Genomic DNA, 72,089 nt, shown 5'->3' on the forward strand with positions numbered 1-72,089 from the left:
ATGTGGACGAAAAGTTCAACACTTTTTTTCAAATTACAAAGAAACGGCTTGGCAGATCGTCGCACAAAACTGACAAACGATAGTCCTCACCGAAATACATCAAATGGCTTTTAAATTTCTAAAATCGGTTCAGGCGTTTTTGAGAAAGTCTAATCAAAAGTCTAATTTTGACAAATGCCAAAAAGACCATACTGATTTTTGCAAACTTTGACGAATTTTTAAAGCTGAACCAGTTGTCGTAGGACCGTAATATTTTAGTATGACCTAGAAAACTATGGTATCTATCGTCAAAAAAATAATCATAAAAATCGTCAAAAATTTTTTTTTAAAAACTTTATTACAAGAAAACGGCCCGGCCGATCTTTACCAAAAACTAATCAGCACGATTCCCAACCAATATCTATCGAACGGTTTTTGAATTTTCAGAATCGATTCAGAATTGCGGGCTAAAACGTGGACGAAAATTTTTTCACTTTTCTGCAATTTACAAAGAAACGGCCCGGCCGATCGCCGCACAAAACTCAGAGACGATAGTCCTCATCGAGATACATCAAATGGCTTTTAAATTTTTGAAATCGGTCCAACCGTTTTGGAGAAAACGTCGATTTACGGCAAAAAATCTGTTCACACACACACACACACACATACACACACACACACACACACACACACACACACACATACTTTTTCCAAATTTGGTCTCATTCGATTCAGAATGGCTCGAAACGTCAAGAAAACATAAAATTAGCGATTCGGATTTTTTGATGAAAACATAAACTTCTCCTTCGGGAAGTTAATAACTGCATATATTTTTTCAATTTCTATTTATTCTATTTCTATCGTTGTCTGAATATGCTTAATTTCCAGTTTACAAATGTTATAAATAAATATTATAATGTTTATCTTTATATAATTATGAAATATATTATTGTACCTTCAATTTATCTTTGCAATAATTATATTTTAATTAATTAATTTTATGTGCAGTTTGAGTAAATAAATGCACAGTTTTAAACTGCGGCTATGCATGAAATCGTAGTTGTATCACAACGTTTATTTTAATTAAATTTAATTAGATTCATTTTAATGATTGAATCATTTGAATAATAAAGTTGGGAACTAAAAACTTTTATTGAAGCTTAACATGTTTAAATATAAACACTATAAATGAATATGAGCAATTGATTGATACAAAAAATGGACCATTTTTTATAATGAATTAATCATAATTTATATTATAATAAAATATTGTAATTTATATTATTATATTTTTAATATTATGCTACATAAATGTACAAGGCGTCTCCACCGTGCCGTTCCTTTTCTGACTAAATAAATTATTTGTGAGTTCTCTAAGGCTCAATGTTTTCAAAGTACAACATGCTCGCAAATACGATTTTATTGATCAAATTCTGTTTTTGTTCTATTGAAATAGTCATCTACTTCATATAGTGCTCTCCAGGGTTGTATTATTCGAATTCTATACCCTCCTTGTCTGTATTTTGAAATTTACCATGACTGATATGTGTGTAGCTCGATATGACTGACACTATTCATGTAAAATCCAGAATTTCATGGAATGAATTGATTTAGAAATTTCTAGCAGCATTTCAAATGTTTGTGGTTTGTTCGAAAATGCTGTGATGGATTTCAAAGGCTATTGTGATCGTTTTGTAGCTATTAAACGATAACAGAATGAATTTGGAATTCTAGTGTAATAAAGGTTATTACGTTAGTAAATCCTTTATATTATGATCACGACTGTTACTAACTCATAAATATGAATTAGTTTCTAAACACCTAATTAAAACTTTTGCAGTCACATAAAATTTAAACCAGGAACAATAAACAAAGGAACGCATACTTTCAATGGAACACGTGTAATTTATAAGACTAAAAGTAGATAATATTAAAACTTTTATGAAGCGAATTAAGTGAAGATTTAAAGACGCATAGACCAATGTTTTTTATTTTTATCAACTATAAAAGATGCTTGAGATTTCAATAGAATAAGATGCCGATCACTCTCACAAAACAGCATCTAACAGTGAACAAAAAGATTATTTTGGAATTTCATGATTTAAAGAAACAGCTTAAATTAAAATTAATATTAACCAATTGTTCATATTTTAATGAGGTTTCATTGATCTTTATATTATTTTCTTTACGCGAGTAGCCCAGTAATTAAACTTTTATTCATCCTTAATTAAAATATTTTTAATCAAACTTCTTGTTAAAATCACAAAGTTTTAATTAATTACTAGGATGAAAAGAGTACGAATCCGAAGGCGTAAGAATTGCTCACTGAAATAAAAGTCCAAATTACTCTGAAACCATTGAAACGTAAAATCAATAAAAACTTGATTTGAATACGTAAAACTTGTTGCCTGTTTTTTCACCAGAAAATTTTAAAGGTTTTAACGAAGGCTGTCGTTAATTGGAGTCGATACAAGTTATCGTTTTTAATTATGACGGAACCAGACTGTACATTTAGTTTATTATTGACTTGAGAGAGAAGTTCAAATGTACCTTCATATTTATTTTTGTCGAATAATTAATTTAAAGTTGAGAGTTTCGGCCTTTTATCAAATAATGCAATTACTTTCTTAAGGCAAAGGTTAATTATAGACGGTGTTCTAACCAAATTGATACTCTGTAATAGGATTCCGAAAGTGTTATATTCAAGTATTGACGTCATTTCGGAGGTATTTTACATATATAGGGTATAAGATTTATTTAAAGGTTATTACCAAAATTATTGTCATGTGCTAAATCCATTTTATAACGTGGCGCATTATATTTCAGTCTGCATTATCGTTAATACTGTCAAATAAGGATTAACAAGGTGATGTCTTATCTCTATTCAGATATTATTAATTGTATTCAAATATATCAGTTTCATATTCGAATACATTGAATACTAATAAATTGAATTCTTAGTCTTTTAGGTTAACCGATTATTTTTTGGATAAATTTGTTTTGTCAGTAATAGAAATGTATTAAGCATATATAAAATTTAATAACCTGTCTATTCTGGGTGAGTTGGCTAGATTTAGAAGACAAACGGACAATTTCACGTAAACGATAAATTTGTTTGATCAAGTTGTGCATATTTTAAAAGGTGTTTCGGAACTTTATTATTCATGGTCGGTATCGGGAGTCCTATTTTATTCAATATGTATCAAATATTCCGTCATTGGATGTGACCTACACAAATATAAAGGTCGGGTATTATTATTTGCGGCCGGAACATGTCACACTATTGTCCATACAAGGATACAAAAACTTTCTATACATAAAAGCTCGCAAGCTATTTTACGATGTATTTTTCATGACCAAATATTTTTATCGGCTATTATAAAAAATGTATACAAAAGAAATGTATCGAAAATCGAATGGAGACGACGAAGTTATGAATGTAGCATAATCTATACATGGTGATACATAGAAATTTTGTTAGAAGTATGAGATGATTGTGAAACACTTTTTATAGTCTGTATTGTAGAATTTTGCAATTTAGTTTGGTTTGGTTTTGCACAAATAACGAATTATTGTAATGTGTATACGTTATGTTCAATATTATAAAATTTTCAGGAATTAAAAGAAAAAAATGTCCAAGAAGAATTGTGTATTTAATAGATATATTGGTTTTTGGTGAAAAATTAACGTCACCTATTTGCTATAAATTATTTCTCTTGGTTTCTTTTTTATTTATTTATTTACTCTTCTTTTTATTTATTCATTTTCAAAATAAGTTTTCTAAATGTAAAAATTATTAAAACGTTGAGCATTTCAAACAACGTTTTTATTGCTAATTTTTACTTTACTTTGGTTTTATTACCCCTGGATTAAAAGTAAATGATTCTCATATAAATTTGCTTCCAAACTTATTGGGTTTTATTATGTTTAAATTAAATTTAAGAGTATACCTACGTCGGTGTTTTTATCTAATTAAATCAAAACAATAATTTTCACAATGTATATATAGGACTATAACACTTTTGGGTTAAAACAACTAATGAATATTTGGGTTATGTTTAGCTAACTTCAAATTCAATTATTCTAATTTAGTTTCTATTTCAAATTCATGAAAGTTGCGATCTACATAGTGTTTTTTTTTTCAATATAAATTTTATTTACATAAACTGTAATATAATTTTCAGTTACAGTATGAAGTTTATTTACATAATTTTTAACCACCTACTTGATTTTGTTTGAACATTTACATCTTCCTTCAAAAGCTCCTAAAATTTTCAATATTTTTTCTTCGAATTACCTTGACTTTGAAGTGTGTAGGTAGGCACTTGGTACATAAGGAATGATTTTAGAAAATTAAAGTAGATCTTCAGATAAGGCGTGTAATCAGATGATGTTACATTTTACGTGAGAAGTCTTTTTCGTGAAGTACATATTCTCTTCATCATCGCATTTCTATGTCACAGGGGAATAAGGGACTGAAATTAATATTTCAAACACCTTTTGATTCATTTATTTAATTTTCTATATGACGTGAATACTGAAATTTTAGAAATTAGATGCATTAAATACATTTATATTTCAAGCCATCTAAATTTTGTTAAATTAATATGTATGTCTCTAATTATACATTAAGAAATTGGCAACAGCATAATACTAATTTATTGTTAATAATAAAATTTATTTAAAATATTTTAAAATATTTTTTTAATAATATCAAGTTAAGTTTGAAATATAATTGTGATATAGTTGTATTATTTATTAGGTTATTTTATTTAAAATTTCTATGATTTTCTATGGTATTGTATATTTCTTTCAATTTTGGTATTGGCGCTTCGGCTGAAGTTTATGTCTTAATTGAAGCTTTCCTCAACGAGTTATATAAATACTGTTATACGTAAATATAACTGTAATGCATACTTGAACAATATTAATAAAATATAATAAATTTTATTAAATTGGCAACTAAATAAGTGCGGTTTTCAACTCAAACAGCTTTAATTGAATTTTTTTGTTTGCTGTCGTAGTACCGACAGCAATTTCATAATGTTTAGTATGCAATTTTAGTATCATTTAGTATTTTCCGTTTGGCGTTTATTGAAAGATGGAAAATCAAATCGATTTTTTTATCATATTTTACTTTTTTATTTCTACAAGTGAAAAGCCATCTTAAGCCCACAAAAAATTATGAGCTGTTATGGGCTAACTTGACAAATCGAAACACTGATTTTTTCATTACTGGCATCACTCGTTAAATGTTATTGGAGCTTAGTTGGATGTTTTACCATATCCACCATACAGCCCTGATCTTGAACCTTCTGATTACTTTTTGTTTCGATCTTGAATGGTAAACAATTTAATGATTATGATGGTCTCAAATAGTACACGACCCAATTTTAAAATTTTAAATAAAAACCAGAAGTTTTATGAAGGTGGGATGATGATTCTGCTTAAAAGATGACAAAAAGTCATTGATCTAAAATTTAGATACTAAATAGACAATACAATACAGAATAACGTTATTTAGTTCAATGAACAAAGTGTCTTTGGTTTTCTAACAAAAATCCGCACTTACTTAGTTGCCAACCTAATATACAGTACAAGAAGTGCAAATCTTGTAATAGTAAATCTTTTACTATGGGTTATATGAACCGTTGCGAATTTATATAATAAATAAAGTGAGCTTTTCAAGTTCTGCAGGCAGCATACAATGGTTTATAAAGTTTTATTGTTATTGTGCTGGTACATATACGTTCACAGATTCAAGTCCATTGTACACCTAGTTAGATAAAAAGCATGATGCACTTTGTTGTTTCAGCAGAGATACAACAACACTAAATCGCTTATCTAACGAACGTCGTCTGGCAAACTCGAAACACTCATCATATTTTTTTTATCACACCTCGTACTATATAATTTTTCATTTACTTTTCACTTACTATAGGTGTATATTTTCTCAACTTTCCGGTTCACGGGCGTTTTCACATATTAAGACTGTAGCCGTCGGCTCGGCTGGAGCTCATTTATAATCCGCACATCGACTCATGTGGGTACGAGTAACTCGTGTTTTCCCGAAAAGCGTTTCACATTTCGTACACAAGCAATCAACGCAAGAACAAACATCCCAACTGACGGGCTCAGTTGCCGAGAGACAAAGATCGTTAAAGTTGCGGATTGATACAAGAAATGGGGAAAATGGGGAAAATGACTCAATTAGAGAGAATTTTTATGACTATGTAAGTTGTTGGGTTCAATAGAACTTTAATTGCCGGCGAGAAATTTGTCTATTCATTTCATTCACGCCAATCGCCCCTATTTTTTGCATTTAATTATTGCCGATCAAAATAATACAGTTTAAAACAACATGCTGGTTGTAAATGCATTGAAAAAGTTTATCTCCAATGAGTTATCCCTTTTTTTATTTTTCAACTTCCCGCAGGGCAAGTTACAGTAATCGAAAAAAAATCGAAAATGAAAATTTTTATATATCTTCACGCTTCAGAGGTTTCTGAAAATTTTGGCATACCTTAGAAAAAATTGATGTATGTGTGTGTGTTCGTGTGTGTGTGTGTTCGGATACAAATTTTCGTCGACGATTTCGGGAACACGGATGAAGCGATTTGAATCATTCAAAAAACATTCGATTCGCATTGACAAGGAGACGTGCTGATTATTTTTTGACGAAGGCAGGTTTAGCCGTTCTGAAGATATGAGGCAAAAAGTGCCAAAAACGGTAGCTCAGTTTTTAAGAGAGCGGAGCATCCGATTTGAATAATTCAAAAAACATTTTACTTGTATTAACAAGATAAAGAACTGATCAAATTTTCATGAAAGCAGGTCCAGCGGTTTCGGAGATCTAGTAAAAATAGTAAAAAAAATGCCATCTGGCGGTTAAAAATGATCATTAGACATATGCACATCAAATTATCAGATATTTTATAGAGATTTTAACAATAAATATACATTTTGTTTACATTCCTGTGGGTTCCGTACCAATGTTTATCCGTTAGACGCCCGCGCGGCGCTTCGAAATTTCGTCTCTATGCAGTTAAAGCAGTACAATTGCTTTGGAAAAAAGTTCAGAATTTTTGTCAAAAATTTATAGTTTTACAAAAATCTAATTTTTTCAGAGTATTTTTTTTCAAAAATGTTAATCTTTTTTTAAAAAAAATATTTTTTGGTACGGGAAGTTCCAGCAATTTGCGTTAAAGCACGATGCCATCCGCCCCACTAGTTGACATTTTATTTAAGGCCTTCGAGTAGGAGATTCCTCACTCAATTCTTTTCTTTATTTGTTGGGTGACTTGGTAATATTTGTGGTGTTGATACTTCTTTCTTTTATTATTTCATTAATAGTTTTTATTTTTTATTAATATATTTTATATCTTTGCTAACCTTTATTATTATGTATTTCTAGTAATGTGCATCCAATATTTTTTCAACATTGGCAGTCAGCAATGATCATGTTTTGTGGTTTTGGAAGCATGCGTTCGTTGATTCGTTTGCATATAGCTTTTTTGTCATGGGTTCCAAAATTAGTCATTATTACTTTATATATTATTAATCATGTTAATATAAATTGTATATTATATCAATAAACAAGATCACATTTAGAAGTAATATGATCTTAGTTAGAAATCTTGATTCTCTACATTAAGTAAAATGTAGATCATCAGTCCTGTGACCATTTCTACACCGATTGAATGAATGAATAAAATTTTCACATAACAAAGTTTCACAAATCTTTAAACTTTTGTGCAAACATCGTTTAGTTTAGTTGTTGACATCGGAACCGTTTGAAAAGTGATGGAACTCGGGGCCAAACATTGCCCTGTGTCTCTGTCTGCGTCAGTATGAGATCATCAAGTCCTATTGTTTGTCCTGAAATTCCCTTGCGTCACAGAGATAACTCTTCGCATTTTGCGATCTCTCGCTCGACGTCCCTCACTTAATAATAATCGTCCTACTTCCGTTGCAATGCACTCAAATTGTAGGGTGCACCGGGGTAATAATGGACATAATTTTGTCATCAATGGATGTTTGGCAGATTCAAATTTCGATTGGATGTAGAATATATAGTTAGGCATAAACCGATTTTACTACTATGGTGCAGTGCTAATGTTAGATATATGAACCAAAATCCTTACAAAATGCCAACAAAATATCTGCTATTTTATGTTAACAAGTAGAAATTATCACTGTCACTTCTAATTTCTGTTCAGTCAATATTTCATTTTGTCGTAGCATCATATTGAGGCATTTTTGAGAGGATCAGAAGTTGTTATTAAGAAGTTCTATTTGTGTTCATAATTTCATCTATTTACCTTCGAGTTACTAAACTTGGTGAATCCGGCAGGTACTTTGTCCTTGTATGCAAATATTAAATTAGGGTCTATCATTTCTCAGAATTCCATGAAAGACAACATCATTGCCTATATTTATGTCTACTGTGAAATATTTTTTTTTTTTTTAGTTTTTGAACAGCAATCAGAACCTTACGTCCTGTGAGCTGTTGGGTTGAAACTTCTACTTACTTCGTATTTATTTTAAGATAGTAACCCAATGGTTAATCCATCCTTATTTGATGATTTTTGTTATTAGAATTAATCTAATAGGGCTGACATTTTATTGGTGCAGCAATGCCGGGCAAAGGCTATTTTCATTTGGAAACATATTGCTATCTATATTTTCAAGTGAAAATCATTGTCACCGCTGCCTGACAACAGGCTGCTCGAAGTGGGTATCGAACCCGGGACCTCTGAAACAAGTCCCGTCGCTCTTAACCGCTCACCTACGGGCGAGCCCTGCTGTAAAATATATAACTTAGAAATTCAAAAGCATTAGAAAACTTATTTGATAAGTATTTTATACAGAGATTGCATTTAAATTCCCGAAGGCGAGTGTATCAATTCCAAAAAATCCGATTTGCTAGAATGCTGTCAAAGTTTTAAATCATTCTGAATCGTTTGAAATCGAAATTGGTGTATCTGTTTGAAGCAAAGTATGACATTTGGTCAATGTTTTCTGAAAAGATGCAGAACCGATTTCAACAATTTTAATGTTGGAAAAATCTTCATGCTAATTGAGCAGCATCTTTAGAATTAGAAAAAAAGTGCAAAATCTTAAACCGAAATTGATTTTTTTTTTGCAAAGTATTAGTTGGGACTCATACTGATTAGCTTTTGGTCTGGCTCTTTCCTAGGAATTAATTTTTTTTTCTATGGAGTTCTGATGTTAATTTTAACGAACATTCTAAAATACTAGGAACCCACAAAAAGTGTTAAAATTATTAAAATTTGATCAAATTTGGAACAATAGGTCCGTGTAAAAATATCTTAAATTTTATCATCATTATTTGGAATGTTGCTAAATCCATATTCTTATTGATCAAGCACTTATACAAATTGGGAAGTTTGGGTACTATATCTGAAGGGAAAATGCCACTTATACCTAGTTTCTATTTACATACCCATGTATTATTAAATTTAATGGATCTGACAGGTACTTGGCCTCAGTATGCTATTAAATTAAGGTCTATCTATTACACGAACTCCTCTCAAGAATGTCATGAAAGTGGACATCATTATTATATTATCTACCGAAATTTATATAACTATAATATCAGATCCTTTGGGGTTGAGTTGACAATTAATAACTAGATAATTTTACAGACAATGTATTATATATGTTGATTTCCTTATCCTACTTGGAAAACTTCCATTGGATCTAAGCCAAATCTTATCCATCAGTTTTTAACATGTCTCCTTTCTTTGACATTGAACGAAAAGCTTTAACTTTCGCCAAAATAAAGCTGACATATTTTCATTTGTTTTCAATTTATTCAGTGTAAGTATATTTATTTGACACGAATAATACAGGATAATGTAAAATTTGAAATAGAACCCTAATTATTATATCATCTTTTAATGGTATTTATTCATGATAATATATTGAAAATTGGAATATAATTATATATTTCATTTATTTCTGCATGAAATTTTGAAAGATTAAAATTAATTTTACTCAGTTTCTGCATGTGACTGAACTGGCAAGTTTTAATGACTCTGTGCGTTTTTTTTCATCAGATCGTCGATAGCATGAGTTTAATTAACGTCTGCATATGATGGGAAACTTTTTTTATAAACGTTTAAAACTATTTTTTATAGCAATGGAAATCGTGAAATTCAAATTGAAAATGGAACTGTGGAGGCCATTGCGTATAAATGTTCTATTTGCCATTCGAAAACATTGTCACAAAAAAATAATATTGTTTCGGGAAACAACTGATGGATTTGCGTCATATTCTGAATATCTACGTATGGAATTGGATTCTCTTTTGTGGATAAAATTTTTTGTATATAAATTTTTATGAATGTTGTTTTCTGAAAATTGCAGAAATTAATCCAGGCTTGTAGTAATCGCTTAGAAAAACTTGCAATATTTTTTGCCACTGCTGCTTTTTCAAGTTTTTACTAATGCAAGTTAAATTATTATTTCGTATGTGATTTGATTAAAAACAATATAATATGAATATATATTTTTTTCCATAATACATTATCGTTCTTAGGTAAATATTTTTGATAACTTGCTGATAGTTGATCCGTTAGTTATGAAGTACATGTAACAACAAATATCAATTTTATGATATTATGTTCTTGTATGAGCTGTTTATTTTACTTTACTTTGTTTTACTTTGAACTTATATTATCTTGGCAAAAGGCCACAAATTCTAATGTGATATTAATAATAAATCTTGATTTTCTATGAATTAGTCAGAATTTTCATTTAAAACCAATATGTCTGATTCGGATAAAAATTACATTAATCAATTAATTCTTCAAACTCCTTAAATAAATAATTTTCAGAGTTTATAAACTCTGTGTATAAATAATCCTCATTCTTTATCCATTTGGAGCCCTGAATGGAATCCTGTCTTCTGATTTTGGGGCTGAAGAAATTCTTTTCAGGTTTTTTTTCATGGTGACATTGTACTACAAAAATTATTGTAATATTTTTATCAATATATTTTAGGACTTGAAAAAGCTCATTGATCTACCTTAGATCGTTGTATACTTGAGGTTTAATTAAAGTTTTTTTTATTATTATTAGTATTACATATCTGTATATGAATATTATGTACGTTATGAGGATTCCAAATATTTTTATAATACAAAAGTTTTTCTGTTTACCAGATCTAGTAATAATGAACTTCATTCGTTCTCTTTGAGATCAAAAGACTATGGGATTTGAACAAAGCTACCCAATATGCAGAATACACATATTTAATATTACAGACAATCAAACACATAAACTGCTTTGCCTAGATTTATTAATATTTGGAAAGCTAATAAACGTATGAGCATTAAACTCCAATGAACTTCAAGAGGAACTAAAATTTATCATGTGTTTAATTAAATACTATATATTGCGGTGTAAGTTTTAATTAATGACTATTTAACACAAATAATCAGAAGTTTTCGTGTTCAACCACAGAATACATTCATTAAAAGTTTTGTGCTAATGATGTTTGAAATATAAATAAATGGTAAATATAAATAAATAGTAATTATGAATAAATACTTCATTATGATGATGTATTTTAATTGAACGATTGCGTATATTTAACTATGAACAACTAAGCTATTTACCTGAGAATAAATAGTTTTAAAAAACAATGAAAATTGTACCTATTTTGAATCGCGTTTTCTACTATTATTATTAATATTATATTTTTTACAAACATTTTTCTTTTATCTAGGTCATTTAACTTCACTTTTCTGTAGTCAAAGAAAATCCTGAACTTTACTTCAGCACTCTATTTTGAATATATTATTATTTCTAACGAAGAGATTCATCGAATATCTAGGACTATATCCCAGTGCATTTACATTTATATCTACTGCTCCCGTTGCAAGCACAATATGTTTCTGATTTTATGAATTTAGTTTTTGATTTTATAGAAGCTGTTTATAATTGAATTTCTTAACACTGTTTGGAAGGTTCAACCATTTTAAATTGCGTTAAGATCGACTTTCATGTGGGATCGTCCGCAAATCTAGTTTTACTTTGATCTCCTATTACTTCAGCAAAGTGCTATAAATTCTCTAGAGCTTAAGTTTAAAGCTTGAGGTACTCTGAAACCGCATATTGTAAAGAGGTTTGGAATCCATGAACCTGTTTATAAACTGTAATCAGATTATTTAACTGCAAATTTACAGTTTTGGTCAAATGTTTTTAAGTTAGAATTAAACTTGTTCAGATCTAAAATTTAGACCAAGATCTGAAATTTGGAACCAGATCTAAAATTTACACGTATTGAGTTCCAAAAATTTCCTTTAAGGCTTGTACCTTATTGTGCTATGCAGCACTATTTTTTTTTCTAATAAATTAGTAAATTTAATATGCTAACATATGTTCTTTCTCTTCCAGAGTGTCTTATTCGATGAAATCGAGCTCGCAAACCTATGTGTGGCGGAATGCAGTACTAAAAACGTGAACCACAGTTTCCAAGTAAGAACTTTTTACCTATATAACATCCGTATCCGACTTTCTCTGTAAATTTCTTCTCATAAACGCGAACTAAAAGAAATACGTGTCGCGTTTTTATTTCCCTCATTGCAGATAATGGTGGAAATGACATATAAAGAATTTTTATGTTGGATACTTAAATGGAATGCGTTCGATGATGAAGTAAATGTTTACGGCCATTTATACCCCCTGGGATAATAAATAACTTTGTTTTGTGCTTTTGGTTTTTTATATTCGCTCTTGGACATCGCTTTTTTATCTTGGAAATGTTAAAAGTTGCATTAGTATAATAAATTGTCTATCTTATGGTATATATTCATATGACAAAATATTTATTCAGTCATAATGTGACATTAATTTATTTTGTAATTATTCGTCACAAATATTTTTTTAATTTAAATGTAAAAATTAATTTGAATGGTTTCGTACTTTCTAACGATGTAATTTAATTTTATCGGATAATTGGTATTAAAATAAGATGATATATAGGTATGCTATATTAAATTATTAACTAATATATACCTACTTTCCAAATGTGATTTCTAATGAATATTATAAAGGATTGATCAAAATATGAATATAATGAATTTTCAAAATTTAATTAAAAAAAACATATTCATTAGATTTGTTATCTAAAATAGAACTGGTTCTATTAAATCTGAATTTATTAAATAATAAATTAATTTTCATCATAGTCATTTTATTTATTATTTTTATTAATTTCTTTAAATATTCTTATATAAATTTTTACATTGTTAAGAACCTAATACAAGAAGTAATTTCATATTGCCAACAACTAAGTAATTTCATTTGATATTTGGTTTTAAAGTGAATTTTTAATTGTGTTAAATGAATTAATTAATAATTAACTGGTCAAGTATAATTTTTAATAAGTTTTATAGGGGATTGAGTCAAAATATTACTGATAAATAATCAATTATTAAAATCCTAATAATAACAATATTCAATATGAAGCATATTTTTATTGATAATATCTATAATTTATTATATATATATATATATATATATATATGTGTGTGTATATATATATATATATATATATATATATATATATATATATATATAAAATATATTTGTGGCTTTAAACACAAGAAAACATATATAGTTGGAAATTGAAAATTGATTTGATACACCTTTTCATCATTATTTCTTCTGCAAACAATGATTATAAATCATTATAATTGACATAATATAAAAGCTAAAGAATAAAGTAGTTTCTGTTTGATATTTATGGGTTTAAAATAATAAGCAATATAAGTCACTTAAACACGTTATTTCCATATTGAAAATTATTGAAAATAAATATCTTATTTTTTATATAATTTCTTCTTATGACTTAGCTATTATTTATAAAAAAATATTTTCAAGAAAAGTTTTATATTATTATCATTAAAATATTGTTAATATTATTCACAATGAATGGAAAAACAACTATTGACTTGTTTTTTCAACATGTCACTATAATATATAATGTCCTTTCACGGCTAATAATTGTAAATTTCACAAATTTACTAAATGTCCTTAACTGGCCAATTGTGAATATAATCGTGAATAAAATAAAAAGATATATATAATTTTACGGTTTACGATTTTGTAAGTAATAGAAAATTTATTACACAGTTCTTTGACCCCCTATTACGTATAACATGTATTTTATTACTTGTTCATATAAAGCCATTTTTAGTGAAAGAAATAAAAGAGTGAAATCTGAATATTATGCTCTTTCCTACAATACTATCAACTTTGGGAAAGTTTATCCAATGGCAAATGTTCATCGATTTTATTGAGCTCTTTTACAACAAATCCATGTTCCTTTCCATATGAAAAAATGCAACTTTCCATATCTTTTTTCATGCAACAATTTATTCTTTTTCAGGTGATAACACCGAATCGATCTTTAGTACTTATGGCGGAAACACGACCAGAAATGGAGGACTGGCTGTCCGCCTTGAAGCCGCCTCCATCGCCTCTACTATGAACAAGGAGTCCACGATTTTTTATCAGGAGATCACCACTGGTGAGTAATGATTTTAAATTATTTTCATCCACATCATTAATCAAAGGAAATGTAATATCATTCAAATGTTCAGGACTAATCCTATGGAATCCTATGTGTCAGAATTACACGACGATCAGAGTAAATGGCTTAACTTTGATAAATTGATCCGTACAGTTTAACAATCAATCATGAAAAAATAATTTAAAATCGAATAAAAATACATATATTCATCATGAAGATATATAAATATGCAGAAGGCAATACCAAAATGCAAAAACAATCTATTTACATTTCATTAGTTAAAAATATTCATTTTCCTAGAAGTAGGTTCTGACTTTTATAAGCGGCTTTATTCTTGAGCTTTATAGAAACTTCATTAACAATGCGCCAATTCCACTAAAAGATTAAAAACTAGATTTGTATTATATAATTAGCCTCTAATAAATCTGATGAACATGGCATTATGAATTTGAAGGCTATATGTGAGAAGTCTAATTTCCCTTCCTAGTTGGGATCTAATTTTCTTCACAAGATCACTATAGTCGAGTATTTGCTTGTTAATTTATTTAGAGTATTTGCAGTTTCCTACTTGAGTTTGTGTTTTAATTGCAATTGTTTAGAAGTTGTAATTGCTTAAATAATTGCGAAACATGTACTAGTATGTGGGTTATTTGAGTTAATAAATGTTAGAGTGGGAATTCAGCTCCAAATTTTACTATTGTCTGTTTGAAATTAGGCGTTTCCTTGTTAGTTGTTTTTCATGAGATCTACGAATTTATTAGAATAATTATTAATTTATTAGTTATGTACTTGGTAGGTATTTATTAAATAATTACTATCAATTTGCGAGATGTTCTTTGTTTTTACTTTCTGAACCAACAATATTCTTAGTAATCAGCACCTATTAGTTTCTTATAACTTTTTTTTTCGAAAGTAGAAAAGATTTGTTAATAATGGATTAAAAGCTCATATGAAATGCAATAAAGATTTACTGCGCAGATATAATATTTAAGCGTTAGTACGGTATTAGAAAGATTTAAGTTTTATGAAAAAAGTTTGAATAACTTCCTGTTGTTTTCGCCTTCTGAGAATAAAAATGCTCGAATAGAAAAGTTTGAGTTTTGATCGAAAAGTTTGTATGAACGGATTTTATAATACATTTTTTTGTGCTAATATAAAATTGTTGATGGGATCAGAAATGTATTTTGAGATTTTATGTTTGTTTTGGGAAAAGGAAATTAGAATCTAGTTTAGAGAACAACAATAAAATTATCTATTCATATAATATTTTCCAATCCAATTTTACTTTCTTTTTTAAAAAGTTTTGGCACGCCTATTCAAAAGTTATTTTGTTTTTATTCATATATATGAGTATATCAAATAATAAAAAATATTTTTTTTTTTCATAAATAATTTTCTAATAGTTCAATTAAATTATTTGTAATACATATAACAAATTAAAAAAACAGTAATGAATTATTTGTTTTACATAATTAAATCCTTAAAATACAAATGTAAAATGTCCACAATAATTATTCATGTGTTCATAATAATCGATCGATTATGTTTATACGAGACACATAATGAAGCGGACAATTATTTCTGTGTTTCTGTTATTATTTGTGTAAATAATATATCCAAAACCCTAATGGGAAATGTATATTTAGATAATACAAAGCATGTTTTTCGGATAATATAGAGCGACGTCATAGATAACATTCAAATTGACAAGGAAAAATATTATTTCCATATTTGACGAGTAATTTGTGCTATAATATACTAAATTATTCACCTGTCGCGATGTGAGCGATTCAAACTATCGATTGATTGAAAAATTTAACGTCATTGGGCATACTTTGATGAGCTTTTGATAAAATAACTAGTGGTGCAAGACAATTAACATTTTCAAAAAAGCTTTAAAATTTTTTGAAATATTTAAAAAAATTAGATTTTTGAGAATTTTGAAATTTTTGAAAAATTCTAACTTTTTTGAAAAGTTTAAACTTCAAAAAAGAGTGCGCGTAAGGTTTACACTAGGGTTTGTATGTTTTCAAAAACCGGTTTTTAAAAACCGGTTTTTTGGCGAAAATTATGGAATTAGAAAACCGGTTTTTTATTGAAAAAAGTAGGTTTTCACTGTATAAATGGAAAATGACAAACATAACCAAATATAAAAGATAGATGAAAGCGTTTTTATTCTTGAAATCATATCGGTTCAATAGCATTTGATATCTTATCAGTCTGCAATGGTTCCCAGAAAGATTTTATATATGTTAATTTAGATTTTTATACCAGTGTATGTATTAATTTAAATCAGTGTGATTTCTTCTTGAAGAAGTAACTTTCTCTACTCAATTTAAAAAAAGAGTTTTAAACCCTAGAAGCCACAAATTAAAGAACAAAAAACTTAGAATTATTATATGAGGCTTTAATAACAATTAAGTATAATTTGGTCGCAAGTATAAGAGAATTTTCTATTTCAGGAATTTTTGTGAGTAAACAAAGGACACGTCTAAGTAGCAATTCGATAGATGTTCTCAGTTTCTTGAAATCATATTCTAGAACACAAAAATAATTAGAATGTTTAAAATTAATTAATTATAATTGCTCGGAACAGACAATACTCGAGTTTAGCTAATTTTTTTAAAAGTAAACTTGATAATAACAAGTTTGTATCAACATGTATCTATTTTTTTTTTAATTTATTTTTAATTAATTCATTCGAAAACTTTCCTTTCACTATCATAAAAATATTTTCATTCTTATATGTGAAAATCATGCATGAATAACGAATAATTATTTTCGTTTAAATGTTATTTAATCAAGATATACTATTATTTTTTAGTTCTACTAATTAAAATTAAAATAATTTTGTTTACTATCTATAAAATTGAACATTAAATAAATTCAGTTAAATACTGCTCTAAATTACACTAAAATTGCGGATTAATTACAAAATATTCGAGCAAAAATTTATTTTCTATATAAAATTCGAAAACCGGTTAAAATCGGTTTTTTAGTAAAATTGAAATTCGAAAACCGGTTTTCTGAAATGTCGGTTTTTGTATAAACCCTAGTTCACATGCGATTGAAGTAAAATTTATTTGCTACTGTACAAGATGGCATTTAAGTAAAAATAAATACATTATATAACAGTTTTGAATAATGTTTATTAGTAATTACTATATTACTCGTGATGCACACATTTATTAGTGTCGACCATTATACACATTTATATAATAATAAATTATAAATTATATATTTATAATAGCATTAAAAATTACATGGTTTTTGTAATGTTTATTTCATAAATTTATCAAAAACAAACTTGACCCAATAGAGTAGTGGTCAAGGCGCTCCACTGCCACGCGGTGGTCCCGGGTTCAAATCCCGGTGTGGGCGATAGATAATAGATAAGAATAAAATATAGCGTGTAAATAGTAGAATGTAAGGATTGTAAGGGGTGAAAAGATACGTAGGGTGCATATTATTATATATAATAGGTTAATAGCAAATAACGATGAAGCGGTAATAGATTTATATATAAATGTAGGAACTGATGGTCCTGGGTATCGTAAGATAGGGGTAATTCTTCAACCTCAGTAGTTTTCGAATAGGATTCCATTCCCCTGACCAATAAATAAATCATTGTCATTCCTGTTCTAGGTATGCGACGTCTCACGCTCGTCCGACTTACTGCAACGTGTGCCGCGACGCTCTCTCGGGCGTCACGTCGCACGGTCTCTCCTGCGAGGTCTGCAAATGCAAAGTGCACAAGAGGTGCGCCGCCAAGGCGGTCAGCAACTGCAAATGGACCACGCTCGCCAGCGTCGGGAAGGACATTATAGAGGACAAGGATGGGGTGAGGAGATATTTATGGTTGTGCTTGGGGTGTACATGGTACTAAATAATGTATTCGTGTACGTTATTTAGGGTCGTGTAGAGCAGGGGTCGGCAAGCTTTTAACTGTAGTGTGCCAAGCCACTCTACCAATATGATTTAGAGTGCCACCTTAATTTTGAAATATATAGTTAGGTTCTAGGGGAGAAGAATTATAACCAAATTTATCTTTTAAACATTTTTATTAACAAATAACATGAATTTCTAATATAAACAGTGCTGGATTACCCCATAGGCCCGTTAGGCCCGGGCCTGGGGTGGCATAATTTAGGGGGCGGCAAGTTTTTCAAAACGTAAATATTTTAAACTCGATGAAATGACACTACAATTCATTTTAAGGATAGATCCTGAAATTTTTTTTTGTAAATTTAGAGATCATTTTCGATGAAATAGAACGTAATGCGTTTTCTAATCAAATTTATTATTCGTGGGTGCCGCATTGATATTTTCTTGATGTATCATATTTAATATAATAATTATCAAACTGATAAGATTTTTTGAAGAAATATTGAAAAACCGTTCGTTTTTATGTAATTTTGTTCAGGTGAATCTTATAATTAAAACGCTTTAAAAACTGTTCGATTGTTTCTAGTTTTATTTTCGGTATTAAATCAAACAATGGCGAATTAACACAATATATTCATTGTTGTTAATTGATTTATGCCATTTTTTTTGTATGTGAAAATATATTTTTTTAAATATGCCTGTAGTATAAAATTAAAACTTAAACTAAAATATCTGACAATTTGGTATGCTTCCTCCAATTGGCTTTTTTTCAACTTCAGGAAGGCTAAGTTATAATAATCCTAAAAAATCATAAATAAAATTGTTTATATAACTCTACGCTTCAAGTTCTCCTGAAAATTTTGACATGCCTTAGAAAAAATAGATGTATGCATGTGTTTATGCGGTTACAATTTTTTGCCAATTGGCATTCGGGAAGACGTGCTGATTAGTTTTTTGCAAAGACAGTTCCATCCATTTTGGAATAGGGAGCAAAGAGTGAAAAAAGTGCTAACTCAATTTTTCAAAAACGGAGCGTCCTATTTGAATAATTCAAGACACTTTTTACTTGTATGACGAAATAAGAACTATCGAAAATTTTGCGAGAGCATGGTCAGCGTTTTTGGTGACCCAAAAAGGTGTCACTTGGTGATAAAAAATGATCATTGACATCAAATTATTAGATTTTTTATAAAAAAATTATTAATTATTACAAATTTTGTCTTCATTATTTTGAATCATTCCGTACCAAGATTTTTAATTTTCAAAGTTTACTTCTTAGATAGTTTAATTGTCCTTTGCAAGGATCAATCACCATGAATGATTAAAAAAATATTCACTTGGCTTTGACTGAGAGGCGTACTGTTTATGCCAAAGGCAGGTTTAGCATTTTTGGAGATACAGAGCGCAGAAGGTGCAAAAGTAGTCATGAAGGTTTTGAGAGTACAGATCATCCGATTGGAATGACTCAAAAAATATTTTGTTCGTGGTATTTTAGTGATATGAAGAAATGATTAGTTTTCCGAAACGGCAAGTCCACTTGTTTCAAAATTTTGAGAAAATTAAAATATCTAAAATTTTCAAATAATTGAATTACTTTAGGATTTAAAAAAAACTCGAAATTTTTGAATATCTCGGTTCTATTTATCGAGTTTAGTCCAATGTCTTTTTAATTTGTGAAATCAGTTCAGGCGTTTTGAAAATTAAATTTTGATTTATCACATCACAAAAGCGCCTTTTAACACAAATTTTGATTATGAAGTTTTATCAAACTTTGATGAATTTTTAAAATAGTCAAATATTTTGACTCCTAATTGATATCTTTCAGAAATCTTTTTTCAATTTTAAAAATCGGTTTCTGGCTTTATTCCAAAAACGTAATATTTTTGCTTTTTTATGCTAATTTCAAACAACCGGCTCGTCCGATCGTCCCGCAAACCTAATCTGTCCGGCAGTGTTTTACCAAAAATTAATGAATACGATTTCCAACCAAGATTTTTCGAATGGTTTTTGAATTTTTAAAATCGACTTAAAATTGTGGGCTAAAACTTTGACGAATTTTTTCTCTCTTTTACTAATTACAAAAAAAAAGATTGGTCGACCGTTAAACCTGCTTCCCAAAAATTTAGGTAATTATTCATTCCTTCAGTACAAGTAATTTTTTTTGAATTATTTGGAAACCAGCCTCTCGGTTCTTTCAAAAACTGAATTGCAATTTTTCCACTTTTGTTCTGTATTTTCCAAACGGCTAAACCCGTCTCAGCCAAAAACTAATCAGAACTTTCTTATCTATGAGAATGAAACATACATACATACACACACATCAATTTTTTTAAGGTATGCCAAAATGTTCAGAAATATCTGAAACGTGAAAATATGCAAAAAATTTTATTTTCGATCTTTTGCGATTGCTATAATTTACGAGTACTTTACGGAAAGTTAAAAGTTGTATTTAAGTAATTTAGAATAAAATTATAGTTTGATTAAAAAAAAGTAAAAAATTGTTTATTAAAAAGATCAGATAGGGCCTAGGGCGGCAGAAAGCTTAATCCGCCACTGAATATAAACTAAACAACTTTAATGCGAACCTTGTGCCTTTTCCTTAACATTTTAAGATCCGGGGTATAATTTGTAACTTTTAATTTCACACAAGATTCTGAATGTTTAGTTGTTAAACGATTTCTTTGTGAACTCAAAATATGTTTCATGTGAGAAAAAATTTGTTCACAGAGATATGTGGAACCAAAAGCTGAAAGGAAAGCGCATACAATTTTCTTTAAATAATTAAATCTTTTCCGGTAATGTCATTTAACAATATAATATGGCTGTCGATTTTTCCATAGAGTCATCTTTCAGTTTTTTTTTGTAATTCCTTCAATTTTGTTTTCCATAATTCTGAAGATATTAGTTCGATAATTTCCATTTCAAAATTATCAACATTAATCCATTCGAAAGTCAACAAATCAAACGGTATTATTGATGGATCTATTAAATCTGGTTTTATGAGGAAGGAAAATATAGGCACATAAGCTTCAAAGCGAGCAACGTTAGAAAATTAATTATAACTAAACATTTTCTCTTATTTAAAAATCACTCGATATTTCCGATTTTCCTCATTACTTTATAGAGTGCCATTCAAAACCCCATCGCGTGCCAAGCCTGGCACGCGTGCCGTAGGTTGCCGATGCCTGGTGTAGAGCATACTTGGGTGTGTTGTGACTTAGTGTTTTGTTTGTTTATTTATAAGGTTCCTGTGGAACAAGGATATGTGGGCCCAGGATATCTTATTTGTTAGCATTGTTTTCTTGATGTTTGAATTCGGTTTGGAACTTGAATTGTAAAATATTTGTTTATACAGGGTGGGGTGAGGCGATATTTATGGTTGTGTTTTGGCTGTACATGTTACTAAATAATGTATCCGTGTACGTTATTTAGGGTCGTGTAGAGCATACTTGGGTGTGTTGTGACTTAGTGTTTTGTTTGTTTATTTATAAGGTTCCTTTGGAACAAGGATATGTGGTGCCGGGATATCTTATTTACTAACTGTTTATTTTCTTGATGTTTCAATTCGGTTTGAAATAGGAATTGTAAAATATTTGTGTATACAGGGTGTCCCAGAAAAAATTGTTGCGCACCCTTTAGTTTTTTCAACAATTTTAGTTCTTAAATAATCAACTGCAATATTAGACTACAAATATTAACTACATAATATGCAATATTATGTAAAAACGTGTATAAAGACACTAATTTCTCCTTTATTTTTTTATATTATTTCAAAAATTTTGGTTTATTTTCGAAAATAGTATTTTGGATGTATAATCGTATTCTGCAACAGAAAGACAGCGCGCCCCATAGTTTGGAAACCGCGGCGTTAGACCATAACTGTTCTGAAAAAATGTAGCGTGAAAAATTATTTATCTTACGTTGTTTGGATATTATGAGCTTTTTAGTGCAACCCAGGGCTTTGGTGAAATTTTGACCATTTTTCGGTTATTTTTTTAATTTTGATTATTGGAATTTTAGAACCGTAACCGTAAATAACATTTCTAGGATCACAGTAAAAAGTAATTGCTCCAAATTCTGAAGAAAGAAGACTTCTAGTTGAACTATGAATTTAAATGTTTGACTTTGAAAGTCCTTTCTTTAAGAAAAATGTACTAAAGTATGTTGGCAAGTTTCATTAAAAGCTAGCACATTTAATACGTCTTGTAAAATGGTGAAATATTCGATTATTTTTGTTCGGACGTCTTTTCGTTTTATTATATTGGCCATGAAGGTGACAAACTTCAGGGCATTAAGCTTTACACGGAATGGTTGCTACCCCTGGTAGAGGGGGTAGCGAAGTGTTTTAATAAAACTAGTTGTTCACTTCTAAATGTAAAGTCCGCTTAACAACATGTAAATAACCAATAAAAATAAATATATCTTATTTCATTATAACTTAGTAACAAATCAGTGATTGTAATTAGAACTGCAACAAGATACATAATATACAAACAAATCAGTGTTTAATACAGTCCACAGCTACAAGGGTTAAATTATAACCCAACAACCTGAATTATCGAAAGAGAGTTTTAATGAATTCTATAACTACGCACAAAAGTACGATTTTATTATTAAGAAATTTCAGTTCCAAAGTTTAAATGAACAAAGTTAATCACAATAACCGAATTTTTTTTCTAATTTTATCAAACCTCTTGGTTACACTCAAAAGCTTTAATTTCCAAACAACGTGATATGATTGTTTTATCTATTTTTTTCAGGACAGTTAAATCCAACACTATATAACGTGTAAGTTTTGGAACACCCTGTATATAACGCTAGTTTTACCTTTTATCCACTTTTCCTTTTTTTCTCAATAATAACTGTCGCAATTTTTTTCCTAGTCGTTTCATGTTTTCTCGGAAAATCCAATATATAATATTCAGAATTTATTATGGATTATTAGAGATTGTATGAATTTACGATATCGAAACATTCAAACAAATTTTCTTAAAGCGTAATTTTTAGCCCTAGGTTTAATAGATCATAAGTCCTACTGCCCTCGTTCCTAATTTTGATTTTATAAATTTACTTTTGGTATTTCCAAAAATTTTTTCATTTTTTGTCAATTCATAAAATTTTGTTAATATTTTCTCTTATTTATTTATTCATTCAAATAATCAATTTAGATTTACCCGACCATCTACTTCATATAAATCTTATGATCATTGATATTATTTTAGAAATTAATCACCAAGATTACAATATTTTAATTTGTATATTATTTAATTTGTCTTATGAACTTTGCGTGACCATGTTCGATTTCTTTTCAATAAAGTAATTTAATGAACTCTATAAGCAAAATGATAAACCTGAAAAAAGTAAAACACACAAACATAAAATAGTAAGAAAAAAATAAATGTCAAGTAGTAGTTTAGCATTAAACTCAATGAAATTATAATTAATATCAAAACAAATTTATTTCTGAACACGATGCTTTTTTCTAATTTTTATCAACGTGCATGTACACACACACACACACACACACACATATATATATATATATATATATATATACATATATGTTTATGCTTGTATAAAATTTATTATTACCCTTGGCCCATTGGCCTCAGAATCCTTTATGATTTATTCTGAATTCGAAAGTGCACCTTCCATTAGAACTTTCTTCAAAAACTTTTGCTACAACATTTATAGCATACAAAATTAACGAGACTTTGAAATTATTCTCCCAAAAAGATATCAAAATGTAATTTGCAATTACAGACTAACTTGAGCGTTATGATTAAACTTGCAGGATTTTAATGCAAGTTGTCATGAAACAAACTTACTAATGGAATGAGCAATAACTAGTTCGCAGTTTTAATTAGTTTTGTTATCAATAACAGATTTAGTGCTGTTCTGGAAATCTATTTTGCAACTTTATCCATATTGAAGTAATTTAATATTAAAATCTAAATCTGGTGAATTGATAAAATACTAATGACATTGTAAGTAATATCTGTACAGCAATTATTTTAATATAGTTCAACTAACATTACAAGTTAATAAAATATGAATATATTCATTATTTATTTATACTCAATGTGAACTACAAATATTAAATATATATTGTATGTATTAGTATATATTATATACGGTAATAATCAATATCTAAGAAAAGTGATAAATTTTTTTTAAATATGTTTCATTCCTGCCATAAAAAATGAAAAGTAGATTTTGTAATATAGTTTTTCTTCAATTATTGAATTGATGATTGTATTTCGTTGATAATTTCGATATTAATCAAGATATAAATGCTGAAGACTCTATTCATTAGTAATGTTTGTATTCACAGTTGAATGTTTGACTAATTGCTTTGACCTAGATGAAATTGTTGGCGTTCGTATTGGAAGACTAAATACACAGAACAATTCTATTATTAATTAATAAGTAGTTGGATATAACAGTTTTTTAGATAACATGCAATATTTATTCATGCAAATAATATTAAATTCACAAACAATCAATTCTTGTTTAAATAAACTTTTGATGAACTGTTAGTTGCAAATTTAAGCTTCCTTTGATTTTTATTTTTATTAGCCTTGCTTACAAAGAGCATTTACTCGTACCTACAACATTTTTTACATTTTATACTATGTTTATTATATTATATAATATTTTTATAATATAAACATATAATATATATATAATAGTATCCTATACTATCCAATTTTCTATGCAACTGACTTCTTTTTGAATCCTTGCTTCTTCTTCTAACTTTTAATTATAGTTTATTCTAAATCAACAATTTTACTTCTACTTAATTTCAACTCAAAAAATCAAATGACAATTCTATGTCAGTGCCAGGATTCGAACCAAGTGTCCTTGGCGTGTGAGCCGGGCATGCTACTGGCTGAGCTTTTCTCGTCACGTAACTCTATATTTTTGTAGGGAGTTTAAAAAATATATAGATTCTACATTTATGTTTATATATTATAAAATTATGTTAATATATTATTAATTAATAGTTCTAAATATTTGTTTTGTTTTTTTACAGAACATTACGATGCCCCATCAATGGATGGAAGGAAATCTTCCGGTTTCGGCCAAATGTGCAGTCTGTGATAAAACTTGCGGATCAGTATTAAGGTAATAATTAATAGAAATGATCAATATTAATTAAGCAAATATTATATTAAAGCCGCGGTTTCCAACCTGTGGGGCGCGCACCCTCAGATGAGCGCCTGGCTGTCACGGGGGGGGACAGGATTTTCAAAAATAAATTAAAATTTTTTCAATAATATAGAATAATATTTATTTTTATTCATATTTTTACATAATATTGCATATTAATTTGTGATAAAATAAAAGTGTTGAGAAAATTAAGGGGGTTGCAACATTTTTTTTATTAAAGCAGGAGGCGTGGTGCGAAAAGGGTAGAAAACCACTGTATTAAAGTGTTAATTACGATAGCTAAATTATAAGGCATTTTTAAATCACAACTTGAATTTTTGCAAATCTCTAAACTGATTCTGTCCAATTTTTCTAGATTCAATTTCCAATTGTTCCTAGAGAAATAGGAAAGATATAGTATGTTGTACATGTGCCTACTATGTCTTTGCATGACATTTATATAAAAATAAATATTTACATCTGTATTTTTGTAATATATCAATTTCAAATGTAATCCAACGTGACAAGATATTACGTTCGTCATATGAAAATGTATATTTTCTGTGACGTTGGTGACTTATTCTATTTGTTGGTTGTCCAATGCACAGTTGAATATGACAGTGGAATTGGATTGTGGGCGACACATTGTCATTCGATTTTATCTTTTATATTCTCTTCGGCTAATAAAAATATCACATTATACACGTATAAAATGATTACGTTATGTGTCGTATCCAGTTTTGTCTGTACGTCATGTTAAAAGATGTTGAACCTTGCAAAGGTCGCTGTACTGGGGAGATGATACTTCACACTATGAGACTATCCAAATATTGAAATGTGAGATGATTTAAAGGATAGTTTTAGTGAAAAAGTGTATTGATAAATCACTTTTTTGTATTAGGAAAAGAAGAGTTAGAAGTCAATTCTTCAATATAATGGACCGTAACATGGCGTTGTGTTCTTCATATAAATTGGTAGTAAAAACCGTCAAAAAATTTATTATTATTATTATTATATTTCAATTATTTTGACAAGAAAAATATCAGTTGCTACAGACAACGAAAAGTTTTTTAGATCTTCTTTTGAGACAGAAAAATAATTTGTAAGGGGAAGTCCCGTAACGCCGGACCGCACCAAGAACCGGACACTCTATTTAACACGTATTATTTAAGCGAGTATAAATCTTTTCATTTTAAAATACAAGTGAAAGGGGCATGGGGAGCATTTGTTAATTTAGTTTGATTTCTAACTTTGTTATTTAACGTAAATCATAATTTAATAAACATTTCGTAAAATATTTTTTGATTTATTTATAAATAACCTTAGGTGTCCGCCACTAGGGGACTTCCCCCTATTTAGAAAAATTTGTATTAAGCGCAGTATTAATTTTTAAATTAAATATTTCTAAATAATATCCGACTATTTACATAACTATTTTTTGAATATTTATTATTTTTAAAACTAAAATAATGCAAAACTATAAATATTAATAATAGACTAGACAGGTATAGGTCATATTTTTTTAAATAATTAATTTTAACAAACTATTGAATTATACGTTTCAAGAATTACGTGTAACTGATTTCCAATCAATATCTGTCTATTTCTAAAAGTGAAATACGACAAAATTATAAAAATTAATTAATGTGAAGCATTTTTCTGTCCCCGGGGACATTGCAATTGCAGTCGACATGCATCAGTTTTATTACCAATCTTATTTTCAAGGCAAGAATAGGAAATGCACGTGATCATAACAATATAGAAGGAACTTTATATTACTGGTCTATTTTCGTACTTTTGAAACAAAATATTAGCTATTTCTCTGAACTCTGAATATCACGTGGAAAGTATTAAACTATAGTGCTATAAATGAAATAACTGAGAAATGGGTGTAAAGGAAATATTTTATGAAAGAATTTATGAAAGCTCTTCTAATATTTTTAAAAGACGATAACGATATTGAAGTTTTATTATTTTATATAATATATTAGTATTTATATTATTTTATATTTTTACTATTTGATACGTCTTTTACAAGTTTTCGGCATTGATACGAAGTAAAAACTCTAGTTTTCCTACGAAGTTTTGTGGTGAAACGGATACTCGCAACAAAATCGCAAGTAGAAAAGTTTTGGGTTATTTCCCAGGAAGATCCAATCGGATAAGAAACAAGTATCAGTCTTCCGGGAATAAGTAGTTAAGGATTTAAATGATGTCGGTCTAATCTGTATCATTTATCACGAAAGACATTCATCCAATAACGAAGTTTTGGGGAATAAAACTGGAAAGAAGTTTAGGAATAGTTTGTGTCACTTATAGGGCAAAATATTTATTATGAAAACAAAAATTTTTTTTATATATTTTTGTTTATTAAAAATTCAATTTATGTATGGGATAGGACGGGGCACAAAGGTACAGTTCGAATTTAAGCAATTATATTATGAAAACTAAGTCCATGATATTAAACAACATCTATCTAAATATGTTCAGTAAAACTTTCAGCTAATTTTAGCATCATCGTAGAAATACGTTTTTTGCTGTTTTCAAAAATTTCACTTGGTCTTTTTACCCCATAGGATATGAGACAGCCATCGGGCAAACAAGTACAAAGTCTTATTTTTAATTTCAAAGGGATTTTACGAAATAATAGCTACATTGTTCAACTAATGCAAAATATAAATTAATTTAATTTATCTTTAACGGAGACTACGATTAAACTCTACCGTTTTATTTACTATTTTTATTGTTTCTACCTTTGCCAGGGTAAATGTTCATCTCGTTCACTTTTTATCTCTGTCATATAAAACTATTTTACTATATCGATATAATTGTAGAATCACTCAAATGTGGCTCACTAATTCTATTCATTTCTACAAAGAAGTGGTAATGCTAAAAGTCTTCAATATTATCTTTGAGTAGCTTCTTTTTCAGTCTGATTGAAATTGGTGTCTCAAAAAGCTGAGTAACAATTGAATTTGAATCAAGTTTCAGTTTTTGAAAATGTGGAACTATCTTTATTCTTATTACTAATTTTTTTTATGAAAATATTGGCATATCAATAATGTATATGTGTATTTGAAAGCGTGTATTTATGTGTGTGAGTGAATGATAAAATCCAAATAGCTCATAGGATTTTACTATAAAAACAATTAGGAGTTTATGCTTAATGAATATTATTAAACTTGATGGAATGTACTTTTGCATGTGGCATATCATTTATCCCATTTATATCGCCTTCTATTTTAGATTACAGGATTGGCGATGCCTCTGGTGTCGTGCGACAGTTCATACGGCTTGCAGACCCGCTCACAAAGTAAAGTGCCCCCTCGGCCCGAGTAAAGTGAGCGTCGTGCCGCCCACCGCTCTGCATTCTGTGGGCTCCGAGGAGACATGGGAGGCGACCAGACCGCAGGGTTGCTCGCCCCTATTGGTTTTCGTCAATTCCAAGTCGGGTGAGATACAAGACTTTGTTTAATACTAATATTTATTCGATTCTTTTGCTTATACAAAGCAATACTTGATGGTGTTTGTTTGTTGATGGATATTGTGATCCACAAATACTAATATTTATTTTTTGAATTTACATATCTACGTTTTTTTATCGTTACACGTCTATCAAAGCTTTCTATGATCTCACTAAGCTCTTGCAGTTTTTTGCAAATCTTCAATTATATTTTTATTATTTAAGGGGCACAACTAGTGTAACCGCCTAAAAAAAAGGTGATTTTTGGGAATTTATATTAAAAAAACTACTTTATCAATCATTTCAAAATTTTAGAAATATATTTATACATGTTTTCAGAATACATAGTAAAATTTTTGAATAAAAAAAATTAAATACTTTTTAAGTTATCGTCGATCTTCAACGGCGCGACAAAAAAAAGGCCCTTAACTGCTGCAGTGATTCCGGCCTTCTACGTGGATGAAATAAAAAAAAATTCTTGTTAAACTAGATAATATTGTCTGTAAAATGAACTACGACAAAAAAAATAAATCAAAGATTGACAAAATGGCGGCGTTTTAAAAAAAACGTGTAATTTTACCCAAAATTTTCGTCGTTTTTCGACTGCCGAATTTCGATTTTTGATCTGATCAAAAAATCGATAGTTTATTTTACGGAGAACTATATACAGAACATGTAAAAAAAATTTGATAGTGATCGGATCATTCGTTTTTGAGTAATCACTGCAGCAAATTCGGAAAATACTGTTTCGAGAAAAACGCGTTTAAAGATTAAATGATCGTTGTACTATATACTATATGTATACTTTTTAAATGGCTGTAACTCAAAAACTATTTGAGATATTGATTTGAAATTTTAATATGTTAGTTTTAAAGGTATAATCTACCGAAATACGAAAAAAAAACAAAAATCGATTTTTTCAAAATTTTACACTAGTTGTGCCCCTTAAAATAACTGGTTTAATTACAATAATTTTATATTAGTATATTATATCACAGATTGATTTTATTAAATTTATTTAAATATTAGTAATTATTGGCCTATGCACAATTATGATTTGCTTTCAAAATGAGCATTGGCAACGGTTCTCACAAATTTTGGGGTACGGTTGTGAAATGTACCTTTTGTCTTTTTCCGGTGAAGAAAAAAAAGGTAAAATTAATGGTTTATTATGACAATGAAAGACATTATAAACCATTTTGGTCTTTATACCTATTTTTAATCTTGTCACTAACCCCAACTTGTGTCACGTTTTTTGTATGGTTTGATTTTATGACTAAAATACATCATATTAAGCGACGGTATTTCAATATTTCCACGTAGACAAATGTTTAAATTACCACTTAATTCAATTTTCTCCTAGCTAGCTGGTAAATAAACAAAATTATGGCTGATCAAATAAAAAAGTGACACTACCGTACCCAGTCTCCCCTACGCCTTTATGTTGCGTTGTTTTAAAATAACTTTTAGTTATTATATTACGAAGCAAAATAATTATATGAAAGTATCTGAATATTATATAAAATTGTTCTAGGAAATTATATAATATGACTCTAAGCATTTACTTATAATAAAGCTTGTTTAATCAACGCAAACCGTATCCGAGATGCTGAAGTAATTATTTTATAGAGTATACTATATAACATTACACTGAAAGTTACTGTTTCTACGTAAATAATACGTATGATATTACATCATTATTGTAAAAACAAATTCTTTTTTCTATAGAAACGTTTGAATCGCCACAGATATTTTTTTTATTAAATTTGTAATAGATACTTCGTCTTTTGACCATTAAAAGACATCATATCGTTTACGAGATGTTCATACAGATTTTTGTGAATTTTATTTTAATACACGAAATACTCTATTGAATATAATATTTCAAAAACGTATTACTAATAAAAAATATTATAATTAAAAAAGTTTACTAAAGTACGAGCAGAAGTTGCTCCTAGCATATGTTTCTGACTGGCGTGAGCTTTATGATTTTAAATGAGAAATTACTTTATATGAAATTAAATATGAAAATCAGTTTGAAATTAAAAATGATTGTAAAAAAGTAATTTTCTCATTCTCAAAAAAATTGTATTGTAATTGTACTTTATCTCCTGTATATTTTATTTTTCCTCAGGTGATAACCAAGGTGTGAAGTTCTTGAGGCGTTTTTAAGCAACTTCTGAATCCTGCACAAGTATTCGACCTGATCGGTTCAGGTCCTGGTGTAGGTTTAAATTTATTTAGAAACTTTGACCATTTTCGGATACTGATCTGCAGCGGTGATGGATCAGTAGGATGGGTGCTTTCGGAGATCGATCGATTAGATCTTCTGGTAAGTAGAAAAAAAATCTATATAATTTGTTATGAATTAATTTACTAGTCCAACTCTGAATTGAGTTATTTCTTTCATAATGATTAATTTCACCCACTACCTATTTCTTTCCACTTAATCTTATGTGCTCAATTAATAATAGCACATGTTGTTTTCACATATATTGTGATCAAACAACAAGAGATAAATAATTGTTTTCATATAATATCTAATTGCTACAAGATGTACAATGTAGAAACTTTTCTCTCTCTTTGATTTAGATTAATAGTCAATCTGTAATAAATAACTTCCATTACAAGATTTTTTGTTTTGTACCTTATTGTAATTTATATCGTTTACATAATTTTGTTCAATGTGCTACAATATATTTATGTTAATTCCTCCTTTGACCTACATTTGAGTTTATTTTGGTGTTAATTAATGTTTTAATGAAAATATTTTCAATTTTTATTCCGTATAAAAAATAATAAAGAGAAAAATTAAAATATAATACCTTCGTAATGCTGCTCATTAATTAGAGTCTCCAACTCTAATAATTAAGAATTCGCTTAAATGCTGATTAAATTTTTGCAACGGGCTTTTATTCGACTTTCTTTATTATTTGCCAGGGCGAATATTGCGAATCCTCTCATTAGAAATATTAATATACTGTTCCCTTCAGAAAACATAACTCATATTGCTTTATTATACATTTTTATTATTGTATAATATTAAATTTTTTGTACTGTAGACTTTTTCTCAATGCAGGAGCAAGTAGATTTTTTTAGAAGCAGAACTGAAACAGCCGGGTGAGAATTTTGTAAAAAAATTTTTTAATGTATAGTTGCAATTTAATTAATATTGAAAAAGTGTACAAATAATAATAATAAATCAAACAGTCTACTAATATACTATGTGTGATATCAAGCAGCAGTGATATCAGATTTTCACTTGCGATTATGGTTCTTAAATATGATATCGAGAGTTGTCTTTTGAGAGCATAACTACATAATAATAAAAAGTGAAAAATATTTTAATTTAATATATGTTTTAAGAAAAATATCACAAGGCATAAAACTTTTGTGCTTCAACGTTGTTAGATCAAATCTTTCTGCCTAAATAAAAATTTCTTCTTATTAATATTCGTGCTCCTATTTTTCAAATTTATAAAACTTTCTTCAAAAGCTATGATTTAAAGCATGGTTCTGATTAAGTTACTTGAAATTGATCTAGAAAATTATGATTTTTCTTCATCATTCTAATTTCTTTTAACCTGAGACTTTTCTCAAGTTTGCCTAATATTGTTCAGGTATCAGGTATGGTACTTTTTATTTATACAAAAAGTACCATTCGAAATTTTAATAAAAGTTTTTATGAATAACATCACCAAAAATAAATCTTTTGTGCTTAAAAGTTATTAGATGGAATCAAATCTTACTGCCTGAAAAAAATTTCTTCTTATTAAATTGTGCTCCAATTTTCCAGATACACGTATCGCATTTCTCAAAATAAGACGTAATGACGTCATGTATACGATACATTACCCTAATAGGCTGTCACAACTCTGGAATTCGTAAAATAACCTTTTGCTTAAATAATGATCAGTATTTTGTTACCCGTCGTCCGTATATTTCATTCCACATATGTGCTCAATTTTTTCATATGGCTTCATGTAAATATAAAAATAAAACGTATTCTAAAAAACTGAATTCGTACTCCGACGCAATGTGATGTTTTATTCAAATTTCTTGTGCGTAGAACGTGAAAATAAGCTCTGCATAATTTATTATAAAAGACTTGCCGTTTTATGGTCATATTTCGATGTTTGTTTGTCTATATCTCATCTTGAATGGAAGTGGAAATTTTTTTACAAGAATCGTAAATGTGAATGAGAAACATGCTACACGAATTTTAAGAGGTTTATTGCATACGGGTGTAATAATCTTGGAAGAAAAATTTGCCGTTTTGTTTGTCTTTTGGATTATGCAAAATGTATAAGAAACATTGTATAGAACCAATAGTATATATGTAAGGTATATCTAAACTTCTCCAGTTCTACTAAAATTTGAATATAAAACAAATTAACAATCAAAATTTCTAAACTAGTATTAATAAATCATCTGAAATATTGAACTTACACTATTGAAGTACTTGTGAATGTGTAGTTTTATAACCTTCCAGCAATTTCTAGAATGGATTTTAGTTAGTAATTAAATTTGTTTATTTGGTACGGGTTGGAGAAAATTACATCTTATGCTTCTTTTACCTCTAAGTCACTGAGCATTCTTAGACCTAGCAAAATCAAAATCAAAATTATTAAAGATTTTTTTGAAATATTCACTTTCTTTAAATACATGTGAATGAATGTTTTTGAAATGTAATACCAATTTCTAGAAATAATTTTTATTCAAAATTAGTTTCGTCTTTTTGGCTCTGAATGATGGAATTTAAATCTGATATATATAATATTTTATATTACTAAAACCACTTATCATAAATTAATAGCCACGAATATTAAATAGCCATTTGAAATCATCCATCAATATATTAATATCGCAACTCTTTCTGGTCCACTTTTAGACTCCATTTTTCAAATTTCTAAAAATTAGAAAAATTCAAACAATTTTAGCCATAAATAAATTTTATATTATATAGTTTTAATGGAATTTGGTTCAAGATTTTAAAACGATTATTGCATATTGAATTCTGCATTAATAATATTCTATTAATACGCCATGTGTGATAATTCATCAAAGGCAAATTGCATACTCAAACGTTTCGATATAAATTGTTGTGATATTGGCATATAAAACAATTTCATTTAACTTTATTGAATTCTCATGCTGTTATTTAATTAAGTTTTATCATTGCGTTTACAAAAAAATAAAAAGATATAGATTGAAGCCTTTGACATTTTATGAAATGATAGGCAGAAATATATTAATCGTGGACTGGATTTTAATTATTGCTTGTTTACCTGTGACACATGGATGGAAATTAATAACTCCGCATTTAGAAGTGAACGGATTTTTAATTAAAAATGTGACATTTGGGGACGAAATAAACCAAATCGTGAAAATCGAAACATACTTCTGATGATATTTTTATTATTTGTTGACTGTCATATTAAATAATGTACAGAATGTTGACACTTCTTTTGTGTTAGTATAAAAATAAAAATATAATGAAAAATCTGAATATAGTATGAAGCAAACAAAGAACCGTTATATAATAAAGAAATTGAAATAACTGAAGTATATAATAAACATCGTGTGACTAATTACAATGCAGGTTATTCGTGTGTAATATCTCTCAAATATTATATCCAGAATAATTCTAATACAAATAATTATTTGTTTTTCTGAACAAGTACTTTTTTCTTCTTTTATAATATTCAGTAATTTATTTTCCAGAAACAATGTCAAGTAGCAGTTCTGCCTCTGGGCACCGGCAACGATCTTGCTCGTGTTCTGGGATGGGGCGCCTCATGTGATGACGACGCACATCTACCTCAATTATTAGAACGTTATGAAAAAGCTGGGACAAAAATGTTGGACAGGTTGGTATTCAATTATATTTGTCTTTTTCAATTATACATTTCAAATTTAATTCATTATTTTTAATTGTTTATTTTTAGGTGGAGCATCATGACATTCGAACGTGACATAGCTTTTCCCAAAATTCCAAATGGTGACACAGTACCTTCTTCGAGTTGCGACACAACGGCAGATACGCCTTTGTCACCAGCCCTGGAGCAGTGCGAGGCTTGCGCCTTGTGGCACTTGCAAACCATTCTGCAGGCAGATGATAGTGCAGCAATTCATGCTTCGGCCGAATTGCTTCAAAGAACTGTCCAAGAAATGTTGACGCGTGTCAGAGAAATAAATGCTGCGGAAGAAGATGCTACGGAGAAGGAGCAGCTTGAAGTTAAGGCTGATTTGCTAAAAACCAAACTGGATATGCTGATTGAGACTTTAAATAATGAAGAGGTAATTCGAGATTAATTTGCAGCATTATTGGCAGCACTGGCTTTTTAAAGACATTGACATTATTCATCGAAAAATCTTGTTAACTTTCCATTTAAAAAAAATATTAATAAATAATAATAAATATTTTTTGCTACGGGATTTTCCAGCAATTAGCCTAAAGACACAATGCCATGCATCACTAATTTTGCTCTTACTAAAGTCTCTTCGCGATTACTTTAATGTTCGTGTTCAATGTCAACCGTACGTTAGGTAACAACACCGAATGTTAGGGGAGGCTATCTAATCTCGAAATTTAGGGTCTTCGACCAATTTATAAGCTCTTACATTTTGTTTATAACATTCCTCGAATATTTTATTACCGCACGGTAAGTTCCAGTAATTTGCCTTAAGGCACAATGCCATGCACGAATAATTTAAATTTTCTTTTGATAGAAAAATACAATGTTCATTATTATTTCATTAATTTTCTTTCCTCATACTTAATATTTTTTCCAGGTTGGTTCTGTGAGTCTTTCAAATACTACAAGAGGCGGTTCCGGAGATGTTGAAAAAGGCGCCATGGATAAAAAAGAAAAAGAACACCTTAATCTAACAGAGAGACGAGCTCGTTCTGATAGTTTCATAGAACGCGAAGCACTACATTGCCGTGCAGATAGTCTAAAACGAGCAATGAGAAATGTTATGCAACACACGGAAATTGAAACATATAGAAGTAGATCGACTCAGCAAAATTCAACAAAGGTAAATGCAATAAAATAGATACAGATAATAAAATTTTGAAATCGTGGATGTATATACAACTGCAATTTGTATGGATATTGGTACAACAAATATTTCAGATACTATATAAAACTAGCAAACCCGACCAACTCCATTTCGCTACCAGATGGTTTCGTGATAAGATGAAGAAATTTTTTGTTTGCTTTATATTTGAAAAGGGAAAATTTGATTTTATTACACAACGAAGTGTTCTTTGGTAAACCACATTTTTCGTTTTTTGGTCTGACGTTAACACAAACAAAGCGGATGGTTTTACAACTCGTGAACAGGCAACGTATAACTGCCCATGTGAAAAACAATGATTTTCTAAATAATCTATTTGAATTTTATCCCGCAAACACTAAGCTATTGGTCTTGCGACTTGTTAATTGTCATTGCGAATGCAAGGCGAACTGGAAATTGCAATCGTTTGAAGTCAAATGGAAGACCAGTCGGAATCATTGGTATGTCACCAAATCGCCAGCAATTTTTGATTGAATGGTGAAATTCAGTGCGTGTACATCATTATTGTTTGCGGCAAGAATTGCTCGCTGACTTAATCAAGCATAATTCTGATAATTTTCACTAATGTCATTACTCGAATATTTAATTACGGTGCGTGTAGTTCCAGCAATTTGCATTAAGACACGATGCCATTCACGACTAATTTTCTTAGCTATAAACCTTGCGGAGCCCGAGACCTTTCCAACGAATGCAAAATTCGAAAAAATCGAAATCGGTTCGCGCGTTCTGTAATTATATCGTCATGAAGAAAAACCCGACATAGTTTTATATATATGTAGCTAATAAAATTTGGTGGCATTGTTCATACATTAAATTAAAAATATTATAAATAAATAAAATAATGCTCACTCTAATCTTATTGTTATTATTTTTCCTCGTAGACTACTAAAACAACAGACACCGGAACGACTCGCGGTCCCTCAACCAGTAGATGCGGCAGCCCGACACCTTACCCTCGGGCTAATAGACAGGGTTCAATAACGCCGACAACCCTCGCCTCCAACCTCCTGTCGGCCGATGTAGTACCTGCGCCCGGAGAACGTTTGACTTCCATATCACCGCTGCCGGATCAGCGTCGGGATTCGAATATATCGACCGGATTCGATCACCTCGTAGCCACATTGCCTGTGCCACAGGAATTTGCGGACAGTAGACGGTCGTCATACCAACAAAGGTAGGAATTAGAGGAAATATCATATTATGTAGCCATCAAAGTGGCTTTGTGTTAAAATACTATTAGTATGATTTACTAATAGTTTCATTTATCTTTTCTTTAGCATTCAAGAAATGGAAGAAGCAGCCGCAGAACTCGTAAAATTGTTTCCATTATGCTCAGCGACGCACCGCACAGAACAAACTACTACCAATGAAAGTGAATCCACTACCATGACAGGCGATTTGCCTTACGATGAAATGTCATTTAATTCCAATACCCCCTCAAGTATGCCCTCTCAGGAAAAAGATGATTCTATCGCTACAGTTTGTACGTCAAATAAACGCAAACTCGAACCTCCGCGAATTACCGTAGATGATGCTAGTAATTATGAGAGCAATGTTCTGGAATCAGAAGCCATGATGATAATCGATACTGATTTGATTAACAGGAGAGATTCCACAGCCAGCGATGTATTATCTGCTATGAGCAATGAAGAATGCAGTGTGGGATCGGATATTTTAGATAAGGCTTATACAGCTCCTCAAAATTCGGACGGAGAAGATGCCAATGGCCACATAGGGCATATCGATAGTCCAGAAACATCAGATACGACTTGTCAAAATTCTGAAGCTCTGCATGGTGAATCTATAGTGGATGATATAAGCTCGGTGTTAGGACAAGATTTAGTAGCAGCGATTACTGCTGACCAAACGATGACGGAAGATTCGACGGTCTTCCGAAAAGATTGTAGGACGAATGGCAAAGTACAAGCTTCAGGAATTGATAACCGAAGTGATGAACAGAAAATTAAATACTGTAGTTTGGCACAATTTGAAGAAGGAAACGATATTGCAAGAAGGTCTTTTAAACGTCCTTCTTGTAATAATACTAAAATAGTTAAAGTAATGGATGAAAAGGATATTTTAAATGAGGAATTAGAAGAAATAGCATCTTTAAAGCAAAGAATTCAAGGATCCAAATCAGCAAAGCAAACTTATCCTAGTGTCGTAGTTGAACCTCCTTCACCCATAATAAAATCAGATATGCGAATTGCTAGAGCGAGAAAATCAATAGGTTTTGAAGGATGTGCGGAGAGCAGAATGGAAAGTTTAGGTGTTAGAAATGATACACAACGTCAAAGAAGTAATTCGGATTATAACCCTAATTTGCTTAGACCAGATGCCGAACATATGAAATTTTTGGGTTGTTCACCTGCGGCCACTAGAAGAATATCAAGCGGAAGTTTATTCAAGGTAAGTTAAAATATTTTTTTTAATTATATATAATAATAAAATTTAACAACTAACTTTTAGGGAAATGAAGCAGCAGTGTTGGCAGCTTCAGTAACGAGTTTATATGCTGGGTCATCTCTAGGTCTAGGTCTTGGAATACCACAATGTCATAAAGATGACAAAGATGAACCAAATAGACGTCTTCCTATTATAAATCCATTAGTTCAGTTACCTACATGGCCTCGTATGTACAAATTATTATAGAATAAAATTAGAATTTTTAAAATTCTTAATTTTATTATTTGTTGTCTATAGATGTTAGCAGTGGTAGCGGTTTCATATCAAAATGTCTTCTAGCTAATGCAGATGCACTTTGTGCAGCGGTTAGTCCGCTCATGGATCCCGATGAGACCTTGCTTGAAGGATTTTATGAGAGATGTGTGATGAACAACTACTTCGGAATCGGTAAAATATTTATTTTGCATATTGTATGTTTCGATTCTATGTTGCTAATATTTTAGGTATCGATGCAAAAATATCACTGGATTTCCATCATAAGCGTGAAGAACATCCTGAAAAATGCAGATCACGTGCAAAAAATTATATGTGGTACGGAGTACTGGGCAGCAAAGAATGGCTGCAGAAAACTTACAAAAATTTAGAACAACGGGTCCAATTGGAATGCGATGGTCAAAGAATACCTTTACCTAGTTTGCAAGGAATTGTTATTTTAAATATTTCTAGGTAAATATCAAAAAAAAATTATCACATTTGATCATAATCTATCTTATTTTGATGCGTGCAACTTTTTTCTTCGTTAGTTTTATGGGTGGCACAAATTTCTGGGGTGGTAAGAAGGAAGACGATTGTTTTCTTGCGCCTAGTTTTGACGATAAAATTTTGGAAGTAGTGGCAGTTTTTGGATCAGTACAGATGGCTGCTTCTAGGTTGATTAATCTGCAACATCATCGCATCGCACAATGTCAAACTGTACAAATTTCAATTTTAGGTAAATAATGAATGAATATTTTAAATACATAAAAAAGTCTCAGTTTAAAATAATAAATAATAACAAATTTAAGCATCTTAGTATCTGATTTTTTTATTATTAATAATATATATTATTGTGTTTATCAGGTGACGAAGGGGTTCCGATTCAAGTGGATGGTGAAGCCTGGATTCAACCTCCTGGTATAATTCGCATAATACACAAAAATCGTATGCAAATGCTCTGTCGGAACAGAGCTCTTGAGACTTCATTACGCACTTGGGAAGAAAAACAACGGAGAAATTCAGTTTCACCTGCAGGAGATCGCTCTAGAGACCACGGACCATCTTCAACCACATCTCAAGATGATGATAGATCTTTCTCATCTGTTCTTATGTCGGATAAGGAGATGACTTTATTATTGAACTTCATAGAAGTAGTTAGCACACTTGTAAAATGGGTAAATATTAATAGACAGTATAGTTTTTTATTTTAATGAACATTAAATAAAATTTTCATGTTTTGTAATTCCAGGTTAAATTACTTATCATTAGCCATCCATCTCTTGAAGCAGATTTATATTCAATAGCGACTCGTTGTGGTACTTGTCTAGAAAATCTGCATCCTAACGGAAAAATATTGGAAGGATTAGAACTGCGAATGCAACTAACTGATCTGGTATGTAAATAAATAAAAGCAAACTTAAGTACGATCGAATATTTTCATTAAATTTAATTTTAGGTATCAGCTGCTCGACAACTTTATGAAGAAACGTGTATTTTATTGAGAGATAAAGCGCATCATTTAAAACTTCGAGAAGATTTGGAATCAAAATTGAGTGCAGCTTTAGCGAATATGGATTCAGAACTTAGAAAATGCACAAAAACTGAATCACCTGATGGTCCTGTTATACATTTGCATGCTGTAGAGGAGGTACGATAGTAATTGTAACATAGTAAATTTTGAAAAGTATATGTAAATTTGATCTTTCGTCGAGGTTTTCTCAAATATGGCTGCACCGATTTTAGAAATTTAAAAGCCACTTTATGAAACTCGATAAAGACTCTTGTTGATCATTTTAGCGATGTGATGTAACTTCTCTCAGGACAAATTGCCACTCACAATTTTATTTTTTCTCCACCAGACTGAAAGGAAAAATCAGCGCAAGGGTCTCTTCTGGATGAAATTCCGGTCTCCAGCTACTGGTGTCGGTGCTTCAACATCCAGTTCTTCCACAACTTCTGTTTCCAATTGGAGTGTCCAAGAAGTGGCTGCTTGGCTGGAGGCGATGCAAATGCACGAATACGTCGAAAATTTTATAAAACACGATGTCAGGGGTAGAGAACTGCTAACATTGGCCAGGCGTGACCTCAAAGATTTGGGCATCACTAAAGTGGGACACGTTAAGAGACTTCTGCAAGCTGTGAAGGAATTATCAAGTTAAATGGGATAAGAAGATTTGGTATCTTGATATCATACACGGTATTTATTTTAGTTAACAAAACATAAAATTTATGAAGAAATATATTAGGATATAAAAATCTTGCTTCATATATAAACACCAATACAATGAAATCAACATGCATATTTCATTCATTAATAATTGTAAATGGTATTACAAATGGAAAATATTAATATATTAAATTTGCAGTTTTTATTGACAACAATTTTATCAAACCTATTTGATCATTATTTATTGTGTATATATGAAGCTAAGGTCTAAAAGGACATCCAGCAATTACTTAAAACGGGTTGAGAAAGAACTTTAATAAAAGCATTTCAAACCTAAATAAAATTCACCAATCATGAAATTTATGAAATTGTGGCGAAATTCTATTAATTTTAGTAAATTTATTTTTAATTCAAGAATTTAAAAATATCAATGACAAAAGAAAAATAAATTTAATTTTTTAATTTATAGAATTTTTTAAGCAGCTTGATTTAGGCAGTGAAAAATGCTTTTCAACTTTAAAGAATTATTTTAACTGGCTCGATTTTATATTTGTTTTAATAATATTTATCTTAATTAAACGAGATTAAGTCAAATTTCATAAAGTAATAAATGGATGTCTCCTAATATATTTAAATTTTATTCGTTTATTCTAAACAATTTAGTCTTAATGTGATTACATATAATAGGCTGGCCTATTCCAATCACTACTAAACTATATGACATGAAACATGTTTCAATATATAAAAAATATTTTTAATAAAAATATTTTGTCTAGAGCTCTATAAGCAAAGAAAATATGTAAACTTGAAAATGTGTTAGATATTTTCTCAATAACTTTCATTTTCAACTTTTACCTAATTATTATCTAATAACTACGCTATACGGATTTCAATTTTCGTTTAAGTGTATTTGGAAAAGGAGTTGGGTACGAAAACACTTAAATTGATGATCTTATGAATCCTGGTATTCTAAACTGTGATATATCATGTCGCTTTGAAAGGCCTCATCTAGGTTTATAAAATAAGAAATGTACGTTTACTGGATATTATTTTAGAATCGTCGAAAGTTTGTGTCGTAGGAATAGATAGATTTATTCCATTCTGATGATAATTGAAACGTTTTGTGTTATAGTTCGCACAAGAAGCATTTATATTCTTGAAGCAAGTTTCATATTAAAAATATTAACTATTAAAAGTAAGATAATATCTATTGTCTATATCACTATTATTATTCAAAAAATATTAATTTATGGTTTGAATTTGTCCCAATTTTTTTCAGAAAAATATGACGAGTAACATTAGTTGTTTTTTTAAATTATTGTAATTTTTATTCGTAAATATTAAATAATTATTATTTATTTATATGTTTCAATATCTATATTTTAGTCTGCTTAGTAAATAAATTGACATCTCATTAAGTATTTATTACATTAAGCTAATTACATATCCTTGACTATAAAATCAAACGACAGAATTTCTTCTATTCTAATTATAAATTGAATGTATAAACGATATATTTGTATTTGTAAATGTTTAAAATTAAATTTTTGTATTTACCTCGTATGTTAAAATTAGTATTAAGTATAAGAGAATGGAAGCGATATTTATAAAGCGTGTTTTAATCGAAAATAGACAAGTTGTATTTATGAATCAAATCATTTTCCTGAATAATATTTATTAAATATTGTTTTATATTTAAAATATATATTTATTCCCTAATACTATATATTCTAATCTGAAGCAATTATTTCGAGATATACTTAGCAATATGATGTAGTTTTTAGAAGCTCCAAATAGGTGATACGAAGGTTCTAATATATAATATTTATGTAATAACTTTTATCAATAATTATATTATTTATTGAATTTTAATTCCAAAATGGCTTATTTACATGGTATATAGAAGAAATAGTGAAGCGTTTGGTTTTTGTAACAAAAAAAATCAGTGGCACAATTTAAAATATGTGTATTATGCGTAATAGTATTTTAGATAGCATTATAATTCTTTATCCTATGTTAATGTAAGAATTTTCTAAGAAAAATAACGTATAGCAACTAAAATAGTGTGATCTAGAAAGTTAGTTATGTAGGAATCTAATATTTATGTAAAAATATACGAGTTAGAAGATTCGTGTAATTAATAAATAAATTTATCATCAGCAATAGTCTGCTAGAAATCGGCGAATACGACGAAAACATTAATTGCTTTTGTAAGAACAAGATTTGTTACCTTTACCAGTTTTGAATTTTTTCAAAAAAATAATATCAATTTTTACAAGGACAATCTCATGTTTGATCTTCTGGGATTTTGATGAAAATTTGTATGGTGGTAAAGTTCATAGTCAGAACGAACCTCTTAAAATATTGTAGCCCTGTGAGAAGTGGTTTAATAATAAAAATTAACGAAATATAATTTTTATAACTGAACCACTTCTCATAGGCCTATAATATTTTAAGGGGTTTATTTAACATCATGCAAAGTTTCATTGAAATCCCCAGAAGAGTAAATCTGGGTTTGTCCTGGTTAGTCCATTTTTTGGTAACCATAGTTTTCTGTTCCGTTTAAGAAGTTATTGTTGCAATAAGAAGGATCTTGTTTTAATATATACTTTGTACAGTAGTAATTAATATTTTGTAAAATTTATGAAACAATATTTTCAAAAATTGTTATTATATTAAATTCCTAGACAGAAAATGCAATAAGCTTTCTCAAACTGATATATTAGCATCCAGCGATGGAATGGGTTTAATTTTAAAATACTTAAAACATTATTTTTTATCCATTACCAAGTTATTGATTAATTACAAAGCAGTTAGTCGTGAATAGTCGTTTAAAAAATCATACAATATGTATTTTAAACGAGTAAACCTCAATTATTTTTATATCGATGGTATAATAGTATTACCCATAATCGACATTAATTATAAAATATATAAATATATAATTCATATTCGCATATAGAAGTAGATAGTTATTACATAAGCTAATAGCAATAGATGAAATAATTTATTTCTATACTCTGTAATTAAAGTACTCATCATGTAATGAGCAACGTCCTAGAATTAGTATATTAATATATCTATTTTAGTACTCTAAAAGGCCAATGAAAACAAAATTAAAATTTTTATGTGTATGTTATTACCATAAAACAATTATTAAATGTAGATTACAATAATGTTTTATGTGTCTACTATGAAAAAATAGTGATCTTTATTCTAATTCTACAATATTTTCTTGAACAGACAATCTGTTGCCTATAAAAATCACTTTGCTGAAAAATTAGGCATTGTTGAACAAAAGTACTCATGTCGTTTTCATACAAGGAAAAAATTACTTATATATTTGAAATAAAGAATAAGAAATAAAATTAAATGAATGTTGTGTGTTAACCCAACTTTAAAATTACTCATTTGTGTTGAAATATTTCAAACAAAATAGTTTTTTGGACTGGCTAAAATATGATTCAAAATATAGTAACATTTATTTTACTTGTTTGCAATAACGCGTTTTTCACAATGTCGAAATTTATTATAATAGTACAAGTTTACATAAAGGTTTCTTCAAATTTAGTGTTGATAAATAAGTGTTATTGTAGTATATATCTAAATTAATGACATTAGATTTAACTTTTTTTATTCATACGATTATTTAAACATATTATTCAATTTTGTTGTATTTTTTGAAATCATGGTTATAACTTGTTTTATTGATTGTGTATTTAACACGTTCACGTTGGCGTATAATTTAAAAATAATTTTTAAAAACAAAACTTGGCAGAACGTGTTAAAGATTTTAAATGTTCATAGTTTCATCTTATTATTAACATTCCTGGACCATTTTTATTTTAATATTTAGCGATGTCTAAAATTATATATTTACACGTATATAATAGACATTAAATAGTGGTTCACAAGGGCATAATATGAAGGAAATAAATGTCTAAAAACAAATTATACGTGTGATTCATATATTATTGTGCGTAAAATAATGAATCTTTATCTTTATATGATACTCCTTCATGTTTTGTATAAAAGTATTTAAAGTTAGAATCTTTTCATCTTTGTAAATGTGATTTCGATGTTTGTCATTTGTAAAATAAATTTACTTATTTTTAAGTTGAAGATGAAACGAAATCAACACGAGAAAAATCTGACTGTGGACCAAAATTAACAGTAGTAGAATATGAAGTCGATTCAAAGTATAATATAATGATTAACTTAAAAAATCTTGGACGAGATTAATATTCTTAATTTAATAAAATAATTTGAAAAATATATTTTCATTATGTATTTATTTAAAAGAAATCTTTGAACGTATAGCATTTTTCAAGCTGTTTTTATTTAAACAGAATGTGTGCTTTTACACATTTGTTTCTATATATTGCAATTATCATTGAATTCTTTTTGAAATGAATTGTATTATTTTTAGCATTAAGTTAATTCTTATTATATATAAATAATTGTGATAGTACTGTGTGTGGTGAGAATATCTGACTTTATATTACTATCTGAATCTAGAATGTGTATGCAAAAATTTTGTAAAATTTCAAAAATACTGAGTATGAAATTTTGAACTAACCATACTGGCCTAAAACTGTATATGTATTATACTATATAACTTTATCATATATATTTCTAGTCGTGGTAAAAAATAATCATTTTTTGTCTATTGAAATAAGAGCTTCAATTTAAATATTTAAATAATTTAAATATTTTAAACATTTAAGTTTTGTCCATATCATTCAGTGGAGTTTCGTTTTAGTATTAAAATTTGGAAAATTATTATATAAATATAATACTAAGTTTTGGAGCAACTTTTTTAATGGGCATAAAATGTAAACTGTATGAAATTATACGAAAAACGTTAAATCAGGAGAGAGATATATACAAGGACAAAATATTTAGTGTACGAGTGTAAATTTCTCTTGATTAAAACCTGAAATGTATTTTATTTTGTTATTGTTATTATTTAAAATTTTATAAACAATATGTTCACTTTTTTATAACAAATTAAATTTATTTATGTGTTGTGCGAAACGAAATACTTTACTGTTACTTGTATATTATATTTATTATATAATGACTCTTTTATATTCGTAATAAAACCTAATTTGTAAAGAATATTTTAATGATATAATATTATTAATTTATCCGTAATAAACAAATATCTTTACGAGTTGTTTCTTTTTATTTTGTTCTCATAAATTATAATACTCAATACTCTTTGTTTTTATAACTACTCGTTTTAGCTCTTTATATTTTATTAATGGTTTAACAGTTCATAAAATACTAATTATATAATATATTAAAAAATGCAAATTAAATTATTATTTAAACTAATTACAGATTTAAATTCTATTCTCATTCAATAATTAATTGCTTGTTAATCAGTTCATGCATATTTTAAAATATCTTTTAGCTATAGAACAATTGATAAGAAAACAAAAACTTTAAAAACCAAAGAGTAATTATTTATATATATATATATATATATATATATATATATATATATATAATGATTCAAATTTAATATTTAGTTTAATACCTGGACTCTTACTGAATTTGTGAGAATGGTTCTCAAACTCCAAAGTGTGATCCTGTTCATTTATTTTCCTGTGATATTTGGAGCTCCTGGTGAAATTGCCAATCAAAGTAAGTTAATCCACTCATTACCTAAATTTAAAAAAATATATGTAATACAACTTATAAAAAAAAATTATTTCATTTTGAATGTATATAAACATAGCGAATTATCATTATCTTATTATTTTAGAACTTTTGAATAATTGTTGATATTAAATAAAAACAATCATTTTCTTTATGTGTAGTGAGATTTTTCGAGTTCTTTAAAGGGTTGTTCTTTCATAATTTTATAATTTTTATAATTTCAGTCAATACTTATTTCAGAATGTATAGAATATAGCCAGATTCCCTCTCAATTATCTCCGTATGGTTGTCCTAGATCTCCAGTTCCTCTCATAATTGGCGGAACTCCAACTTCACTAATGGGGTTTCCCCATATGGTAGGTATAAACGTAATTTGATATATATATATATATATATATATATATATATTTGTATATATTCATCAACATTCGAATAAACATTTTGTAGCTAGTGTTTTGTTACCTTTCTGTTCCTTTTTTTATCATCTCATATATTTACAACAGTCTTAGACATTCAGTAAATCAATTTTAATAGTTTTATTACAAAAACTAACTAATTGACTGCAATCAAATTATCGTATGCTAGAAACAATGCCTATACCAAATGAATCTACGTACATTGTCCTTTTTCTAATCTCTAATCTCTTGGTATAATTTATTGATAGGAGCTTCATTAGGACATCTCTTGCTCATATCGAGTAATGTTTGAATGAAATATTGATATGACATATGTTATGTAAAATATGTATATATTTTTATAAATATATTAATATTTATTATAGGCAGCTATCGGATTTGGTTACACCGCCGATGGAGAAATTACTTGGCAATGTGGAGGTTCACTTATTAGTGAAAAATTTGTTCTTACAGCTGCTCATTGTTTGAAGAGTAGAGACAAGTAACGTATTTTAAAAATTATATATATCTATATATATATATATATATATATATATATATATATATATATATATATATATTAATTTGACCTTGTATTATTTTTTATTTTTCTAGAGGTCCTGCACAAAAAGTACGTTTTGGTGATAATACAGATAATTATGACTACATCAATAATGAAATCTCTTCTTATCGAGAATATTATATAATCAACAGAATACAGCACCCAGACTATAAGCCACCTTTAAAGTACTATCTTTTTTCCTAAATTTGTATTTATATAATTTATTTGATAATCAAATTTATTTAAGGTATAACGATATAGCTTTGCTTGAATTACACAAACCAGTTCAATTTTCTATGGATATCAGACCAGCTTGTCTGGAAACTAATTATTACAATATACCGCAGACTGTGATTGCAACAGGATACGGAAAGCAAACTTATGGTAATAATTTTTAATATTTTCATAATAATATTGCATAAACAAGGTCTCTGGTTCAAGGTCTATGTATCAAGCAATATTGATATTCTTTTTCATTGAAAAAGTAAAAATTAATACTGCTTCACATTAGGTTGCCCGTAACGATTTCATTTAAGAAATTTTTTGTGATTTGCAGAATTTCTAGGAAAATACCAACTAATGAAGGTCGAACTACCAGTTTTATCATCAGATCATTGTACACGTTCATTTGCAGTAAGTATGCTAAAAGACATGGATCACGGAGTTAATGTTTTGGAGTTATGAAAATATTTGTTTTTCTTAATAATATTTTTTAGTCAGACATTAGGCGACCAAGATCTGTTCTAAAAGATGGTATAATCGATTCGCAAATGTGCGTAGGCGATCTCTCCGGACACAAAGATACTTGCCAAGGTGATTCCGGAGGACCTATTCAGGTAATATTATTATGGACTAGTGGTTCTTGGCATCGTGCCTTGAGGCTAATTACTACAACTTACCGTAGGGTAATTTAAAAGCCCTAAACAACCCTATTACACATTTTTTTATTTACTTTTTTGTATTTGAATTTTTTGTTGAAAATTTAGATTTTTTTTCTTAACAATTGCGCTATATAGCTGTTTTATAGACAAAATTTCGAAGCGCTTAAGCGTCGCGTGTCAGTCTAACGGTTAAACATTAAATATCTTGATATGGAACCCATAGAAATGTAAACAAAATTTGTACTTATATTATTAAAATTTGATTTACGTATGTCTAATGAATGGCTTTTTTGAATTTTTTTTTTATTAAATCGCCGAAACGACTGGACCCTCCTTTGCCAAAAACAAATCAGCATGTCGCCTTATCAATAGGAATTGAATGTTTTTCAAAAATTGTATTCGTACATATATACACACATGCGCATTCACACACACACAAATACATCCATTTCTTTTAGAAATATGCCTATCAAAAGTTTCTGAACATTTTTGCATACCTTAGTAAAACGGATGTATGTGTGTGTATGTGCATGTGTGTATGTATGTGCGGATGCAATTTTTCAAAGAACATTGGATTCCTATTGATATCTTTATAAAGATATATACAACTTTTCATCTTCGATTTTCTTGCCATTACTATAACTTACCCTAGGAGGCCTCAATTAATCACGTGAGGTTTTTGGGGGGAGGGAACGTTGGACAAAAAATCGCGAAATATCACTTAGGGGAGAGAGGGGTATAGTAAGATATCACGTATATTTATTGTTTACCTGAATTTTTTTACAAAAATCCAAACATTTGAAAAAAAACAAAAATTTTACAATTTTTTCTCGTAACTAAAAATACACGTGATGTTTTTGCGCGGAGGGGTAATTTTAAATGTCACCAAGGGGAAGGGGGGTCCAAAATTTCTTAAAAAATCGATCACGTGATTAATGGACGGCCCCCTACTAAATTTATATGCAAATTAAAGATTTTATGACAGATTTTTTTATTATATGACAGAATATATCATAAATCTTTAAAAGACTAAAGATATTTTAACTTACGTACTTAATTTAGCTTAAAGTTCAAGCAATAGTGATAACAATTTATAAGGGCAATATATATAAATGCGCTCAAGCAATAGTGATAACAATTTATAAGAACAATATATATAAATGCGCTTTTTTTATTCCGCGCTTAACACAATGAGGAAATTATTATTATCCTTGAATTATATTCACTAAGAATTTTACACAAAATAAATTCCATTTATTTTCACAACTATTTTGAATATTTAGTAATTAAGATGACACGTTTAAGTAATTAAAATAGTTTTTAATTGGCCATCATGACTTTATTTTAAATTAACAACTTCAATTGACTTCAATAATGAAACAGGTAGGTTTGCAACCCTACAAAAAAAACGTTTGAAAAAAAGTTTTCTGATAAGAAGACAACTATGCAACTTCATTGCATAAAAATACCGAAGTGGATAATTGTTGTCCTTCTGTTATCATTCTGTAAGTTGTTTTCAAAGTAGTAAGTTGTGCAATCGGTTTATAACGAATTATTAAATATTAACAAAGTGATTTACAAACACAGTTAAATAATAATATTAATTTAGTGTTGGGTAAAGTGAATTTGAGGAAATGGATTTAAGGTACGTTTCTGAAGGATGATGGACGTTAAAAGGTCAGAAAGATTTTGTTACTTTTGTAAACATTCAAAACGCATATATTTATTTGTTTATTTCAATAACGCCAATCGGCTATATACAGTTTATTTCGGCTATATTACTATTATGATCACCGTCAATATTATTACAATATAAACTAATTGTTGCAGTTATTTTTGTTTGCCATAATATGTTAAATTCGAATAAAAATGGCCGCAAATTTTGTTCAAATTAATGTGAATTGGTAGAATATGTCAAATTCGAAAGTACTTATACGCAAATTTTGTACAAAAATAGTTTAATGGTTGTAAAAAAATGTATTCAATTGATACTAACAATATTTTCATTGAAACTATTATTAATTCTGTAGGATGACGTCGTATTATAGAAAGGAAAAAATAAAAAGAACAAATGTCAGTGTAGTGAAAATAGGAGAAAAGCTTTGTTTTTTTCTATACATTTGCAATATGGGATATTACAATTGTCATTATCTTTCCTAGACAACTGTTATCCACTTTCAGTGAACAATTATTTAAAGCTTCTAATTAAGTATTCTATATAAATCAGGTTCCTCTACAATGGTCTCCATGCACCTACAAAGTAATAGGTGTGACCTCCTTCGGCAAATTTTGTGGCTACCCCAATGCACCATCTATATACACTCGTGTTTCCTCTTACATCGATTGGATTGAACAAGTTGTTTGGGGCAATCAATTAAAATATCAATTCAAATGAAATTATTCTAGATTATCCTATGAAATAAATACCCAGAGCATTATATGATTTGTTTATTAATTTAAACACTGGTTTCCACATCTTAGTTTTGTTTCACACAAATATGACAATATTTTATACAATACTCAACATTTTATTAAACACTATGTATAAAAACAAACAATTTACAAAACTAAAACTATCAAAGTTTCTTGGAACGAAATTCACTATAACAATTTTGGAGTCCTTCATTATTTTGGTGTAGAGCATTTGAAATGCGTTTCAGGGTGCTTTCTTTTCCTAATATTGTGATCATTTCTGATACTGGAGGACCAACCTGTTTCATAAAAGAAATAGATAGTAAAAAATTTGTTTAATATATACTTGTCGCCTAGTCTGTTATTATATTATTACCTTGGAACCACTTAAGACTTTTCGAAGTTCTGCCATCAAATTTTTAAAATCTTCCTTGTTATTCATGCTAACCATATGCAATGTTGTTTTGATTTGTTCTTTTTCAAATGTGTATGTGGTAATTAAGGAATTCTTAAGTTCGATTAGAAAATCTAATTGAAATTAGAAAAATTGTTAAATATTAATGAATTAAGGCTTGCAGCTAATAATGAATAATACCTTTCAAATCACCAGATGGTGGTTTTTTTGGTTTTGGTGGCAATTTCCAAAGAAATTCTAAATTTTCACTCAATAATTCTTGAAGTTTGCTTACTCGATCTTGAGACCATATAAGTACACTTGATAGATGTTCTTCGTCCAGGTGCAGTAATTCTGACCTACATTTGGTAAATGATTCATTTTATAATTCAAGTATTATATTTATAATAAACTGTAATACTTACTCGCCATATTTTTCTATCACAAGATTTCTTAATTGTGATATTAAGTTAACCCTATCTACTTGATTATTTAAAAGTCTTTGTATTTCAAGTCTATTAAATTCAGGCAATCGATCCTCAGGAAGACGACAGGAGTTACTATTAACACGACGTAAATTGAACTGAAATTAAACAAAATTTGTACTAAAAATTGTGGAAAGTGTATATTCAGATAATATTATCATACATGATCCCTTAGCTCATCTAATGAATAGCTTTTAGGTTTCAAACTTTGCAATTTGTCAAATCCACCTCCACTTAATGTTATAAAATTAACTAATGCTTGTGGAAAAATTCCTGATTTTCTATAAGCATCTACTGTAATATCACCTTGACGTTTACTAAGTTTTGATCCATCACTGTTCAGTAAAAGAGGCAAGTGACCGAACTTGGGAGGTTCCCATCCAAATGCTCTGCATTAACAATTATAAATAAAAGATGAGTATGGAATTTAATTCTGTAAATCAAAATAAACTTACTTATACAGCAGAATATGTTTCGGTGTTGATATTTGCCATTCAACACCCCTCAAAACGTGAGTTATTCCCATCAAGTGATCATCAACAACATTAGCAAAATGATATGTCGGCATGCCATCAGTTTTTATAATAACTGGATCACCCTCTTGCTGTGCAATATCCAAAGCAATATTGCCATAAATAATATCTTCAAATGGGCTTGCATCTGGTGTTAATTTAAATCTAATACAATAAGGTTCTTTCTTGTCGAGTTTTCTTTTTACTTCATCTTTTGATAATTTTCGACAGGCATTATCATACTTTGGTACTTGTTGATTCCGAAGTGCTTCTCGTTTTAATAAATTCAGTCGCTTTGGAGTGCAAAAACAATGATAAGCAGAGTTGTTTTGCAATAACTCTTGGACTTCATCACTAAAATAAAAGGAGTTAGAAGATATTTTGTTCATCATATTAAGACAATTATTAAGTACTGACTTGTATATTTTCTTCCGTTGACTTTGTATGTAAGGACCAAGTGATCCCCCATACTTTGGTCCTTCATCAGGGATAATACCAGCCCATTCTAAATCCTTAATTAGTTGCTCCTTAGCTCCAGGTACCAGACGAGTTTGATCGGTATCTTCTATTCGAAGAATAAATTTCCCATGTCTTGATTTTGCGAACAAGTAATTTATTAAAGCTGTTCGCAAACCGCCTAAATGTAAATGACCTAAGAAAAACAAAATTTGTCTATTATTTTGTTTATAATTTTTGAGGTTAAAAACATTTTCAAACCTGTAGGGCTAGGAGCAAATCTGACCCGCACATTCCCCGCAGTTGCTAAGAAAGTTGTAGAAATATTGCGGTAATTTGTTAATTTAGTAATAACACAAGTAATTTTGAACATATTTTTGACAGAAAGAAATTATATAAAAAATGACGTTTCTCCATGTCCATAATTCATGGTTCTGCAATTGTTTTGAAATTCACAAATGTTATCCATGCATTGGAAATTGACAACAAACCGCACAGAGGCGTAGTTGAAAAGGAAATTTATTTTATTTATCTATTTTACATATAAACATTTTATCTTACTTCATTTAATAAATAACTAAGCATGGCATCGTGCCTTAAGGCAAATTGCTGGAGATCCCGTACCGTAATCAAAAATTTTGGTACGGAACCCAAAAAAAAATTACACAAAATGTGTACACATTATTAAATCTCTATAAAATATCTGATAATTTGATGTACATATGTCCAATAAACATTTTTGACCGCCAAATGGCATTTTTTTTAAATTATTTTTATTAAGAGTCCACAGCCGCTGGACCTGCCTTTCCAAAAACTCAATCAGTTTTTCATCTTGTCAATACAAGTAAAATGTTTTTTGAATTATTAAAATCGGACGCTCCGTTCTCTTAAAAACTGAGTTACCGTTTTTGACAATTTTTGCCCCGTACCTTCGGAACGGCTAGACCTGTCTTCGCCAAAACCTAATCAGCACGTCTCCTTATCAATACGAATTGAATGTTTTTTGAATTATTCAAATCGGTTGATCTGTGTTCTCGAAATCGTCGACGAAAATTTGTATCCGCACACACACATACATCTATTTTTTCTAAGGTATGCCAAATGGCCAAAACATTCAGAAACCTTTGAATCATAAAGATATATACAAATTTTCATTTTCGATTTTTTTGCGATTACTATAACTTATCCTACAGGAAGTTAAAAAAAACTGAACCAAACATATAGTTACTGCCATAAATAATATCTTTTAATGGTTATGCATCTAGCATTAATTTTTAGTTTAATCTAATACAATAAGGCTTTTTCACATCATCTTTTGGCTATCATTGCCAATTTATTCTTCTTCAAAAAGTTCTTTATGTTTTATATTACAATAAATGCAAAACATTTTATACTCTCATTCTGAATTTTAGTGTCCCCTAAAATTCCTAAAAAAAAATCATTACTCTTATAATTCCTTAAATAAATAAAACTCCATATAGCTATCTAAATTTTTATTTATTACTTTAGCTTCTCCTTCAAATACAATTTTATCATTCTGTTTACACCAATATTTAATTTTCATAATTTTTCTATTCTCAACTAACTGAACATTCACCTCAATTGGTACATCAACAAAACATTTATTTGGAAATGTAAATGATTGTGAAATCACCATGCTCCCATGACCTGGACACAATGTTCCAATTACCCCTGATACAAAACCATTTAATAAAGCTCCATGAACGATTGGTTCAGAAGTTGCAGTTCTATTAAAATGCACAACGTTATTATCACCAGTCAATTTAGCAAACGTTTTAAGATCTTCTAAAGAAACTTGTTTGGTAACAGACACCTTGGTGTGCATAAAGGCATATTGAAATTTGAAAAGTCTTTTAGCAAGAAGCATTCTAGCAAATTGATGCATTCTTAAACACTACTTTATATTTTATCTACTTGTATTAAAAAATGTTCATACACAGTTTTACAAATTTCAACTTGCTCTCGTTGGCAATGATCTTCTAAAAATATGGTTGCCAGATTTCTTAAACGAGCGTCGTCACTTCTTTGAATCTTAAGAATTTTATTAATGATTTCAGTATTACAAATTTTGTCTCTGGTTTCTGGTGTTATTAGAAACTGCAAGGTGGTTATGGCATCAGCAACCATCTCAACATTGGAATTGACCAAGTACTTGACGATTTTTGCTATACCATCATTATAAACTATGTAGTCACGATTATCAGGATCTGAAAAAATAATCAGGTTTTGTTGAGCAATCTTTCAATTAACACTTTGTAATAGTAAATAATATAACTCTAACTTTACCTAAGCATAAGTTGCAAATTCCGGCAAGAGAATATCTTGATAAAGTACTATTATTTCCTTGAAGGTTTTCAAGAAATACGTCGATTATACAAACTTCTCGAATGTATTCATAATTAACTGGATCATATGCAAAATTTGCTAGATTTGCCAATACTTGTTCTTTGGCACCTGTAATTTAAAAATGCATAAAATATTATATGGACTTATAATTATAAACTTAAGTGGACATTAAATTCATAGAACTTTAGCAGAGCCAAAAAGTAAACAATAAAAACAGGTTTTTCATATTCCAAGAACTTGAGGTGCTATTTCATAACGATTATAAATATAGCGACTATGAAATTTAATATTTAGTTTATTAAATAAATTTTCCTAAATTATTATAATTTACTTACTCAGAGATTTACTTTCATAGAATTCGTCACGTAGCAATGCTAAATATATTTTGCGGTCAACACCGTCTTTCGGAGTACGCTTTAATAATAGATCTTTCCGAGTAAACATTACAATATTTCGATTTCAAGATTAGAAATATATTATATATTTTCTATAAAGAGGTAAAGACACGAATAAACAATGTTTATGACAGCTTCAGATTTATTATTGCCTGACTGTTGGTGCTCCTGTAAATAATACTCGTAAAGTTTATGTGATGGCGCTGATAGTCAAAAACAAATTTTCAAATACATGAGCGGTTTTTTTGAAAAATAAAACTATTATATAATAATGAAAATATATCAAGTTAACCAGGTATAAGTAAGTAGTATTTTGCCTTAAGTCTTACATAAATTTTCCAATATGTGTAAATAGCTCTGTACGGATCAGAGATCAGAGAAAACTATCTGGAGAGTATTGAAAAGTGGTGCTGGAGACGAATGGAGAAGATAAAGAAGATAAATGGAGAAGGCAGTTAAGATAACCAATGAGAAGAGTGATCAAAGAGAGGACTCTACTGAGCACGATCCTGAAAAGAAAAGAAAACTGAATCGGACCCATTCTGCAAAAAGAGTGCCTCCTACACGACGTAGTTGAAGGTAAAATAGGACTGAAAGGAATGGGAGGAAGAAGAATGCAGCTGGTTGATGACTTACACGAGAAGAGGAAATACAAGGAACTAAAAGCCGAAGCACAGGATCAGGAAGCATGAAAGCAGAAATTTTAAAAGAAAAATACATAAAAAATGTTTAAAGTAGAGGGAATATTGGTAATGGGAATGCGAAGAGAGAAAAGGATTATTTGATTTGTGGTGGACCTGCCTTTGGGCAGACTACCATTTATCATTATTATTTATTATTATGTGTAAATTAACCATTTAATCAATAAAAAATCAATATATTAATTTATAAGTGATTTATAAGCATGTAGGATTGCTTTAGGGCCTTATATATGATATATACTACTATTGCAGATTATTCAATTTTATAAAAATTTGCAAACATGTTAGTTATTATCGATAAATAGTTCAAATATTATACATTATTGAACAACACCTAATATATAATATATTGTATTTTATAAAAGCGTTCATTAAGTATTCTAATCTTTAATGATTTTTTATAATTGAGCTACTATTTATGATATGTAGGATGTTTATTAAAACTTTTCACCCTATCAATATGCGAGTTTAATCAAAGGGGTAAACAAAAATTTAACAATTGTTTGCCTGCGAAAAAACGGCTTGGCCGTTTTTGGCCAAAAACTAATCCGCACGATTATATAACTGATCTAATCTTTAGAACAGTTTAGAATTGGTTCAAGATTTTTAGCTAAAATTGAAAATATAAGTGAAAAATGACTTGAAACGTCGAGAAAACTTATAATTAGCACATCGGAATTTTTCATCATATTTTAGTTAAAAGATCTATTTTTTACAACATCGTGACATTCCCATAATCTTCCAAATATCATTGTATTATGATATATACAATTGATTTATAGTACATATTATTCATTTTCTCAACTATACAGCAGTGAATCATTAATTTTATGTTTTGAAACAATTACAAACAAATCCATCGATTACTAATATAATTATTAAAATATGACCCAATTTCCTCAATTTTCTGCCCGTGACCTGTTTATGATTAATACTACCATATTAATTTAGTTATATCGAATTGTGAAATAAAATCATATGTTTCATTTATTTTGAAAGATAATAGAATGCAATCATACTTTTGTAAATATAAATGTGCAAGCTTGCAAAAAAATTAATATATATTTAGAAATTGTAGTTGCTCTAAGTATCAGTGTTAAAAAGTTGTTTTGTGGTGAGGCGTGATATAAACGTGGTAAGTTAGAAAATTTTAAATATGTTAATATAATATTATTTAACTATTTAAGCGAATTTAAAGTGTGTTAATTATTGGGGACTACTTGTGTATTTTAGAATAATATGAAGTTCCATTTTTGCTTAATTGTTTTGATTGCACTCTGCACAGTGGCCTACTCTAGGCCAGATGTACAAACTAATGTTATAACAGCGAAAGGCAAAAACGTCGATCAGGCAAAATCAAAAGCAAAAGCGCAGGCCAGCAAAGCGATCGAGAGCAATAAGACTAAATTGAATAAAGAAGTAACGGAAATTAAAGATCTTGGGAACGAAGAAAAAGCCAAAGACGAGCCAAAAGCTTTGGCTATTTCTGAAGAGGATGAATCTAAGCCAGAGGTGAGCTTGGGATGCAATTGTGGAATTTTCATGTCTGGTCAAATACCGAGAGGTTCCAAAGCCCAACCGAAAGGAAACCCAGTGTTATTGCAAGAACAGGACGGGATTTTTGCTTGCACACCTTTGGGAACTAAACAGTGTACTAACAAATGTTTGGACACGGTATGTATAAATAATTCATAAATAATTTCCTTAAGGCGTTTTACAGTTAAAATTTATCATTAATACAAACTACATACTTTTACACAGTTAAAAATGTAACACGTTCACACGATGCTACAAAATAATTCAGAAGAAACGATGGCAAATTTGGATTGTTATAGTTAGATGTTATTATTCATCAATTAAATTCAATTATACTATTTCATTTTCCCTATTTATTTCGTAGATCATAAGACATTTACCAAACTCTCCCAATATTTTGTGCGGTCTTATGGACCGTGATTGCCACAAGGAAAGGGCTTACTTGTTCGTGCGAAATTGCGGTTCAGGATGGACAAACACTAAATTATCAGCCGGTCGTGAATACTGTTGTAAAGAAGGCAAACCTTACACATGCCCATTGATTTAAAAATTACTCACGTAGAACATTTAATTTAATCATCATGGCAAAGGTATTCTTGACAGAATCTTATAAGCAAGTTCATAAGTTTATTTATTAGATTTTATTCCATGTAATATTTGTGTAATATTTAGGTGCAATATTTAATATTTGCACTTTAATACCACTCAAGCATTACATTAAGAAGTAGTATATAATACTAGAGTTATTTAGTAATATTTTTTAAGAATATTTTTATATTATTTATTTATTTATTGTTTTATAAATATTTATTTATTATATATTTTATTGTGTATATTTTATGATAAAGATAAATAAAAATTATAATAATTAAAAGTGCGTTTGTATTCAAAGTATTCTATAAACAAAGATGGATTTATTCAATTTTTATAAAAGCTTGTAGTTGATGCAATATAAATTTAAAAAGAAAAATGGATTTTTACCTCGCTATAAAATCTTTAAAGTTGATAAAATTTTTATTTGCATCTTTGTGTGAAATTTCCATTACAAAAATTTCTCCTGAAATCAATTAAATTTAAATACTAAGTTTATTCAATATTTATAAAATCCTGTAGCTGATTTGATACAATTTTAAATTAATCTCAAATAAGTTCTAGATCAATTTTTAGAAAAACTGGATTTTTACCTCGATGTAGTTTGCAAAATTTTTATCCCTGTGTGAATTTTCAACAAATTTCGTCTGCGCTCAAAAAAATTTAAATACTAGATTGAAAAATGGAATAAGTTCCACATGTCGCTTATTTTATATAATAATTTTTTTAATGTATGACTTATTTTGTAGAGTTTTTATTCTATGATTAAGTTCGTAAAAAAATGTATTTGTATCCTTGTGAGAAATTTCCATTATGAAAATTTTACCTAAATTTAATTAAATTTAAATATTAGGTTTATTCAATATTTATAAAAACCTGTAGTTGAATTAATACAATTTTAAATTAATCTCAAATAAGTTATAAATAAAATTTTGGAAAAGATGGATTTTTACCTCGCTGTAGTTCGTAAAATTTTTATTTGTATCCTTGTGTGAATTCTCAATTATGAAAATTTCATCTGTATTTAAGAAAATTTAAATACTAATTCGAAAATGGAATAAGCGCCACTTCTTCATCATTGATATCGATTATCTTATTTTTTTAATCTATGACTATGTTGTCTCTTTTTGAAACTACAATGGAAATCTTACAATTTACTCAAATGATTTCGAAGCAAATATTCTGTAATTTTCGGGCAATATCACTTCAATCATTATATCTCAAAAATGAGGGAATATTAATAAGAAGAAGTTTTTAGAGAATAAAAATGTTTCTATGAGGATTGTGAGTTACCTGTCGCGTCCATGATATTGTTTGGTGTTTATTTGTTGAAAAGCCAAATGTTCAACTTTAGTTTTTTTTTTAAATATTTTATGAATGGTTCATTACCACCATAAGGTGTTATATACAGTTAGATTTGATTCGAAATTTCTTGTATATTTCCCAAAATCCACAATTTTGCATGTGCTGGATAAGCTTCAGAATGTACAACTATGAGTTATTCCATCAAACAGGGATAAGCTTCAGAATGTACAACTATGAGTTATTCGATCAAACAGCAAATGTGTCTTCTACAAAAGTAGTTTGACAAATTTGAAGGCAATATGCTATAAATTTTATATAAATTGCTGCAATTGAATCCTGTCGCATTGGAGTTTTTGCTTGGCATCATTTTCTCATGGTGTATGATTAATTTTTAGGATGTACGACCATGGGTTATTCAGTTAAAGAGCAAATATGTTGTCTTCTTCAAAAGTAGTTTGACAAATTTGAGGACAATATGCAACGGATTTTATATAAATTTCCGCCATTGAATCCTGTCCCATTTGAGTTCTTGCTTGGCTTCATTTTCTCATGATGCCTCGCGTTTGTCATTTAGTTTCAACAATAATACGATAGTTGAAGTGAGCAATTGACGAAGGGGGTTCCGTCTCGCACTGATTCTAGTCAGCAAACCACGAACTACGAAACGAGCGCACGAAATCCGTCAAGAGGACATCGCACGTTCCTCAACAAGCGTGTCTTATTGGACTCAACTACTCGACGGTCATTCACCCGAGTTCTACAGGTACATGTGACTCCCTACGCCGAGGGTATCCCACAAAAAAATTTCGAGAAACAGGTACATAAAAACTGTCTCCAAGAAAGTATGAGTTCATTCGAGTTCACTCCATCGCGGAGAGATTTAGAGTATTTTTTGGCGTTGAAAGGGATTTGTTTCGAGAATATCTATAATTGATGTTTTCTTTGTAAATATTGAAAGATATAGGGGTTTTACTAGATGTCATGCGGTGCTTTTGTCATTTAAAATTCTTAGTAAACAATTGTAAATAAATGTGTACTTTGAGAGGACACGGATAGGATAAAGCAATTTTCTATTGAAATAAAGTGTAAAATTAATAGGATATAATGCCCTTGTTATGGTTGATTTTTAACTTTCGTGATAATGTGCTATAAGCTTATATTCACACACATTTTATCTTTATTTTCCCAAAACTTTATGTGATCGAATAATGAATCACCAGATTAAGGAGGCAGCTAAGAAATTAATTCCATTATTTTCTATGTGGAACATCATTTCAATCTGTGGAGGAACTATATTTGTCAAAAATTACCTATGTGTAAAGGACACCTATATGTGTCCTCGTCGATTTCTTTATAAGATCAATATACCAATATTATTTAAAATCTTTTGGCAAAGTCATTTTTACATGGTCAGAACATATCATCGATAGAAACTTTAATTCAGTAATTGATTAAATATATATTATATATTTATATATATAAGGTTGTCAAATATCTCTCTTCCGCCTTTTTGTATTATAAACCAAGAGCAAAAAAGCGGAAGGGAGATAATTGACAACCTAATATTATATATAACTCAAAAATAACTGTTTTAAATGGGTTACTTGTAAAAATATAACTAAATTGTGATATTGACTGTATAGTTATATTTTTCCTATATAATTCAAATGCTATTTATACTACAATTTTTGTCTATCTATAGTAGAAAGGTTTTTTGGTATAATATTTGGAATTTTCAACTTGGAATTTTGTGTTACCTTTTCTAGTAATTTTAAGACATTCGGTTATTAACTCTTGCAAAAATATAAATAAATTTTATTATTGACTATGTGACTATAATTTTTCCTATCTGATTCCAATGGTATTTATACTACAATTTTTGTCTAATTAGATATTTTGGTATAATATTTGGAATTTTCAAATTGGAATTTCATTTTGCACTTTTCTATTAGGTTTAAGAAATTCGGTTAGTCTATTTTATTCGTTGTTAAAAATTAAAAAAACTGTAAAATTAAAATGATTTAGGCGCAGTAGTATGCAGATACATATCATTTTGATATATATCATTAGTGGATAAATAGAAAAATGAGAATCAAGTTAAAATTTTTCATATAATTACAATTTGTAAAATGATCGCATCCACCTTTTCCAAATGAAGTTTCATAGTTGGCCGATTATTATAAAATCATTGATGGTTTCACTTGGATAGATGACAAATTACCAGCTATCTTCTAATTGCAAGTCAGTGCATGTTATCTGTGGACTTATTCGCAATGCATTGCGTCCTAGTGAACAACGATTAAGGTCCGCCGTGTTTTCTAATAGAAAATATTGCGGATAAACTGTTACAATCGATCACTGTTTATCATTGAAGAAGTTTTTCTGTTTAAAATGATAATTAGCAATACTAGAAAGTCATTAGTGATAATATGCAATCTATTGTTTTTAGTTAATTTTAGTTTTTTGATTGACGTAGCCGGTAATCCGTTGTTTTGTAAATTAAGGATACCACATATAAATCTGATGGATGTTCTTACAAATATCATAAATCTTGTTTGAGCACTAGTTGATATAGATACATTGACGTATTTATGCAAATAATACATTACAGGAATTTCCAATTGTTTTCCTTAATAAGATCTAAAAAATATCTAACTTTTCGATAAAATCATAGTTGTTCAAATTTGTTCATAATCTGTTTTTTTTTAATTTTTCAACTCTGATAGATTTCTAGCATAAGGAATAATACTATTCCATATTATTTTTGAATTATAGTAATATTATCAGTCTGATAATATTACTATAATTGATTCTGATAATATCAGGTGCTATTAATGTAAATTACTAGAAGTTAAGTGCATTCCCGTTATAAATCTATAATCGTTTATAGTTATTCAGATCAGAAATCTTATAGTAAGCACCTATAAATTGCAATTAGAAGTATGAAATATTAATAATGGAATAAAACTTTAATGAAAATAATAAACATACTAATAACATCACTGAATTCTTCATTTGTAAGCTAAGTGAAATGTGGTCGCAAAATGTTTACCATAAAATGTTCAAAGGGTTCAAATGTTCTAACGCAAGCATATATCTTTCATGCGTAGTTGCAAAATCCGCGATTTATATTTGTACCTGATTGGAATCTTTAGTACACATGTAAAAAACATAGCTATTTATTTATTATAAAAAAATACATATTGAATGAACTATCTAGTTATTTACCATGAAACTCATCGACAAGTGCATGGGAAAAGATTGCATCACGCTCAGAATTAAACTGAATGAGTTACGGTGTGATTCGTAATTACAAAAACGCGTTCATTTAAATTCAACGCGCACCCCTTTAGTTTCCAACAGGAAAAAATGTATTTAATGGTTCGTTTTACTGTCATAAATAAACATATTTTATATACAAAGGGAGACTTGTTAACACTGCACTGTTCTGATGGAGAGAAAACTATACAAAGTTAGAATTGGAATCACTGAAAGAGTTGCATACAAGATTTGTAATAAAACGTTACTTCTAATTCAGAAGAAGAAATTTAAGTTTTCACCAGAAAATACAATTTAATTTTATGTTTATGTAAAAAGTCGATTTTTTTGTCTTTTTTGTTATATTATTTGCTTGTGTCACAACAGCTTTAGCCACATACATTATTATATTCTCATCCTTTTTCTATCAAATTATCAACATATTAATTTTTACGTACTCTATTTTACATATTTATTATTCTTTTTCTATATACTTCATCATTCAACGTTTTATAACTTCTTCTATTTTACATATTAAACAATTGATTTTTTTTTACTTTACTTTTTTATTTATTTTTTCTTCTTAATCCTTTCCTATTTCTTCATATGATCTAATCTTACTTTTCGTCCTGGTTTTCCTGAATCGATTTTGAAAATTTAAAATTATTCGGAGTATATTAGTTGGGAATCGTTCTAATAAGTTTTTGCAAATGGTCAGCTGGATCATTTCTTTGTAATTGAAATTTATTTTGTCTGTTTATTTTTAGGCAGTTCATTAGTAAAATACCAAAATTGGCATGTTCTGAAGTATCATAGTAACTTTGACCATTAAATTGTGTGGTGTGTGAGTGAAACTGCAAATTTAGGAGCCAATTCTCGAATAAAATAGAAATGATATGTTACTGGTCTACAATCGTATGAGTTGGTAGTCAGAAACTGTCAAATAGCTATATAAAAATATAAAAATGTTATACAAAGTTTAACCAAAGTTAACATTCTGACTTTGTGCCTTGGAGGTTAAAGTTCTTTGTGCAAAAAGCTCGATCAAACAGCAAATACATAGCTTTCTGACAGTTTCTGATCAACTCATACGATTATAGATCCGTAACATAACATTTCTATTTTATCGAAAAATTTGCCCCTCAAACTAACTTTCAATATCTCATATATATCCTTCTATTTTCCCATAAAAATGGTAGTTTTCAACTTCCGCCGAGTCATTTCAACTTAAAATGATGAATATTTAAAATTACTCATCCAAATCTGGCAACCCTATTCTACAGGTGTATTCAGCAACCCTACTTCCTTTCTAACCCCATTTATGTCACGGTGTCTTAGTTTATGATAATTCTTTTTGTATTGTTTACCCCGTTAAGGCCGGATGTCGACATTTGAATATTTTGTATAAATCGGAATATATTGAATCACTGCGGGCTTATTTGGAAATAACTAGGTGTAAGCGGAAATATAACTTTTTGACATACGTAATATAAATCTCTTTGCATCTACTTTAAACAATCATTAAACCAATCTGGACCTACGGAATTGAGCTTTGCGGATGTGCTTACAAATCAAATATAGCTATAATGCAGAGAACTCAGTCACAAATTTTACGTACTTATTTGTACTTTACGTACAAATTCCTAATTCTCCGTGGTACGTAACAAATGAAACCATTCACAGCGACCTCAACATGAAAACGGTGCAATTAACGTTCAAAGAATTCAAGGAAAAATACAAACGCAAACTAGACTCACATTCGACCCCATCAATATTTGACATTACTCAATCTTTTGGTATAAGGAGATTGAAACGACAATAGCCTTTAGACTTATTCTTAGATTAGGTCTAGTATAATATTATCATATTAATTGTTAAACTGAGAAGATCTCATTGAAGCTCTTCTTAGACATCGCTCTTAAATATTGTCATTTTAGCTCATAGGAATCTTCATGTATTTCTGATTGCTAAATAAAACGAATTAAAAAAAATAAACTATTTTTCCCTTAGCGCTCTAATTATACTTGTAATAAATTAATTCATCAACTCATCAACTAATTAACGGTGTGATACACTTATTACAATAATCTTTATGCGAACTAATATTTTTTGTCGATCACACGCAATACTCAATTAAAAAACAATTACCTTTTTAGACAAATGCTTAAAGCGCATAAAATACTAAGGAATGATAAAAATAACAGAGCGGATGTCTTGAGCGGCGGATGTTCCACAAAACGGAAACTACATAGGATGTTGATGAAATAAACGGAAAAATTTGCTTAATCGATTAACAAGGTAACCAATTTGTTGAAATAATTGGTTTAATAATAAATCGATCTAAAATTGTAACAATTACTTATTATCTTTGAGGATATACAACATTCTCGAAAGCTCAATGCATCGCAACATTTGTTTTTTTCTATTAAAGGTCCATTCTCTCGTTCATCAAGTTGAGTGCTGATTCTTAATGTAAATGCCTGTTTCTCCATTTGAATGATGTTTTTAAAATAGTAATTCACAAGATAACATTACCTGACATTTAAATATGCCTCTTTAGGGAAAAAATAATTTCCCAAGTCTGTCTAGAACCAGCATATTATTTAAAATTCACTCACGACAATGGGCTACATGAAGATCTGTTAATAAATTTACTTAAGCATATATCCGTTATTATGTTAAGAATAATTATCACCCAATAAATTCTAACTGTTGCAGTATCGTTCTTGAACATTGATAAAATGTTGGGTTTGGCGCCTACTGTTAATATCAGTAGCACGATTATTTGGATCGTTAATGTAATAGAGACACTATAAATTATAGTTATTTTTAGAATATGCACTTATTAAGATTGATATCTTAACTTTTAGTTCATTGAACAAATAGAAATATGTTTCTGTTTTTATGCACGTTTAAATATCCATCCATGGATTTTTGAAATTTGAAAACCCTAGTTTGCACGTGTTGACTGCTTCTAGAACAATTTGGATCTGTGGGTTGGTGAAATTTATGACAAAAAATGATTTGCAATAAATATTAGATACCAATGCAAGATTGTGAAATAAATCTTCAACTGAAAGACTTTACCAATGCTCTGAAACGTTAAATCATTACTTTCCGAACAAAAATGATATTGTTCTTCTTCTTTATTCAAAATTCATCAAAGTTAGCAACTCTAATCAAATTTAAATTGCAGTCTATCATAATAAGCCTCTAATTACAAATTAACTATTAAATATATTAATAAGAGGTACTGTTTTTTTCTGAAATTTTGGTCCTGCTGACATGATATTACCATAATGTTATGTAAATATAACAAGATAATATCAACTCAGGTGACACAATGCACACCGCTTTTTTGTTAAACATATTTCTTTTACTTGCTGCACTAAAACATCATTTATCAGTGCTTGGTATCTTCAAAAACTCGAAGGATGTCCATGTTCATGTCCCGAAAGACCGAAAGACATTCTTGTACCAAAACAAGAAGTCTTCTTACGTCAAAACGGCCAGGAATAATTTTTTAGGGATCAGATTTTTTATTTGGTAATGGTAAAAATAAAGAAACTGAATTTAATAATGGAGTTTGAAGCGGTTGCAATAAAAATATAGCATTGTCACGGGCTTGGAAATGTTTGAATAAACATTATGACTTCTATATTTTAGACTTGCAAATATGAATTTATTAAACTATATAATAAACAATTTCTGAATGCTCTCCAAATAACAAATAAAATACAATATTCCAAATTTTGGGTCATACATTTTGTGGTGGTCAATTAGATGTTATTTTTTGGAGTAGATGTTATTTTCATTGTCCTTTCAAACGCGTTCCTTTTGAACAATGTAAGATCATGTCCAGAGTAAGGAGATTGGGAAGATTCTTCTCACTGATTTCCATGAAAAAATCTTGAAACACAGTAATAAAAATTTCATTACAGTAGTTTTATTTACACATTAATGAAAGTTTTTAATGAGCTTGTTTAATTTTAATTAACGAGCTGAAAAAGGACCAGTGATTTTCATAGCTTTTTATATAAATATGTACTTGGTACTTACAACTGGAGATTTTCATCAGTATTAGAGAATATTAATTATAAACTCGTTTTTTTTAATTTTTCATCCTTAATCATTTTGCATGTACTTGTTTGCTTTTGTGAAATCTTTTTTTTATCAACTACAATAAAATCAAATAACAATATAGATTATGTTAGTTGAACTTTGTACAAACATCCACGGATTTAAAAATTAAATTTTGTTATTTTCAATGACAATTATCATACATACACATACATACGTGTATATATTTCATAAAATATTACGATACGTTTTCAACTAAAAAAGTCATAAATTTGTCGTGTACAAAGAAGACGCGTCAGTTTTTTGGGTTGTCACTTCTTTCGTCCTACAAATCGTTTTTACAAATGGTAAACAATGTTGCTCTCTATTATAGTTCTACGTGTTTTTTAACTTTATTTTTACTCTCAGTCCGCGTATGGATGTACCGTTGCTGTGTAAGGAATACAAAAGGCGGGATGGTACACTGTGTGAAGAACAGCGTTTTCCAACAATTTCCAACGATTGCCTCCTGATATATATTTTATTATATTTTCAGTAGATTTTCGAAAAAATACAAGAGACTAAAATACGCAAATCTCTGCTTTTCCTGCACCGTTTCATATATGATGAAATTGCTAGGAATTGCTTCAAAGATTGTGACTATCTTTGATTCTTTGCTATATGGGATGAAAAAATCTAGTTGAATTCCTAATTGTTCATTTAATTTACTATTGAATTTTTCTCTCACCATAATGTGTTTATAATTAATGAATAATAATAATTTTCATTCATTAATTTGTATCATTGCCTGTAAAGCATTTTTGCATTCTGGGAAAACAATGTATACTTTTGAATAATAACATGCGAGTGTCCAAAACATTGATAGAAAACGTTTTGATATCTTAAATTGTCAATTAGATTTCTTTATGTTCAAACTTCTTGATATAAAATAGAAAAACTAGTGGGGTGTATGGCATCGTGCCTTAAGGCAAATTACTGGAATTTCCCGTACCGTAACGAAATGTTCGAGGAATACTGAATGTTTTCAAATAGATTATTGTAACATTGTCTAATATTTATAAGAAATATGTAAACTGAATTGCAAAGTTGAAATTATTTGTTTAAAGTATAATATACTATAGTCAGAATTAAAAATAAAGTCTGAATTATTTTCGATAGTTAAAACAAAATTTTTTTTCCCAAAATCAATTATTTTGTTAAAACAAGCAGAAAGTTCTTTGAATCATATAAATCGGACGCTTAGTTCTCTCAAAAACTGCCATTTTTTACATATTTAGCTCCGTATCTTTGAAATGGCTTTTGCCAAAAACTAATAAACACTTCTCCCAATCATTACTAATTGAATGTTTTTTAGATCATTCAAATCGGATACTCCGTTCTCTCAAAAACTCGATTTCTATTTTCTGCACTCTTTGCTTCGTATCTCTGAAACGGATGGACCTGCCTTTGCCAAAAACTAATCAGCTCTTCTCCCTATCAATAGGAATCGAATGTTTTTTGAACCATTCAAATCGGTTGATCCGTGCGCCCGAAAACGTGACTGGAAATTTGTATTCATACATACATACACACACACATCCATTTTTTCTGAGGTATGCCAAAATGTTCAGAAACCTTAAAAACGTCGGGAAATGTAAAAATTTTCAATTTTGATTTTTGGCCCATTACAATAACTTACCCTACGGGAAGTTAACAAGTTATAAGAAAACCTTGAATGGAACAAATTTTATTGATATGTATATGCATGGAAAAGAATTTAACCCTTTCCACTCGCGAGTTGCAGAATTAATATGTATTTTGCTGCCGGAGCGGCGATATCCGAGTGGAAAGGATTAAGATCTCGTTTCTGAAACATGATTTTAAATAAAATTTTCTATATTGGTTTTGTTGATGTCATTTATAAGTTCAATATCCCAAAGTCATATTAGACTGGTATTTTATTACTCCACCAGTTGATATTTAATTTCTCTCCTGGTCCAAGCCCTTCGTTTCGTTCCTCTGCTGCGTTCGAACGCGTGTTCCGTGCGTGCTGCACGTGTATGCATCGGTCGTTCGGCCCATCGCGTCGCATCGCAGCGATATGAGTCTGTGTGCGTCCGTTTAAGATTAACTCTCCGCGTTAAGTGTCTTCGAATAGAAAGTTGATTTTTCGGGGTGAACAACCCCGGGTGGATGAAATGAGGTCGCGGGAGCGCACGTGACTCTCCAAGAACAACCGATAAGGAAGGTCCTCTCGCTCGCTGAGCCGATAAAGTACTGACTTTAATTGTTTACTCGGACCCGTTAGATAACTTATGTTCCGTTGTGTCGTTTCTTCATTTTCTAATAATATTTTCTCATACCTTAATCGGTATGAGCTAACTTAATTTTTTAGTTGAAAAGAAATAGATTTTATAGAAATAGTTCTTTGTTTTGGCATTTTGGCGAAATAAGTCATGTTTCATGGCGGGCATAGATCAGTCAGTTGCATGTTCGACTCAAACGTCAGCGATCCTCATATCGAGCCCTGGCTCTGTCATAGAATTTATTTGTTGAGCTTGAAATTAAATAGAATTTTGAACTGTTTAGTTGAATATGGATAGTATTAGAGAAAGAAAAAGCAAGATTAGGATATAAGATTTAGAAGAAAAGAAGAATGAAGAGGTCTGTAAAATATTGGACGAGAAAAATTTCAGTTGTGAGGGGAAAAAATGGATAGAATTGGATATATAAAGATAATACAAAACATAAAAAATGTTGTAGGCGGCTAAATGCTAGAAGTAAAGCGAGACCAATAAACAAATATAACTAGCTGTAAGTGGAATTCTGTCTTGAGGCAATTATGGCATCGTGCCTTAAGGCAAATTGCTGAAACTTTCCGTACCGTAACGAAATGTTCGAGGAAAACTGAATGTTTTCAAATAGATTATTATAAATATTGTAACATTGTCTAATATTTATAAAAATTATATAAACTGAATTGCTAAGTTGAAATTATATTAAAACTATAGTCAGAATTAAAAATAAAATCTGAATTATTTTCGACATACAAAAAATTTAAAAAAAATAAAAGTTGGAACAAAATTTTTTTTTCCAAAATCAATTATTTTGTTAAGACAAGCAGAAAGTTCTTTGAATCATTTAAATCGGACGCTTAGTTCTCTCAAGAACTGCCATTTTTCACATATTTAGCTCCGTATCTTTGAAATGGCTGAGCCTGCCTTTGCCAAAAACTAATAAACACTTCTCCCAATCATTACTAATTAAATGTTTTTTAGATCATTCAAATCGGATACTCCGTTCTCTCAAAAAGTCGATTTCTATTTTCTGCACTCTTTGCTCCGTATCTCCGAAACGGCTGGACCTGCCTTTGCCAAAAACTAATAAGCTCTTTTCCCTATCAATAGGAATCGAATGTTTTTTGAACCATTCGAATCGGTTGATCCGTGCGCCCGAAAACATCCATTTTTTCTGAAGTATGTCAAAATGTTCAGAAACCTTCAAAACGTCGAGAAATGTAAAAATTTTCAATTCCGATTTTCGGCCCATTACAATAACTTACCCTACGGGAAGATAAAAAATGCTATGTTTTAGTATGCAAATGCTAATTTCAACCAACACAGAAGACAAAGAAATATATAATTGAGTTATTTTTAGTTTATCAACTAAAATTACCTCGATCATCTCTACCATCGATAGCTTTAGCCTTTTACCTCGGTTAGTTAAACACAAATTAATTTTAATCACTATTTTCTAAATACTTCTAAAATAGATGCATGTGCAATAATATATCGACATTTAACTGCAAATGGCAGATGCTAATTTTGAATAGCAGGTCGCACCTTGATTGATCATTTAATCAATGAAACCTTTATAGGTTGAGTTGATAATTTTTGTAGAACTTAAATCCAATGCTGACTATAAAAGTTGTTTTGGAGGAAACTAAATATATTCAAACATGATAGAAAAAATTTTGGTACCGAAATTTCAACGTAAGTGCTTATGTACCTTATGTATATTATTCTGATTTAATATATACTGATGATATTAGAATGATAGAAATGTTTTCTAAATTTCTTGGTACATGTTTTTTAATTAAGATGCTTACATTATTTTAGCACCATTTTGATTTTAAATCCACATATTATCTATTTCTGTCTCTATATATCGGTAATTCATCTATCTAGCGGTGAGTAATGACAAATTACTTTCATTCCGATAAAGCTCTCTGATCCGTTATTCAGAAAATGCATTGAATGTAATCAAATAATAAACATCGAAATCATACATAAACATTTAGTTTTAAAACAAATATTGACTATTGCGTAATTCGATATGAATGAATGTGGTTGGTTTTATAATTGTATGGCAACTCATAACTTCAACAGGAAATTAAAGAATTCCGTTGCAACTCTATAAAATAAAATTCGTTTGGTAAGGCATGAAATGAAATTAGATGGAAGGAACAGTTTTTTTTTCAATAAATAGTTTGTAAGTTTCAATAATTTTATTGCTTCCTTGGTAGAACACTTAGAACAATAAAGTTATTATTTAGAGTTTTTTGGATAAAAATAGTAATATTAGAAGATTTACGAAATTTCGAATCACGAATAAAAATGCATTTTTTAATTCAACGCCTATTTTTCATTTTGATTTGATTCAAAGCTATTAGTATAGCAAACTTCAATCACTTTGCATAATTTAGAGAATGTATTTTAACACGTTAATTGCCACGATAATATCAATTTTTTTTACATACGTCTAACGTCTGACATGGCCCATGTAGAACTTCTTAGAGTTAAACAAATCCAATAATATATTTGCGAAGAATCTTTTCGGATATAAATTCAACAGTCATCTTCAGTAATTTTCTCATAAATAGTACTCTAGAATATCGGTAAAGCGAGTTTACTACCAATGTCTAGATCCCTAGTTCAACCGCATTTAAATATAATACACCAAGCAGTAGATACCCGCGGAAGTGGATGTAGTGGGTCAGCACAGGTCCTTGAACTCGGAGTATTTTTTTGAGCAGTGATTTTATTTTGATTATAGTCGTACAGGTGCCCGCCGTGCTATTCCCTTCGTACTATGAATTTCGTTTGTACTATTACAATGTCATTTGTTCGTACAAAATTTAATGAAAGCGGTATCATC

General features: G+C 29.2%; 5 protein-coding genes across 5 annotated transcripts; 3 read left to right on the top strand and 2 right to left on the bottom strand.

Moving 5' to 3' along the window:
• The first annotated feature begins 12,408 nt into the window (after nt 1-12,408).
• Nucleotides 12,409-41,062, top strand: LOC113370071 (diacylglycerol kinase eta-like). Its single transcript, XM_026610731.1, is given in 21 exon segments — nt 12,409-12,486; nt 14,402-14,487; nt 14,489-14,542; nt 18,191-18,386; nt 25,467-25,558; nt 28,829-29,034; nt 31,180-31,211; nt 31,213-31,377; nt 34,770-34,915; nt 34,994-35,345; nt 35,841-36,086; nt 37,010-37,302; nt 37,406-38,537; nt 38,598-38,760; nt 38,832-38,981; nt 39,038-39,260; nt 39,338-39,525; nt 39,654-39,964; nt 40,039-40,182; nt 40,246-40,437; nt 40,649-41,062. Coding segments are annotated over 20 exon segments (4,641 nt in total). The 5' UTR covers nt 12,409-12,486; nt 14,402-14,431; the 3' UTR covers nt 40,949-41,062.
• Nucleotides 41,063-46,526: 5,464 nt separating this feature from the next.
• On the top strand, nt 46,527-50,889 carry LOC113370241 (serine protease snake-like). Its single transcript, XM_026610912.1, has 8 exons — nt 46,527-46,608; nt 46,864-46,979; nt 47,405-47,520; nt 47,634-47,765; nt 47,828-47,964; nt 48,137-48,213; nt 48,297-48,416; nt 50,689-50,889. The coding sequence occupies exons 1-8, from the start codon at nt 46,527-46,529 to the stop codon at nt 50,854-50,856; spliced, it is 948 nt and encodes a 315-aa protein (XP_026466697.1). The 3' UTR covers nt 50,857-50,889.
• Nucleotides 50,890-50,930: 41 nt separating this feature from the next.
• Nucleotides 50,931-53,150, bottom strand: LOC113370446 (probable glutamate--tRNA ligase, mitochondrial). The gene is made up of 8 exons (XM_026611113.1): nt 52,982-53,150; nt 52,682-52,916; nt 52,208-52,618; nt 51,916-52,141; nt 51,693-51,850; nt 51,469-51,626; nt 51,250-51,401; nt 50,931-51,172 (listed from the first exon to the last, which is right to left on the bottom strand). The coding sequence occupies exons 1-8, from the start codon at nt 53,091-53,093 to the stop codon at nt 51,038-51,040; spliced, it is 1,587 nt and encodes a 528-aa protein (XP_026466898.1). The 5' UTR covers nt 53,094-53,150; the 3' UTR covers nt 50,931-51,037.
• A 1,471-nt stretch (nt 53,151-54,621) lies between these two features.
• LOC113370642 (armadillo repeat-containing protein 7-like) lies at nt 54,622-55,584 on the bottom strand. Its single transcript, XM_026611331.1, has 3 exons — nt 55,423-55,584; nt 55,028-55,195; nt 54,622-54,948 (listed from the first exon to the last, which is right to left on the bottom strand). The coding sequence occupies exons 1-3, from the start codon at nt 55,529-55,531 to the stop codon at nt 54,641-54,643; spliced, it is 585 nt and encodes a 194-aa protein (XP_026467116.1). The 5' UTR covers nt 55,532-55,584; the 3' UTR covers nt 54,622-54,640.
• A 1,704-nt stretch (nt 55,585-57,288) lies between these two features.
• LOC113370711 (follicle cell protein 3C-1-like) lies at nt 57,289-58,266 on the top strand. The gene is made up of 3 exons (XM_026611405.1): nt 57,289-57,318; nt 57,417-57,857; nt 58,084-58,266. The coding sequence occupies exons 2-3, from the start codon at nt 57,423-57,425 to the stop codon at nt 58,264-58,266; spliced, it is 618 nt and encodes a 205-aa protein (XP_026467190.1). The 5' UTR covers nt 57,289-57,318; nt 57,417-57,422.
• Nucleotides 58,267-72,089: the final 13,823 nt, after the last annotated feature.

The sequence above is a fragment of the Ctenocephalides felis genome, unplaced genomic scaffold (genome assembly GCF_003426905.1).
Source record: "Ctenocephalides felis isolate EL2017-DRISC unplaced genomic scaffold, ASM342690v1 CF-g0.4_SCAFFOLD_01492, whole genome shotgun sequence".
Lineage (NCBI taxonomy): Eukaryota > Metazoa > Arthropoda > Insecta > Siphonaptera > Pulicidae > Ctenocephalides > Ctenocephalides felis.

Bases quoted from the DNA above. Each gene is read 5' to 3' on its own strand.
- LOC113370241 (XM_026610912.1), top strand. From the start codon at position 46,527: ATGGTTCTCAAACTCCAAAGTGTGATCCTGTTCATTTATTTTCCTGTG. The intron at 46,980-47,404 runs GTAGGTATAAAC...TATTTATTATAG, and splicing joins TAATGGGGTTTCCCCATATG to GCAGCTATCGGATTTGGTTA. The intron at 48,214-48,296 runs GTAAGTATGCTA...AATATTTTTTAG, and splicing joins ATTGTACACGTTCATTTGCA to TCAGACATTAGGCGACCAAG.
- LOC113370446 (XM_026611113.1), bottom strand. From the start codon at position 53,093: ATGTTCAAAATTACTTGTGTTATTACTAAATTAACAAATTACCGCAAT. The intron at 51,851-51,915 runs GTATGATAATAT...GTTTAATTTCAG, and splicing joins TAGATGAGCTAAGGGATCAT to TTCAATTTACGTCGTGTTAA. The intron at 51,173-51,249 runs GTAATAATATAA...TTTATGAAACAG, and splicing joins AAGTCTTAAGTGGTTCCAAG to GTTGGTCCTCCAGTATCAGA.
- LOC113370642 (XM_026611331.1), bottom strand. From the start codon at position 55,531: ATGTTTACTCGGAAAGATCTATTATTAAAGCGTACTCCGAAAGACGGT. The intron at 55,196-55,422 runs GTAAGTAAATTA...TTTAAATTACAG, and splicing joins CTATGAAAGTAAATCTCTGA to GTGCCAAAGAACAAGTATTG. The intron at 54,949-55,027 runs GTAAAGTTAGAG...TTATTTTTTCAG, and splicing joins AATTTGCAACTTATGCTTAG to ATCCTGATAATCGTGACTAC.
- LOC113370711 (XM_026611405.1), top strand. From the start codon at position 57,423: ATGAAGTTCCATTTTTGCTTAATTGTTTTGATTGCACTCTGCACAGTG. The intron at 57,858-58,083 runs GTATGTATAAAT...TTTATTTCGTAG, and splicing joins CTAACAAATGTTTGGACACG to ATCATAAGACATTTACCAAA.